The sequence below is a fragment of the Arachis hypogaea genome, chromosome 13, assembly GCF_003086295.3.
Source record: "Arachis hypogaea cultivar Tifrunner chromosome 13, arahy.Tifrunner.gnm2.J5K5, whole genome shotgun sequence".
Taxonomy (NCBI): domain Eukaryota; kingdom Viridiplantae; phylum Streptophyta; class Magnoliopsida; order Fabales; family Fabaceae; genus Arachis; species Arachis hypogaea.
This window is the reverse complement of record NC_092048.1, coordinates 112,794,523-112,866,611: the sequence shown is the minus strand read 5'-3', so window position 1 is coordinate 112,866,611 and position 72,089 is coordinate 112,794,523. Positions and strand designations below refer to the sequence as shown.

The following is a 72,089-nucleotide window of genomic DNA, read 5'->3' as shown; positions in this document are numbered from 1 at the left end:
ATTTTTTTTCACGGAAGTGATAAAATGACTTATCAAAAAGGAGAAAGTCATCTATTTTTACTTCTTCCAAAAGCTATAAATTAACTTTTCGCGAAGTTAAAAGCTCTTCTTAAAAATAGTGCCAAACACGCTTATCGTAACTTTTCATAATTCAAAAGTCAAAAAAAAGTAACTTTTGTGTGTTTCCAAACGGGCTCTAAAAAGTTTGTCAATAGTCAATAGACAAAAACCAAACGGTGAATGCACGGATAAAAAAATAAAATTTTTCAGGTAAAATTAAGATCATTTCAAGGGCCACAGGTCCACAATACTTGTCAAGTGAACCAATTGCAATGTCCAAGTCAGAAAATATCAATTAATTTTTAATTTTTTAAATTCATATTAAGTTAATAACATCTAAATGAATATTTGAAATTAGTCAAATTACACAACAGAAAACCATCTAAAATCTCATTGAAAAGAACTTTCAAAAACAGATAAAAACTTATTAGATTTATTCAGAAAATATCTAAAATAAAAAAACCTAACATACGTAAAAAACAAAACCTTAAAAACATGTAATTAAAAAAAATCCAAAAATATAAATGGATCCAGAGGAGAGGGAAGAGTGACAGAGGAGGAAGCAAAAGCGGAAACAAAAACATGATGTGGCGAAGGAGAAAAAAGGAGTAGAAGCATCGGTGTAATGACTCAAAAAAATGTTTACGTAATATATAGCAAGTCATTCATAACAAATATTGACAGAAATATAAATACTACTAAAGCAATAGATAATCAAACTTATAATATACATCATATACAATGTCATACACAATTTAGTCAGTTCATACTCTTTCATAGTCACTAGCCCATTACTAGTAAATATGTATATGTATAGACATACGACACCCTAAGATCTGACCCACAGAAAAAGCCTCTAAACTAGTATCCAGGCTAGTCTAGCAACTCTAAACACTCCTAATCTCTCTGTTGTTCTAACAAAAGTGAGAGACTATCTAATGTCAATGCTGAGCCAAAGTGTCATACAATGAATGTTGCCGCACACTACCTCCGCAATCATATGTTGCCGTTAGGCAGGTTCACGTGGGGCCCACCTACAAGCTGGTCACTCCCTGATGATGGCTACTCCTCTTCAGGATCCTCCTTCTCCTTTTATGGCACTACTAGGATATTCTCAGTCCCACCAGATGAGCTGCTACCACTGCTCCCGTCTATACAAATAGGATCATTGGCATATATCGATGCGAGTAGTTCTCCAAGAGGCCCAAACTGGTCCTCTAATTGTATAGCTGGAGAAGGTGGAATAAGCAGCTCCATAGGTAAATCACACTCAGGAGATATCTTCGGTATATGTACATCAGCTGGGTCAAACTCAGCTACATACGTGTCTACTGGATCAGGCTCAGGTGCTACCTGATTCACTGGCTGAGCAGGAAAAGGGTATCTAGGTCGAAATCTGGGCTATCAAGTGGGTGCTGAAAAGGGTGGTCTCGCAAAACATAAAGATGTATACGAGAGTCCGCAGCAATAACATAATAACTTCCGAATACCAGATCCTCATAGATGTATGGGTAAGAACTGGAAAGTCTTTAGTAAGGTCGGGGTGGTTAATTACGTTCATTGTTTCCTCGTTATAACCAAGCGATAGAGCATAATAGAGAATACAAAAGATAGAATAAAAATAGAGAAACCATATGTTCATACAGAATTCATAATAGAGAAAGATTTGCATATAAGTATGATGCATGTCTAGCCCTAGTGTAGGTCATGAGCTTACTTATCGGCTACAAACCTGCTCTTGACGTTACCCAGCAACTGGTCCAGGTATGGCTTTCCAGTCGGCATACCCACTATAAGCATCCTCTTTGTCTAACAAAATGGCCCTTGCTAGCTGATGCATGCTTAATATATATCCACTGTAAGTATCCTCTTTGTCTTATAGGGACAACATTATAGTTGTGCTTTAACTGGTGATATCCTCTGCGAGCGACAATTTGTCTCGGTCGGCAGGCGTAGCCATAAAGGCCTGTATACTTGGAAAGCGTTTTTGGTGGGCACACCACCATATATCTGCCTACCCCTGGCAGCAGAAGATCAGCTTATAACTTTTATTGTTCATCATTGATGTTTTATTTTCGTTCGCTATCTTCTTTTCTTTTTCGTTTTCTCAGCCTGTTCTTGCCTCTCCTTAGGTATTCTATAATCTTTTCTTCTTTGTTTTCTCAGCCTGTTCTTACCTCTCCTTAGGTGTTTTATGAAGAGAATAATAAGATTATGGGAATATAATCATCCAATTTCAAACATCAAACATCAATTTAACAATCACATAACAGCAACACAATTAATCCTTAATAATTTAGCCGAATCTTACCTCTTGATTCAGCCTCCAATAATCGATTTTTCTAAGTGATTCTTAGCTCACTTTTCACCTAGTTTTCAATCAAAACAAATTTTAAACCAAAGAACATGTGAAGGCCGAACCTTCATCATGGATTAGGGAGAGACTTTCTCACCTTTCTCAATCTAAAAATGAAGGTTTCTTGATCAACAAGGTTCCCAAACAAGAGATCCTAAGCAAAAACATAAAAAACAACAAGTTTAACCATGGTTAGCCATGGTCGAACCATTCAAGGAGGAAGAACAGCCATCATACTTTACCTTACCTTGTGAAATCTGGTATGGATATGTAGAGAAAGAAGAGAAAAATACTTTAATCAGTTTATAATTTTTGTGGGAGTTTTAGAGCTCAAGAAACGAACCTTGAAGTTTGGATGTCAATGGAAGTTTCATGACTTTCTCTCAAGAAACTCGGCCAAGGAAGAAGAGAAATGAAGCTGGTGGTGTCACTTGGAGGGTGGGTCGTGGCTATTAGGTGCTTAGTCACTTAGTTACTAAGTTAAAATATCTTCCAGAGGATAATTACTAAAACTAGATGTATTAGAACACAAGTAAGTACACTCCTAGAGGTAAGTATATGAGCTACTAGTATAAATGATACTAGTAAGATGATTATCTCATAGATAAAAGATCTATGATGAAGCATTAGCATAACTAAGTTCACCGGAGAATGCCGGCATTAGTTCGCGCCAGTAGATTTTAGGCCCGGTTATAATATTATTTTTCTCTCAAAATTCGGGTTCGTCTCCTCGAACTGAGTCTAACTATGGAAATCATAATTTTAAAATTCCTAGCCAAAGTGGCTTGAAAACTGAGTTTTTTGCGACTTAGTCGCCGTGCCTGCTTAGCTCAGTAGAAGTGTGTGCTTTGTGATGATGCAACACCTATGCAGTGGAGGTGCTTGCTTACTCAATGATGATGTAGTGGAGGTGCCTCCTTCACTGAACTTCCGAAAAAATTTCGTTTCTTCAGGAAAAAGTCCCGTGTTTCTGAGAACTAGGCCATTACAATAGGCATGAAACAATGGCAACAAAGCAGCAATGACCAGGATGTCTTTGACGGAGAAGGATGAGAGTAGCCCAAAACAATAAGGAAAAGGAAGAGATCCGTGGGAGAGAAAGAAAAGGCTAAGGTCATAGAAGAAGAGAACATCGTGTATATTCACAGTTGCTAACTGATTTTCAAGATCGTAATCAACAAATGCCTTGTAAAAATTCAAATGTTAATAAATCCATTCTTGATTGATTGATATGACTATAAGAACAAGGTTACTAGTGAAGTGTATCATCTCTTGTGAATTTACAGTATTTTTATTTAAAGTGAAGTGTGCACTATGTTCTTAATTAAAAGTACTGTGTTTAACCATTCTGTTCTAACTTGTTCTTAGAGGTGGATTGTGTTTGTGTATAAAATAATGGTTTGTCTATAGAGTTAGGAGATGAGAGTAGTATTAGATTCTGGGATGATAATTGACTACAAAGTGATAGTTTAAAAGTCTCTGTTCCAAAGTTTTTTCGATTTCAAATAAAAAAAGATCTGTCAAAAGAAAATGCGGGTTTTCGAATGGAATAGAGTGAGGTATGAAACTTTCCGTAGAGTCAAGAGTTCTTTCAATAGAAAATAGAATAATTAAATCAGTTTTATGGTACTTTATCTTTAGCTAAGATGGCAAGAGATATAAAGGACACAATTGTATGAAAATTTGATAAAAAAAATGTTTCTACTTTGAAGGTAAAAATAGTTTTGGATGACATCACTAGTTATATCTAGACGAAATTGGTTCTATCACGAGTTGAACTGTTTGTTTGGTTTGTATTAGTTGGTAAAGTTAATACGAATGATACATGATATAAATTAGGAATTATAGGTCAAAATGATAATGTGGCTATATAAGAAGAATGTTGAAAGTGGATATCACATGTTTGGTGCTTGTGAGTTACATAGCGCATGTAGTGTGTTCGGATTCATGATGCAGGCTGCTTTTTCACTGTCCCAAGCACTTTAAAGCAATATTTTAAAAATTGGATATATGCGACAATGAGAAAGGAAGATCGTAAAAAGTGGTTCATGATTTTTTTTCTCTACCATTTAGAGTGTTTGACTAGAACAAAATCTAAAGGTCTTTTAAGATAGAATATCAAGTGTTGTCGATGTTGTTGCTACATCGTTTAAAAATTATAAGGAGTACAATGATGGCAATTCCAATAGTCGTTGATGGTAATAGCGGAAATGAGGTAGGAGTTGACAATATAATTTACTTTTAAATTTTCTTGTTGCTCTTTTATTTGCTCCACCTCCTTGTTATGTTTAAAAAAAATTGTATAATTGACCAACAGAGTACAACTACTTCATCCTCTAATGGGGTTGGTGTTTCGTATTGGTAGCAAAAATGGACAAATAGATTTTTTTTTTCAATTTTTCTCTCTCTATTGTCGTTTTAAAGTATAATCTCTCATTATAAATTCTTTAAGTGAGACTAAAAATAAATATATGAAAAAATGTTGAATGATATAAAATTACATTTGATAATATCAATTGAAAAAAAATGAAAAATCTATTCTCATAAAAATGGTGGGTTGGACAAAGATAGCACCTTAAAGATAAAAACTAAAAGTGTAAAATAAAAAAAAATGATTATCAATTAATTATCAACAAATTTAATAAGGGCCAAAATTTAGATTATCTAAAAATGCTAAAGATAAAATAAAATGTTTTAAAGTTGATGACAAAATTTAAAATTTTAAATATTTTATATACAGTAAAAATTAGTTACCAAATTAATTATTATATATATATATATATATATTAATTTACAATTTTTTTCAATTACAAAATCTGTTACCAAAATAATTAAAATTTTTATATTAAAATAATAAAATATATAATAGATAAATAATAAAATTTATTTATGATCATATAATATTTTTTTTTATGAGATATAAAATATATAATTTTATACATGGTGATATAATTGATATTTGGTGTACATGTATAAAATATATTTAATTTGCTTTTTTTATTATAAGATTTTTTCTCTCTTTCTAACTTTTAATGTAATTTGTCTTTTCTTATATTGTTTATTGGCTTGAAAAGTTTTCTTGATATTTTTTATTTTTGATATTGAGATAAAACTATAATGAAAGAAAAAAGAGAGAGATTTAATACATATTTAAATGAAGAAAAAAGCATCTTATTTATTTGAAAGGTTACATAAAAAACAAAATAATAAATTAAACACTTATATAAAATACATTTAGAATATAAATTATATGTTAAATATGTGTAAAATAACACATATATTTATATACGAAAAATTATATCTCATTTAATTTTTGTTATTATTTATAAGAATTCTATACTTTTAGCTACTTTTTTAAAAGGGGCGTTCTAAAAATGAAAGCTTACATTTAGATATAAGATTTTTTGTTTTAGACAACTGCCACATTTAATATATTCTCTAAAAATATTTACAAAATATATGTTTCACTTTTCTTTTTCTCTCCGTTATTGATATTCTCGATCAAAGTTGAAGCATTAGAATGGAGCTCAATATTTTCTAGCTATTTAGAACAGCAATAACTACTTGCGAATATGTTCAACAGTTAATTTTATAATTTCCATAACATATGCAAGCTCTAGATCTTATTCAATTTTCCTAAGATCGGCATGTAAGGCACTAAGAGCAAATGAGTTCTCAACTCACTTTTTCTGATATGATGGACCTCCAACCGTTGGAGAAGAGAGAATTTGAATCCCTCCACATAGTTCGAGGAGAAAGAGTTCCTCCTCAGAGGGACTTGTGGTGTCCAATGGTAACTTCTCATGTGATAAGTTATCTTTAAAATAAATAATTATATTATTATAATTATTAATTAATTATTTAATTAATTATTATTTAAATAATTATATCTCTAGTTAATTAATAATTTATATTAATTATTAAATCATAATTAATATAAATAATTATATTAAATTATTATTGAATATTATGTATATTGTTATATTAAATTATAATTAATTAAATTTACTTACGTAAAAAAATAAATTTAATTTTTACACATTTCAAAATAATTCTTAGTTGGGTTGTTTATTTTTATTTATAAAATTAAAAAACACTAACCATATTACAAAATTAGTCGTTGCAAAACTAGTCGTTACAAAATTAGCCGTTGAAAACTAGTCGTTACTATGTCACCGTTATTATTAATAAATGAATATTTTATTATTCTATATATACTACTTACATACACTTCTATTATCACACTTTCTTCTACTCTTCTTCATCTTCTTTCAAGTTTACGAAATCAAAGTTCTACTGATATTATTTTAAACCAACTCAACTCTTTTTTCAATTACTTTTCTCGAACTCCAAATACCCAACAATCTCAAATTTCAAACTCTCAAATTTTAAATCAAAACTTCACACTACCAAATACATTTCAAAATTCAAATTCGCAAAATGTTCCTAATTTCAATTTTCAAGCTCCTTATAATAATCAATTTCCTATATTTCGACCACATAATCAAAATTCGCAAACACCATATTTTTCATTTTCATCCATATTTAACCCCTCTATCGGAAATATTACTCCAACATTCTTGTCATTTCCAACTCAATTTAGTGCATCGAGACATGACTCATCCGGTGTTGGTGGCTCTTCTAACTCATCCCTTCAGACTCCGATACAATCTAGTCCAAATTTGCAATATTCAAATTTTTTCCAACCTTCGTAGATTAGATGCTATCGACCTCAATGATGATGACATTGAAAATTGTGGGCAAGATAGTATTCAACACTGGCATTGGAAAGAGGATAAGATGTTGATCAGTGCATGGTTAAATATTTCAATTGATCCTATAGTTGGTACCGATCAAAGGGCAAAACATTTTGGAGTCAAATTCGTAGCTATTGTATACAATTCAACGCCGACATGAAAAGGAGGACAGTTGCATGTAAGAAACGATGGTATAAGATCAACAAAGTAGTTACACAATTTGATGGTTGCTACGATCAAACTAGTCGAAACATAAGGAGTGGTTCGAATGCTGATGATATGAAGTAGTTGGCCTATAAACTTTATTCCATAAATTATAGTAAAAAATTCACTTTTGAGAGGCATTGGAATATGCTTTGTTTGGAGCAAAAATGGAAAAGCCAATGACGAACGGATTTCTGTTGGTAAAGAATTTTATAAAAATAATCACATTGTAGGTATAGTTTCTAAACTAACAGAGAATCTCTTCGTACAAAAACTTTGGTTGTCACAAGTAACAAAACCCAATAAAATTTATAACCGAAGTATTCAAACCTCGGGTCGTCTCTCAAGGAATTGCAGGGTAGTATGATTTATTATTGGTTATGGAAAAAGGTATATTTTTGGGTTTTTGAAATAGGGAACAGAAAAATAAATTGGCAAGAAAATAAATTAATAATTATAAAAACTATTGCAAGGTATAAGAACTGGAAATCCCATCCTAGTTATACTTATCAGGTGTGATGAGAATTATTTATTGCTCCCACTTAGTTAACCCTTACTAAATAAAGGAAAGTCAAGTGGACTAATCAATTTGATTCTTCAAGTCCTAGTCAACTCCTATGGAAAGACTAGCTTTAGAGGGATCCAAATCAATCAGCAAATTCTAATTTTCAATCAACAGCTGAGTTTGATAACTCAAGTATCACCAATTACTCAATCAAAGCAAAGGGAGAAGAAATCTAAATTAAATTAAAAGCATCAATAATCTTAAATAAAAGAGACAATCATAAATCTGAAATACCTCAATTTGTATTAAATAGAAAATCAATTTCAACATAAGGATTCATAAACCAAATTGGAAAAATAAACAACTAAAGTAATAGAATGAATAAAAGTAGAAGAGAACATAAATTAAAGGAACATTGAACCTGGAATTGAGAAGAAATAATCCTAAAACTAAGAGAAATCCTAATTCCTAAAACCTAAGAGAGAGGAGAGAGCCTCTCTCTCTAGAAACTATATATAAAACCTAAAATTGTCAATAATGAATGAATGTTGAATCGATTCTTTGATTCCCTCGTTCTCCAGCCTCTATTCTGTGTTTCTGGGCTTGGATTTGGGCCGAAAAGGAGCCCAGAAATCGCTGGGGGCGACTTCTGCAACTTTTTGCATGTGGCGTCTGTCACGCGTACGCGTAGGTCACGCGTGCGCGTCATTTGGAGATTTTCCTTATTACGCGTACGCATCAGTCACGCGTACGCGTCGCTCGTGCTTTACGCCAGGCACGCGTCCGCGTCATCCATGCACGCGCGTCACTATCAGTTTCTTCAAAACTTCATTTTTGTGCGTTCCTTCCACTTTTGCATGTTTCCTTTCTGTCCTCTAAGCCATTCCTACCCTATAAAGCCTGAAAATACTTAACACACAGATCACAACATCGAATGGTAATAAAGGATAATTAAAATTAACATTTTTAAGGCATAGGAAACATGTTTTCACATATATCACAGAATAATTAAGGAATTATAAAACCATGCAAATTATATGAATAAGTGAGTGAAGAATTGATAAAACCCACTCAAATTAGCACAAGATAAATAATAAAATAGTGGTTTATCAACCTCCCCACACTTAAACATTAGCATGTCCTCATGCTCAACTTAAAAGAAACTAAAAAAGAGTGAAGGCAGAATGGTGGAATCTATGCAATGCAATCTATTCTAAATGCAGCTACCTAAATGAATCATACAATTCTAATTACTATCCACTTATATATATATATATATATATATATATATATATATATATATATATATATATATATATATATATAAAGCCTACATGTGGTTAAATTGAGTCATATTTTTTTTCAAGGAATTATATATGCACAACCAAGGGCTAAATCATGTTAAAACACATTCACAATTGAGTCGAGTTAATTAAAAGATTTCACAAACTTGCAAGACAATCAATAATTAAACATGGATATATGGAAATGAACTCACTGGATTTGTGTATGCACTCTAATCACTCAGTGTTTGTGGTTAATCACTCTATTCTTCTCTAGTCATGCTTTCTACAACTTTGTTCTTCATCTAACCAATCAACAAATATTTAATGTACACATGCAAACATTGTGAGGTCTTTTCAAAGTTGTAATGGGGTTAAGACAAAGGTGAGGGTATATATATATATGGCTAAGTAAGCTATAAATTGAATCCTTGATTAGTCTAAGATCTCACCTAACATATACATATTCTATATAACTCTAAAATTATGCTTAACTTCCCAATTTTCACTTTTGTATCACATACTCATGCACCAAATTTTATTTTGATGTTATCACATATGCATTGATTCTTTTACTATACTTAATACTGGGGTAATTTTGTTCCCTAAGCTTATTTATTTAATTATAGGAAATAAAAAAAATTTTCTCTCTTTTTTTTTAACATAAACATAAAATGTCAATGCACATGGTATTTTAATTTTTTAACTCTCACATGAGCATGCACCCAAATTCCAATTATTTTGTCAATTTAATCCTTTCCTATCAACCATTGTTCCCACAGTTCCCCACACTTAATTGATACACAATCTCTATCTTAAGCTAACCAAAGATTCAATTTAGGGTATTTCATTTGTTTTTCTGCTTAAGGCTAGTGATGTGGTTATAGAACAGAAGGGGATTAAAAGGCTCAAGGTGGCTAACAAGGGTGACATAAAAGGGTAGGTTTATTTGGGATAAGTGAGCAAAAACAAGTAATGGCCTCAATCATATGCAAGTATGTAAATACATTCTATATTGGACATATAGAGTGGAACAAAGTAAAGTCTGCAATTATAGAGAAGGAAACACACAGGAATGAAAACTATGGTTAAATAATGTAACCATGCAATTAAGCCCAAATCTCACAAGTTGTGTGTTCTTTGGCTCAAAAATCATATATCATTTATGTATATCATGCACGTAAGAATAAAGAGTTCTAACTCAATCAATGTGAATCCTTGAATGGCTTTTGTAAAGAAATAAATACATTCCTTGAAAAATATCGTCAATTTACCAACATTTATTACTATATATCTATGCTAAGTGGATTATTGTGATTATGAAAATCTGAAAATTTATAGTTTACTTTCTATTTTCAATTAAACCAAATTATCATATGCTAAAAGGGTAAACTAAACTAAATAATCCATATTTTCTATATCACAACTAATAAGTTAAGAGTGCAAATTAAGCTAAATATCTAAGATATATACAGCCCAAAGTGCAAAATGTAATAAAGTAGAAATAAACAAAAGTACAGTAAAAGAAAATGTGCAAGTACTGAAAGGAAAATAAGATAAAATAAGATAAAATAAAAATAAAAATACAGAAAAAGAAATAAAATAGGATGAAAAAGAGTCTGAAAGTAGTTCACCAAAATAACATTCGCCAGAGATGGCGACCTCCCCACATTTATATAATAGCATCGTCCCCGATGCTCAATCAAGCTGGGTGTGAAGAAGCGTCATCTCCGGAAAGGTGCTCTGCTGGCTCTGTAGGGTGTGTGGGTGCCTGGGGATCTGCCTGTTGAAGCGGAGGCTTTGTCTGTATAGGGGCCTGTGGATCTGCCGACTATATCTGTTGAGGCTCCTCATGCTGGGGCACTGCCTGCTGGTGCTCTGCCTGCTGGGATCCTGCCTGCTCATCCTCTGCCCGTGCATCGTCCTCCTGTTCATCTGCCTCCTCCTCAGATGGCTTTGATGGTGTGTCAGGCTCGGAGGGGATGTCAGTGTGTCCCAACTTGATCATCAGCTTTAAATGCTTATAGCATCGCTTGCTGTGACGCTCAGACCGCTCATATCGCCATTGGTTGCGGCGCTCCATCTGGTCCAGGCGCTCAAAGAGTCGGTGCACAAGGTGGTGGATGGGCTGGGAAGTAGGTGAGGGTATTGTAGGTGTGGGTGGTGCAGCAGGTGCTGAAGGGGCAATAGAGGATGTGGCTGCATCAGTAGAGGCAGTCGGAGAAGGAGGTATGTAGCCCAAAGCCTCGAACTTCCTGCCGTGTGGGATGATCTTCTTGCAGTCGGCGGCTGGTGGCTTCTCATCCTCAGGCTCCCACGGTACCTCAGCTTGGCGGCCCAACTGGGTAATCAGATATGGGAAAGGCAGAGTGCTTCGGACATGCACTTTAGCCATGGAGTGACGGATAAATCGGGGAAGGTACAGGTCCTTGCCTTCCATCACGCACCAGATAATAGTAATCATGGCAGCTGGCACCTCAGTCTCGTGAGTACTTGGCATTACATAGTTGCTCAGAATTTGTTGCCACAGCTGAGCCTCATCATTCAGATAAATAATTTTTATGCCTTTTGGGTTCACTGTTGACTTACCCAGAACCCATGGGACAGCTGGATCAATGGATATGGTTCGCTTCACTGCCTCCCAGTCAAAGCTCATGAATCTCATGGCTTCCTCACAACCTAGCTACCTAACCACATATAATCCACTACAGACATGCATCTCTAACTAACCTAAATTAAATAGAATTAAAATATGCAAACTAACTAACTTGAACGGAAAAGGAATCGGAGTGCAGTAGAACCTGGGGTGCGCAATGAAAGAAATTGAAATGAAGAGGGAAAGGGATGTTGATGGTGCTGCTGGTGGTGGCGAAAAGGCGGCTCCAGTGCTGCGGTGGTGGCGCTGTGGTGGCACGGCAACGGGGCTGGGGTGAGAAGAGGAAGAGAAGGAAGAGAAGAGGAAGAGAAGGGAAGGAAAGGAAGGAGGGGGAGGGGGTGACAGTGGCGGCATGATGGTGGTGGCCGACGATTGGGTGCGGCGGGCTGGGTAGGGGGCAGTGGGGTCGAGAGGGGGAAGGAGAAGGAGACGAGGAGAAGAAGGAGGGGTGAGGGTGGGGTGAATGGCGGCGGGTTTGGAGGTCAGTGACGGTGGCAGTGCGGCGGTGATGGCGGCGGTGGTGGCTGGTGGCGGTGGGAGGTTGGAGAGAAAGAGAGAAGAATGGAGGTGGAACGTTGGGGAGGGGGGAAGAAAAGTGACGCTGGGGCTAGGGTTTCCGCGTCGGGGGGGTTAGTGAATTCAAATCCATGCGTACGTGTGGGTCACGCGTGCGCGTGGATAAGGTAGAATTGCCACTACGCGCAAGCGTCATTGACGCGAACGCGTAAACAGAGGATAATGAAAATGACGCGAACGCGTGAGACACGCGAACGCGTCGACCAGAATTGTGCTAAACGCACGAATCCAGCGTCATTTTGGCACAACTCTCTGTTTCATTTAAGGGGTCAAAAATTTTTATGCGACGCGTACGCGTCGCTCACGCCCATGCGTGGTGTGTGTAAATGACAATGACGCGTACGCATCATGAACGCGTACGCGTGGACCAATTTGTGCCTAACGCACAACAACCGTACGATTTCAGCCCAACTTTCTGGGCGTTGGATGTGACCCAAAAATTATTATTTTTTTTATGCAGTATGCAGAATGCAGATGCTAATACAGACATGATGAGTGACACTTAGAGAAAATAGAATAAAATAAAACTAAGAATAAAACAAAACAAAATAAAACTAAAATTGAAAAAGAACGATCATACCATGGTGGGTTGTGTCCCACCTAGCACTTTTAGTTAAAGTCCTTAAGTTGGACATTTGTTGAGCTCCTTGTTATGGTGGCTTGTGCTTGAACTCATCCAGAAATCTCTACCAACGTTTGCAATTCCAATAGCCTCCGAGGTCCCAAACTAGGCACGTAAAGCCTTCTAGTAAGTTAAAGCAGGTGATCAGGCTCCAGGAGTGTTGATTATCAGAATGAATTCTAAGATCCCAAACCTTGCTTTTGTACTCGTCTTCGATTTTATCTACATTATTCCAACCGGGTGGTAAGCAACCTGAATTTCCGCTGAGATACCCAAGCTTCTTCCGAAATCCATTCAATCGAGCTTTATACCAATCCTTGCACTTCCATTTGGGGCGTGGAACCATATTGAACCTTGGATACCAACTTCTATTACTAACCATCTCCCTCTTACTCTTAAAGCCGCAGAGAGCTCTGAGCTGGCCATCGGTTTCAAGCAAACCATATTCAAGTGGAAAGGTAAAGATAAAGGCTAAGAATTTTACCCACTTGAAGTTTGTATTGGGTGGTAATGTCCTCGGGAGAGGTGTTTCCGGTGGTCTTTCAAGCTCCACTTCCTTGTACTCTTGTGAATAATTCCACTTCCTTACAAACCTCTTCAATTGCAACCACGTCTTGATCAGAGTCTTCGATTTCTTCCTCATCACTCAAGTCATAAGTTGGAGGTTGAGAAAAATCTACCTCCACATCCTCTTCATATTCACTTGTGGAAGGTTCTTCAATCTCAAAGAATTCAATTGCAGATGCATGTTCATCATTAGGAGAGCTTGATTCATGATCATCATTACCAAGGAAGCTTGCTTCTTGATCTGTTCCATCCAGTTCTTCATAAGATACATGCCTTGGGGGTTGTGCACTATCATCCTTAGCATCAATTGCAAATTTCTGGGTGAAATTCTCCACAACTCTTGATTCCCATGGAGGTTCAGCGTTTCCTAAGTCTTCGACCGATTCTTCTTCTTCGATAATCTCGGCTTCCTCTACTTATTCAAGTACAAAGTCATGCTCCTTACTGTTCACCGGAGCTTCTAGTGTCTCCTTCATGCTACGTTCTTCATTAGATTCTCCACATGAAGCCATGGGAGTTCCTTGAGTGTCCAAACGTCAGGAAGCTAATTGATTTATCGCTTGCTCCAGTTGATGAAGGGTTACATGAAATTGATCTACTGTTTCCTTGAGGCGAGCCTATGATTCTTGGGTTGATGGATATGGACATGTTGCATATAGAAGTGGTGATTCTTGGGGATAATTGGATTGGAATCAGGGTGGATAAGGGTTAGGGTCATGTAGAGGTGAATGGTTGTAGGTGGCTTGTGAGTATGGTGGTTCAAAGCTATGTTGAGTAGGTGGTTCATAGGCATATGATAGGGCTTATTGATAACTACAAGGGGGTCCACCATATCTATCATCTTGATACGTACCTCGGAATGGCTCTTGACCATAGTAATTTGGTGGGGGTTGGTTGTCACGGAGAGGTCCACCATAACTATTGTTTTGGCATGCATTGTAGAATGGTCGTTGTCCATGGTATCTTGGAAGGTGTTGTTGCCAAAAGGGTTGATCAGATCCTCGTGGCTCCTTCCATCTTTGATTGTTTTGACCTTGATGCATGTTCCTATTATAGCTTTCATTCCTTACAACAACATTGGAACCAAACTTAAAGCCAGAGGGGTGAGAACTCATAGTAGTTAATAAAATTAAAACAAAAACAAAAACAAAAACAAATAAACAGCAAAAGAAAATATTTACAATAACCAATAATAAGGCATACAATTACAACTCCCCGGCAACGGAGCCATTTTGACGAATGGATTTCTTCTGGTAAAGAATTTTATAAAAATAATCACGTTGTAGGTATAATTTCTAAACCAACAGAGAATCCCTTCGTACAAAAACTTTGGTTGTTACAAGTAACAAAACCCAATAAAATTTATAACGAAGTATTCAAACCTGGGGTCGTCTCTCAAGGAATTGTAGGGTAGTATGATTTATTATTGGTTACGAAAAAAGGTATATTTTTGGATTTTTGAAATAGAGAACAGAAAAATAAATTGGCAAGAAAATAAATTAATAATTATAAAAACCATTGCAAGGTATAAGAACTGGAAATTCCATCCTAGTTATCCTTATCAGGGGTGATGAGAATTGTTTATTGCTCCCACTTAGTTAACCCTTACTAAATAAAGGAAAGTCAAGTGGACTAATCAATTTGATTCCTCAAGTCCTAGTCAACTCTTATGGAAAGACTAGCTTTAGAGGGATCCAAATCAATCAGCAAATTCCAATTTTCAATCAACAGTTGAGTTTGATAACTCAAGTGTCACCAATTACTCAACCAAAGCAAAGGGAGAAGAAATCTAAATTAAATTAAAAGCATCAATAATCTTAAATAGAAGAGACAATAATAAATTTGAAATACCTCAATTTGTATTAAATAGAAAATCAATTTCAACATAAGGGTTCATAAACCAAATTGGAAAAATAAACAACTAAAGTAATAGAATGAATAAAAGTAGAAGAGAACATAAATTAAAGGAACATTGAACCTAGAATTGAGAAGAAACAATCCTAAAACTAAGAGAAATCCTAATTCCTAAAACCTAAGAGAGAGGAGAGAGCCTCTCTCTAGAAACTACATCTAAAACCTAAAATTGTCAATAATGAATGAATGTTGAATCGATTCTTTGATTCCCTCGTTCTCCAGCCTCTATTCTGTATTTCTGTGCTTGGATTTGGGCCGAAAAGGAGCCCAGAAATCGCTGAGGGCGTCTTCTGCAACTTTCTGCACGTGGCGTCTGTCACGCATACGCGTAGGTCATGCGTGCGTGTCATTTGGATATTTTCCTTATCACTCGTACGTGTCAGTCACGTGTACGCGTCGCTCGTGCTTTGCGCCAGGCACGCATCCGCGTCATCCATGCGCGCGCGTCACTGTCAGTTTCTTCAAAACTTCATTTTTGCGCGTTCCTTCCACTTTTGCATGTTTTCTTTCTGTCCTCTAAGCCATTCCTGCCCTATAAAGCCTGAAAATACTTAACACACAGATCACGGCATCGAATGGTAATAAAGGATAATTAAAATTAACATTTTAAGGCATAGGAAACATGTTTTCACATATATCACAGAATAATGAAGGAATTGTAAAACTATGCAAATTATATGAATAAGTGAGTGAAGAATTGATAAAACCCACTCAAATTAGTATAAGATAAATTATGAAACAGTAGTTTATCAGCCAACTACCTACACATAGTAGAGGCTCAAAGAGAACAAAGATTAGTGCAACTGGAGCATACTCATCATCATCAAATCCAGAAACACCATTGGCTGACGAAACTAGTGTGGACTCTCCCGTTTGCCCACAAGTATTGAAGAAGAGCAGGAGAAAAAGTAAGGAAAAAGCACAAATGTCTTAAGATCTTAGTGAAAAGAAATCATCAGTTATTAAAAAACTGTCTCTTATGGAAGATATTAAGAATGTTAGAGAAAAGGAACTAATGGACATGGAAAAAGAAAGAGAAGAGGAGAGGGAACATAGTGCAAAGATTATAGCAATCAAAGAAAAGGAGTTACAAATTCAAGCGGCAATGAAAGAACAAGAATTACAAACTTAGAGGTATATTATAGAAATAGAGATAAATGCAAAGAAAAGGGAAATGGAAAGGATGGCTAAGGAAAGGAAAAGAGAAATGGATATGCAAATACTTAATGCTAACACATTTACAATGAGTGAAAAACGACGAGCTCTTCATGAGATTGCATGTGAGAAAATAATCAATAAGTGGTTTACTTAATGGTTCCTTGTATTCGTAGAGTTAAGTAGTATGTTTTATTTTTATTGCATATTACCTTATGTGATATAGTCTGTTTTATTTATTTATGATGTAACTTTTCAAATTAGTCAATATTATTGTGTTGTTATTGTTTATGAAAGTGACCGTTGTAAAACTAGCCGTTTTAAACTTAGACAAGACAAAACTAGTCATTAAGTAGCCGTTACAAAACTATATGTTTTAAACTTAGACAAGAAAAAACTAGCCGTTAAGTAGCCATTGCAAAACTAGCCGTTGAGAAGTAGCCACTTGTTGCAGACATTCTTATAAATATCAACTATCAATGATTCAGCAACTCCATTTCAACTCTCGTTTCTCACCTCAAAAGAATACTAAAAAATACTTTTCAAGATATGGCTAGAAATTTTGATGATTTGTTTAATGAGGCTTTGTATGGTAAAAAAAGATGACAAGATAACACACTCATGGATAATTGGATCGATGAGTGTTTATTCGATGGATCAGAAGAAGAAGATACCAATAGAAGCTCTATCCTAACTCCTCGTAGATCAATCAACAGAGATCAAGAAGCAGGACATGATCGCCTTTTCCAAGATTACTTTGTAGATGAGCCGATGTATAATGTTGACATTTTTTGACGGAGATTTCGAATGAGAAGACATGTATTCCTTTGGATAGTCGATGCTCTCTCAAATGTCTATTCGTATTTCCAATAGAGGGTTGATGCAACTGGAAGAAGAGACTTGTCACCATTCTGAAAATGCACCGCTGCGATAGAAATGTTAGCATTTGGCGTAGCAGCTAATGCTGTTGATGATTATGTGCGCATAGGTGAGAGAACTACAATTGAATGCTCGAAAAAATTTGTTGAAGCTGTCATTTTGGTGTTCAAGGATGAATACTTGAAAAAACCAAATTTAAATGATGTACGACACCTGCTACAAATGGCGGAGGGTCGTGGCTTTCCTAGCATGTTGGGTAGCATTGACTACTACATGCATTGACAATGGAAAAATTGTCTAAAGCGGGAAAAAGTATGTACATGAGTGGTTATTTTGGGGTTGCAACCATAGTACTTGAGGTTGTAGCATCTTCAGACTTTTGGATATGGCATGCGTTTTTTGGAGTTTCTGGTTCAAATAACGACATCAATGTGTTAGACCGTTCACTAGTGTTCGATGATATTCTAAATAACCATGCTCTGGAGGTAAATTATATTATTAATAGTAATAATTATACTATAGAATACTATTTAGTAGATGGTACTTATCATGAATGGGCCACATTTGTCAAATCAATCTCAAAGCCAGAAGGAGAGAAACATAAGTTATTTGTACAATACCAAGAAGGACAAAGAAAAAATGTGAAGCGAGCATTCAGAGTGTTGCAAGAATGCTATGCAATTATACGTGGTCCAGCGCACTTTTGGGAAAAGAAGAAGTTTGCAAACATAGTGAGAGCTTGTATTATATTTCATAATATGATTGTTGAGGATGAAAAAGACACTTATGCAGGAAATTTTGCTCAAGACTTAGAGTATGACAATGTCGAAAATGGCTTATCACAACCTTAGCTGGGAGAGGAAGATTTTGCACCATACCATTAATTTCTCCTAAGAAATGCCCAACTTCAAAATTGGCAGCAGCATAGACAGTTGAAAGATGACTTGATTGAACACATATAGCAATTTCACAATGCTTGTCGTCAACTATAGAGCTTAACTATGTTTTTCTTTATATTAAGTAATTTTACAAATTAGTGTAATCTCGAATTATATATTGTGTATTATTATTACATATGAATTTTTTTTAATATTAATATTTTTTAATAGTGAATTATTTTTAAATTTATAAATTTAAATAATATTATTAAAAAAATAGTCACTATATTAATTTTAATTACTTTAATTAATTAATTAAGTAGGACCACAACAGGGACTAAAGATAGTTCCTCCTAATGGAGAAGAGAGAGATGCTTTGAGTTTCTATTTACTATTTATGATGCAAAAACTGATGTGGAGTTACTTTTTATGACAGGTGGACTATAAATAGGAACTGGATGAATTCTCTACTGGAGATGGTCTAAGACTTGACAACCCTAACAACATGCTCTTCTTGGGTTCCCCAGCATAGAGCCATCAGGATGGATTGACTCTCTCTTCTTGTTAAAGCTTTGTTGATCTCCTTCACCAATTTCATATTTTCTGAGACTAGACTTTGGAGTGGTCTTTGATAGCCTTGTTCTTCTTCTTGCTCTAGAATTGGCAGCAAGTAGTGATGAACAAATCCATCCAGATTTGGTTTGGATTATGACCAGCTAGTTAATTCCCTCTATGCAGTTCGGCTTGTTACCCCTTACGCAATAGATATTTGAAGAATTGCCTCTCCCGTGTCGACACCCAATTCTGAAGTATTTACCCTTATATAATTTGAAAGATGTGGCTGCTAAAAATCAGAACTCATGGTGTAAACCTAGTTGAGCTGCATATAACAACCGTTCATGCCTACTGAAGCACCAAAATGATGCTTAATAGTAATTTACTACCCAAAATATTTGTCATGAAGAAATTATTATTATGAGAACTGTACAGAGAATTATTCACATGCTGAATAATGTTGTATTGTTATGCAGAAATGCAAGCTCTTTTTATACACAATAGAAGTAGCTTGAGCAGCAAGCTATTCAAGGGTAGACTAAGAATTTTAGGTTTAAGTGATTTCTGTCATTCTAGCTGGCAAGGAAATTACTAACAGCTTGTATTTCCTAGTTCTCTACTAAATCTATCTAAGCTTACAGACTTACAGCATTAATTCGTTGTAACAAAATCTATGCATCCATATTTCAGTTGGTATTTTCATGCACCGGATTGGACTTTTGTTACCCTATACAAGCACAAGAAAGTATGTTTTCAATTGAGTATATAATATATACAAGGAAAAGAATTGACGAGGTCAATATTCAACCTTGTCCTCCAACTACATTTGGTTTTTGTTAAGGACCATGATAATATTATGTAGTTCAACAACCTTATCCTTCATATATGACACCAAGGATAAAACATGTGATGATCAATGTCTACAATAGCGTCACAAATTGATTTTCTAGAATAATATTGTGCATGTAAATATTCTTATTTGATTTTCTAGAATAATAGTGCTAATGTTTGGAAGAGCTTCACTGATTTATTTGACTACATCGATTGATAGCATTGGTTAGTATACTATAACATGAATTCTGAGAGGCTTTTTTCCGTTTTTTGGACTTATTAGAAGACTTCATGTTGTTAAATAATTAAATTACAAGAGCAAATAGTAAAATCTTAATTTTGAGAACTAGGTTGTGTATAATTACTAGTTAGTGATTTTTCCAAGGCAAAATTGAAAAAAAATTACGTGTTTAGACCACTATGAAATATCTTAAATTTTGAGAAGACAATTGTATAAAACTATTTGTGGTAGTAAAGGATCTAGTACACGAGAGCAGCCATAAAGGTTGTGATGCAGGGTTCGATGACTCATTCGGGCTCATTGTGTGATGCAAATCAATGAATGTTCTAATATCGCCTTGCCTTATTATTATTGAATTTAATGGGAGAAGAAAAAAGAAAATTAAAGGAAAATTGGAATTGATTGCAGCAATCTAAATGTTGTGTGTTGGTAGTAAATATCCTAATTAAATTAAACTCGGGCAGTTTTGTGTGTATGATTGTTGTTTTACTACATTATTATGCGGTGCAAACAATTAATATCACATTTTACGGTAGTTATAGAGCCCTAGAGTGCACCTTGCATTGTTTTATACATGTTTGATTGAAATTTGATTAGCGTTACTGGAAAAGAAGTTGAGAGTCATCGTTGGGTTCCCGTAAAATGTAAATCCAGTAGGACCAATAGCAAGCAAATTCCTGGTTCTCGCAGCCTGAACCACAGGCGGCCTAGACTAAATAGTCCAAATTAACCGATGAATATTGTTAGCCAAATCCATAAGATTAGAACTTATTGACATCATGAAGCTCATTTTGACCTGAATGAAACTCTGGTTTCTAAATATCACACGAAGGTTCTTGTTCGCGGGGGAAGATATTGCAGAATGTACAAGGAGGCATAAAAGATTGCTTACCATTTCTACTGAATGAAAGATATTAGTTTCCAACTCCTGTCTCGGACAGAAAGAACGGTGGTACTGCACCCTGAACTTGAAGCAATGGTGGAACTCCTGTCGAGAAATGGGGTGCTACACCGTGAGCTTGAAGCAATGGTAGATGATAAACCATTATTTTATGATTTATCTTGTGCTAATTTGAGTGGTTTTTATCAATTCTTCACTCACTTATTCATATAATTTGTATGGTTTTACAATTCCTTCTTTATTCTGTGATATATGTGAAAACATGTTTCCTAGGCCTTAAAACTGTTAATTTTAATTATCCTTTAGTACCATTCGATGTCGTGATCTGTGTGTTAAGTATTTTTAGGCTTTATAGGGCAGGAATGGCTTAGAGGATAGAAAGGAAACATGCAAAAGTGGAAGGAACGCGCGAAAATGAAGTTTTGAAGGAAATAGCAGCGACGCGCGCATGGATGACGCGGACGCGTGCCTAGCGCAGAACACAAGCGACGCGTACGCTTGACTGCGCGTACGTGTGACAAGAAAAATTTTCAAATGACGCGCACGCGCGACCTACGCGTACGCGTGATAGACGCCACGTGCAGAAAGTTACAGAATTTGCCCCCAGCGATTTCTGGACTCTTTTTCGGCCCAAATCCAAGTCCGAAAACACAGAATAGAGGCTGGAGAATGGAGGAATCAAGATCATTCATTCATTATTCACAATTTTAGGTTTTAGATGTAGTTTCTAGAGAGTGAGGCTCTCTTCTCTCTCTTAGGTTTTAGGATTTAGGATTTTTTCTTCCCAATTTCAGGTTCAATGTTCCTTTAATTTAGTTTCTCTTCTACTTTTATTTATTCCAATACTTTAGTTTATCTATTTCCCCTATTGATTACTTTATGTTGCTATTTGGTTTATGAATTCTCATGTTTAATTTGATTTTCTATTTAATACAAATTGAGGTATTTCAGATTTAAGATTGCTTTCTTCAATTCATAATATTGATGCTTTTAATTTAATTTAGATTTCTCTCCTTTTTCTTTGGTTGAGTAATTCGTGACACTTGAGTTATGATAATTGGAATTTGCTGGTTGATTTGGATCCTTCTAAAGCTAGTCTTTCCATAGGAGTTGACTAGGACTTGAGGAATCCCATTGATTAATCCACTTGACTTTCTTTTATTTAGTAAGGGTTAACTAAGTGGGAGCAATAAACAATTCTGATCACAATTGATAAGGATAACTAGGATGGGATTTCCAGTTCTCATACCTTGCAAGGGTTTTCATGATTATTAATTTACTTTCTTGCCAATTTATTTTCCTGTTCCCTATTGTAAAAAAACCTAAAAAGATACTCTTCCATAACCAATAATAAATCATACTTCCCTGCAATTCCTTGAGAGACGACCCGAAGTTTAAATACTTCGGTTTATTATTTTTTTATTGGGTTTGCTTTAGTGACAACCAAAACTTTTGTACAAAAGGATTCCTTGTTGGTTTAGAACTATACTTACAACGAGATTACTTTTGAAAATTCTTTACCTTCAAAGAAATCAATTCGTTCAAAATCGGCGTCAATAGCATGTTGAACAGAGAGTTGTGCTGCCCCCACGCTGAACTTGTGCCACAGGCATAAATTTACCCACGCGTACGCGTCCCTGACGCGTGCGTGTCATTTTCAATATGTGGCGATCAACGCGTTCGCGTGCCTGACGCGTATGCGTCACTTGAAATTTATGCGACCCACGCATACGCGTGCTGTACACGTCCGCGTCACATGCGACGCACAATTCAATCAGCACACCGCTAGATTTCAAATCTCCCCTCCCCCAATCCAATCCTTTTTCATTCCTACTTCTTTTTTTTTCTTCTTTCTTTCTTTTTCTTCTCCCCCTCTACTCTTTTATTCTTTTAATTTACTGCATTTATTTATTCTTCTTTCTTCTCAATTTTTCTTTTAGCTTCATTATTTATGGTTTCTTTTTCTTCCTTCTTCCATGCATTTTTATGGTTGGTGTTGGAATTTTATTTGGGTCTTACCTTACTGTAATGAAGCTTGTGGATATTATGAGGAGTAATTTGACAATTGATATTTTAATTTGGCTCTCTTATACATTTGGATTACATTATTTTCATTCCTATTATACCTTACACACCACGTGTTTGTGAAAAAGATTTTACGGCACTTTGAATCCTATTTTCTTTTACTCTTTTACTTATATTCCTCTTTTTCACAACATTTGGATTCCACATGTACTTGAGATTATTGTTCACAATTGTCATCATTACATATGCTCTTTTATTTGACATACTTACTACTTAATGCTTGATTTGTGCTCCTCATGCCTATTACTTGCATGCTTTTACCATCTTGCATCTAATTTTATAAATTGCCTTTTTGATCTTTATTGATGTCTTACCTACATGTTGTAGCTACCATGTAGTTGGGCTATCATCTTTCCTTTGGCATTCATTATCACTTGGAATTTTCTCCCTCCGGTTTTGAGTTATATATGTTTAATAGTCTCCCTCTTTCTTTCTTCCTTAGGCATGGGTAACAAGAAAAGGAAAAGAGAAGGCCAGTGACAAGACACCGGCATGGAGAGGAACCAAGAGACCTCCAGCTAAGGCACCTCCATCTACAAGCGTCAGTTGGAGTAGCCCGTCCACTTGCACTTCTTTGCATGCACCGAGGACGGTGCAATCTTTAAGTGTGGGAGGTCGATACCGACTTCCGTGGGTTAGTTACCTTCTTTTTAACACCAATGTTTAATTTTTCTTGTTAAATTAGTTGCTGCATTTGCATGTTTGATTGCATGTTTGTTTAATTTTTTGGCATATTTTACCATTGCTGGGTTAAAGTAATGAGTTTCTTTTTAAGATCCTATTTTATAGAATTTCACTAATTTAAATTGAAAATTTTATGTTAGACTTGTTTGAAGATTGTATTTGGAACATGGTTTATAGCAAAGAACACACAAACCTGTGAGATTTGAGCTTAATTACATGGTTACATTATTTAACCATAATATTTTATTCTTGTGTGTTTTCTTCTCTATGACTACAATCTATATTTTGTTCCATTCTATATGTCCAATGTTTAGTGTATTTACATTCTTGCATATGATTGAGGTCATTAATTGTTATTAGCTCACTTATCCCAAATAGCCTACCCTTTCAATCACCTTTGTTTGCCACCTTGAGCCTTTTAATCCCGTTTGTTCTATATTTTACCACATCACTAGTCTTAAACAGAAAAATAAATTAATTACTCCAAATTGAATCTTTGGTTAGCTTAAGTTAGAGATTGTGTATCAATTAAGTATGGGGAACTGTGGGAACTTGGGTTGATGAAAGTGTATAGTGTTTCATTGACAAAATATTAGGAATTTGGGTACCTACTCATGTGAGACCAGAAAAAATTAAAAATCCATGTGCATTAATATATTATGTTTACTTTTATAATTTTAATCAATAGAAAAAAAATAATAATAAATACAAAAAAAAGAAAAAGAAAAAATATATATATATATATATATACACACAATATAAATAAATAAATTAAATAAATAAATAAGGGGATAAAATTACCCCAAATGCTAAGTTCAATAAAAGATTAATGCATATATGGTAAAACTAAAGAAAAGTTGATACATGAGTATGTGATGCAAAAGTGGAAATTTTGGGCAGCTAGGCACAATTTTAGAGTTACATAGAGTGTGTGTATGTTAGGTGAGAACTTAGGTTAATCAAAGATTCATATTTTTGCTCACTTGGCCATACATGTACCCTTACCTTTACCTTAGCCCCATTACAACCTTGAAAAGACCTCATGATGTTTGTATTGGTATACTAAATATTTGTTGATTGGTTAGATGAAGAATAAAGTTTAGAAAGCATGATTAGAGAAGAGTAGAGTGATTCACCTTAGACACTTGAGAGATTAGAGTGCATATACACTACAAGTGAGGGTTTAGTGCTTGATTCTATGTTCCCTACTTTCATGAGCTATCTTCTTAAAAGTTTACTTGTCTTTTGTTGTATAATTTGAATTAGTGAAATCTGATTTATGTTTGTCTTGAAGAGCTTATTTACTTTTAACCAAGTAGGTAGAAACATCTTAGCATTTAGTTGCATTCATATAGCTAGGTTGCATTTCATAAGTTTCACCATTCATCTTCACTCCTTTATAGCTTCTCTTGAGCTTAGCATGAGGACATGCTAATGTTTAAGTGTGGGGAGATTGATAAACCATTATTTTATGATTTATCTTGTGCTAATTTGAGTGGTTTTTATCAATTCTTCACTCACTTATTCATATAATTTGCATGGTTTTACAATTCCTTCCTTATTCTGTGATATATGTGAAAACATGTTTCCTAGGCCTTAAAAATGTTAATTTTAAGTATCCCATAGTACCATTCGATATCGTGATCTGTGTGTTAAGTATTTTCAGGCTTTATAGGGTAGGAATGGCTTAGAGGATAGAAAGAAAATATACAAAAGTGGAAGGAACGCGCGAAAATGAAGTTTTGAAGAAAATAGCAGCGACGCGCGTGCATGGATGACGCGGACGCGTGCCTAGCGTAGAACACGAGCGACGCGTACGCGTGACAAGAAAAATTTCCAAATGACACGCACGTGTGATCTACGCGTACGCGTGACAAACGCCACATGCAGAAAGTTACAGAATTCGTCCCCAGCGATTTCTGGGCTCTTTTTCGGCCCAAATCCAAGTCCGAGAACATAGAATAGAGGCTGGAGAATGGAGGAATCAAGATCATTCATCAATCATTCATTCATTATTCACAATTTTAGGTTTTAGATGTAGTTTCTAGAGAGAGATGCTCTCTCCTCTCTCTTAGGTTTTAGGTTTTAGGATTTTTTCTTCCCAATTTCAGGTTCAATGTTCCTTTAATTTAGTTTCTCTTCTACTTTTATTTATTCCAGTACTTTAGTTTATCTATTTCCCCTATTGATTACTTTATGTTGCTGTTTGGTTTATGAATTCTCATGTTTAATTTAATTTTCTATTTAATACAAATTGAGGTATATATTTTAGATTTAAGATTGCTTTCTTCAATTCATAATATTGATGCTTTTAATTTAATTTAGATTTCTCTCCTTTTGCTTTGGTTGAGTAATTGGTGACACTTGAGTTATGATAATTGGAATTTGCTGGTTGATTTGGATCCCTCTAAAGCTAGTCTTTTCATAGGAGTTGACTAGGACTTGAGGAATCCCATTGATTAGTCCACTTGACTTTTCTTTATTTAGTAAGAGTTAACTAAGTGGGAGCAATAAACAATTCTCATCACAATTGATAAGGATAACTAGGATGAGATTTCCAGTTCTCATACCTTGCAAGGGTTTTCATGATTATTAATTTACTTTCTTGTCAATTTATTTTCCTGTTCCCTATTTCAAAAAAACCCAAAAAGATACTTTTTCATAACCAATAATAAATCATACTTCCCTGCAATTTCTTGAGAGACGACCCGAGGTTTAAATACTTTGGTTTATTATTTTTTATTGGGTTTGCTTTAGTGACAACCAAAATTTTTGTACGAAAGGATTCCTTGTTGGTTTAGAACTATACTTACAACGAGATTACTTTTGAAAATTCTTTACCTTCAAAGAATCAGTTCGTTCAGTAGAGCTCGTTTCTCCATCAGCTCTTTCTTGTGTAGTAAAAAGTAAAAAACAAAGGAGAAATTCTTGCATAGTAACATTTTTCATCATTTTGCTCATCCTCTAAACCTTTTTCTTCATTACCATTATCTTCATCATTATCTCTAGCGTTAGAAATATCATTTATATTTTGAGAGGGTGTTAATGCATCTACACCAGTAATTACAACATCTTAAAAAAAAAAAACTCTATTTCATCAAGATGTTTTAGACCTTTGTCTCTAAATTTTGCCACATTAAAATTTTTCTATGAGACAATAAAATAGTAATTAAAAATCTCTCAGTAAAATTAATATTTCTTAAATAATTTTAAAAAATATAACATACCTGAATGTTAGCATCCCATCAATCATCACTTGCTTGTTTGGTCTTTTTCATAGGATCTCAATCAAAGATCGGTCTTCTTTCATTCACTACAAAAAAAAAAAATGCTGAATACCATCGGATTTAACGTCGAACGTTAGCAGTGAGTTTTCATCAAATTTATGCTAAGATTTAAGATGGTAAATTTGATAGTACTCTACGTTTTTCTCGTAGTGCTTTTAGGTTAGCCCATAGTCCCCACTCTCTTTTCATAGCTTCCCACTTGTTTTTAAATTGTGTATACTTATAATTCAAACCAGTCTCTTTTAAGAACTTTGTTTTTAAATTTACCCAACCAGCTTTGTTAAAATGTGTTGCAAGTTTATTTTTAACTACCATCTCTTTTTTACATATTTTCATGAATATAATAGTATTTCGTTCATTCTAATCAACTTTAAATTTTTTTTCTGAACTTGCCACTTTTATAAATTTGTTGAGGAAAAACATAAAACAAGAAATCAAATAACCATTTCGTACATGAAGAGATACATGAAAAAGTGGAGAAATATTACAAAATAAGGGAATGACCCTAGAATTGTTACTAGGGGTATACATGGGGCCGGGTGACGCCAAGTTCGCCTTGACCCAGATTCGGCCCTAAACAATGGCCAGTGAAATTACACTATTTTCGGGCCACACTAAAACCGGGTCTAGACCGGGTAAAGTTTGGGTCTTGATAAATTTTATATCAAAATTATGATGAACTTATTTATAAAGAAGAAAAAAATATATTTGTTACTGAGAAGTTGATATCCATACTTGAACTTGAATTTCTTGTCCATAAATTCTATTTTCATGCTTTTTTTATCTATTTCCTAATTCAACAAGTGTGATTAAAAATAAAATAATAAGATTATGGAAATCACTTTGATAAAGACATTAAAAATGTCTTTTTTTAAAGACATTTATATATGTCACGTTTTTATTGGATGTATTTATTAAACCGGTCAATAATTTATTTTTAATAAACCAAAACAAAATCGGTTTATTATAGCAACAATAATAAACCCAATTGTCTATATTATAATTATGAGACCCGATTCAATCTGATCGGTTTACATAATTTGAACTGAATGATGTTTAAATTTTTTGAGAAAAAGACAAATATATTTCTAACTTTTTTTTTGCGAACATTTAAATACCTAAAAAATTTAAAATTACAATTAAGTCCCTGAAAAAAACTCTAACTCTAGGTTCTTTCCCTAGCCCAAACCCAAGCCTAATATCTCACTAATCTCTCAATCGTACTTGAGAAAAAACCCTAGTCCTTAGCATCTCCTTCCTCTCCCTTTCTCATTGAAGCTCGAGCTCTCATCTCTTTGCTCACTGGCTCAATCTCAAGATCTCTCCCTCTCTTGTCTCTGGTCTCGCACTCAAGGTCCTTGTCGCTTTCCATGTTATCAGTAATCGCCGTCTTGTCAGTCATCACCGTCTCTTACTCAGTCGCGCTCGCACACCTTTCCTAAGCTCGTCATCGCCAGTAGAAGAAGCAGTAGGTCTTGGGACTAGTCGTCATCGTCGCTTCATGTCTCATCACCATCTCAACTTGATGTAAAGGAAGACAAGAGCAGGAGATATGGCTATTTCGTATTGGCAAAGAGCTGCAAGTTATGGGCAGACTAGAATATTTGACATTTTACAGTTTGTTGCTGCACAATCAACACCTGCTCCTCGTCCTGCTACTCAGGTAGTTAATTTTGATTATGTATTGTTGTTTGCTGTTATTTTTTAATGTGGCCTAACTTCACTAGATTCAGTGAAATAAAATATAAAAATAACATGACATTTTCATGATGAAGTTTTCATGTTTGGAATTGTATTGTGCTGCTCATTCTTCTTTATTATGTAATTTAATGTCAAGATATATCTTTCCAATTAGGTATAGGCAAATGACATGCCTGTCATAATACAATGACACTCAGAACAACATATTAACGAGTCCATGTCAAACAATTAAATGATTAATCTAGGACGGACATATGTTTTCCCAAGTTATTAAGCTAGTACCATCTTCCTAAACAAATAAACCAATATCTTTGAGGGCTTTATCTTAATTCTTCTTTATGCATATTCTAATATAATAAACTAATTGTCTGTTAAAGTAGCAGCAGAGGGTTAGGAGTGAGGGTTCGTCAACCTGCAACTCCTAATTGCTAACCAAATTCTCTGGCAGAACCACAAGCTGAGGAACCTCCATCTCCTACCTCTAGCACAACTTCAAGTCAATTCCAGAAGGAGGTAACATAAGAGACGGGTTCAGCCCAGGTGCCAAAAGCAACTGCTCCTAATGTAGATTTAAGTTGCCAAAAGTCTCTTGATACAGGTTCAAGTATTCCACCTATAACACCTTTACTATCAAAATATCACGCTTCCGGCTACGCCACTCTAATAGCGAAAATTATTATGACGACTTCATATACTTAATAATAAAATAGGAGCCTTTGACTCGAAATCGTATCGCTATTTTTTTTAAAACGGAAATAATTTTTCTTAAAAACCCTCTACTGAGAACCAGCGAGGACGATGGTCTCACCCCCCTACAAACTTCTCTTTTTAGGACGGATGAGGAAGCTTACAGAGCTTTTGCTAGGTTCTTAGATATCCTATTTCTGTTTGTATACATATGATATTGATTTCCCTCGCCGTTATTATTATATTCTTGTAAGAGGGATAGGAGTCGTGACTGTAATGACATTTATGTATATAATATTCTGATAGCGAGAGTGTTACACCACCCAAGTCGCCTGTGAAAGGTTCAAGTATTCCTCCTAAGTCTGCTTTAACCCAGAGGTCTATTTCTCATACTGAAACCACCAACAAAGTTGCACTAGTTAAGGCAGAGCCAAAGCAGAATGAAGCAGCAGAGTCTTCATATTCTGGTGCAAATGAAAATGGGAACCCTCCTCCAAAAGAAACCCTAATGGAAGAAAGAATTCGTGTTACACGGGACAGACTAAGAAAAACTCGATCAACAAATCGTTAATGTGCTAATAATGTTAACTTTAGCTTCATATAGTGGTAGGTGAATAATGACAGCCATTTAATTGTTGTAGAACTTTATGTAAATCTATTCTAAGTTTTCATTCAGATTGTTGCTTCATTATGTATTTTTTTGAAGTTCTGTCTGCTCTAGCATGTTTGGTTTAATTTTTAGAACCTTAAAACGGCAAAAGTTAAAGATATCCTCCCTCCATTTCCCATATTCAGTAAATATTGTAACACCCTACCACACAGAGCCTTACGTTTAAGCCATAAAATAGAGGTGGTGTGATATTACGACCTCAAAAAATAAAACATATACATAATAATAGTTGAAGGAATTTAGTAATCGAGGAGTCTTAAAAGAAAGCTTAAGCAAAGTCGTGAAAAAGAAAAGCGCGATGCTCACGTAATAGAAACTTGCATACGAAGAAAGTATAGACACATATATATAATGAGAGCGGAGTGTCAAAAGATATAGAATATCAAGCTCCATGCTCGACCTGTGAATTCAAGGCTAACCGGAGAATATCATATACATATATATATATAACCCAGATATCCCAAAATACATAAAGTAAATATCTAGTTCTCCAAAAAGTCTCTAAGAGGGACAAAAGTAAAGCTTAAACAAAAGGAGAAATCTAAACATATATATATATATAGCAAATGTACAAAAGATAGCATCCCAACTTCACTTGCCAAGGAAACTCCAAACGCCTAACGAGGTGGCTCTCGACCTGCATCTGAAAAATGAAAATATATATGTATGGAATAAGATCTGGAGGTTCTCAGCATGGTAATGGTGCCCACATAAATAATATATAAGGTTCCAGGAAAGCCAGAGGTAATCCTAGAACTCTGATATTCAGAATTAAACTTAAGGAATAAACTAAACCAGAAATCAGGTAAACTGTCTAAGGTTCTCAAATTCCAAATCTAATCCTAACTCAACACTTCACTTTTATCTCCTCCAACCCTCCAAAACACCGGTAAAACTACCCTCGTCGCGCCTCTACCATACAAGGGGTCTCTCAGTTGCACAAACATACAATTCAAACAAAGAAATCACAGATAAAATGCAACTATAGCAAATAGAACAAATAGCAGGTAAACAGGGATAATCAGTTAGGCAAACCAAAGTACTCACACTCAAACAAAACACATAGATGCATATGATGTATGCCTGCCATATGGCTGATGATATCATCTGTCGGTTACATAGCCAACCCGATATATCTTAGTGGCTAACCGTGGATAGTACCTATGTATGCGCATCCCTAAGCTAAAAAATTATCCATGGGAAGAATCCCAAGTTGACATGGGAGAAACAACACCCTAAGCTCAAAAATATCCATGGAAAGAATCCCAAGCTGACATGGGAGAGACAACATCCCAAGCCCAATTCATATATATGTGCATGCCCATGGGGGAACCCGAGAAGTTAAAGTGCCCAATCACATCTTACGTACAGGGGGTCAATGAATGTCTCAAAATCTCAAACACATAAATCATGTGATGATTTAATCATAAATCATCAACGTCAATGTCAATCTCATTTCATCTCAACTCATTCAACGTTATCATCATTGCTATTAGTTATAGATCATTTATCAGTTATCACTTCATTACCTTAACAACTCAACCATTCACTTCTCAACCTCTTCTTAACTCTCCATTTAACTCCTTCAACACACCCACCCTTTCTCCAAAACTTGAAGACTCGCTAACAGATTTTAAACAGGTGTTATAAAGATTTGGAAATATAGAGGATTGGCATAATACTCAAAAATCTCATTTTGGGCTAAAACAGGGGGATGTGTACGTGAGACTGTGTCCGCGTACGCGAGATTGCAAAACAAGGGGCTCGCGTATGCGAGATGGCAAAACAGTGGGGAGTGCTCGCGTCACGTGTTCTGCTCGCGTACGCAAGCGTCCAACTTTCAGGTCTGCGTATGCAAGACCATGTCCGCGTACGCGAGATAACAGTGATAAATCTTGCGTCGCGTGTGCATGCTCGCGTACGCGACTCCTTCTTTTTCTAAAAAATCTACTAAGTCATAAAAACCAATTTTCTGCACCTAAATTTCAACGTTTATAACTTTCTCTACAAAATTATGATTTTCACAAACCATTTAAAACTCTTGAAATTATCTTTTATTTGAAATAAATTTCATTTAAAACCAAAATTCGAGACTCAAGTTATGATCCACCGAAGTTGGTTAAAAATCACTTTTTTAACAAAATACTGAAATCCCATTCTTTCCAAAATCTTAATTTCAATCATTGTTTTACTCCTCAAACAACACCAAATACACATTCAATAATACACTCAATAATATACTTTTCAAATTGCTCTCTTGTTTCAAACATGGTATCAAGAGCAAAGGTTTTTTTTTTCCATGAAAATTCATTCATAGCCCCTTTGTTTTTCTCCTCCGGCAGTGTTCCTTGGCCTCGTTTTTCAATCCTTTCCCTATGCTTTGGTTCGTCACCGCCATTCCCACCGTGTTCGTCTTGTCATCGCGATTCCAATGCATCCAGAATCGCTGCAAGACGTGCCGCCACGCACCACCACAAGACGCTGCCACCACTAGTGCTCTTCTCCTTTCCAGATTCATCCTGTGCTGTCAGATTGGGTCCCCGATCAATGGCCCAGACGCTACTACGTGTCGCGCCCGCCCGGATCACGCACAACATCCGATCTGACCCGTCAAACCCGGGCATAGACCCGAACAGGCCCATTGGTTGACCCGTGTGTTCATGTCAGCGCTGACGTGGTTCCTTCCTTCATTCAGACGCTGCCATGTGTCATCCCTGGCTGACGTGGCAGACAGTGGGACCCTCCCTAAGGGTTTTGTTTGAGCTCTTTCTGATTCTGCCTTTCATTTTTTTTTTTTTTTGCTTTGAATTTGCAGTTTTCTCTACTCTCTTTGATCTCTGTATCTACTATTAGGAAAAATCATATGCTTTTGTTGCCACAGAAAGAAAGGGTAAATTCTGTCGAAACTATAACCGTTTCAGGCACCTCCTCTCAGACTGTCCTTCTGTTGAATGTCGTACATGCCAACAGAAAGGTCACATTAGCTACAATTGTTCACAATTGTTCTACCATTATTACAAGCTCTCGGGACATTTGATTACTACCTGTCCTACTCGTCCACCATGTCCTGAAAAACTCAAGTATCATTCTCATCCGAACTTCTCCAAGAATGTGTCTACTTTTGCTATTGCTGCTACTACTGAATCTACCAATTCTGCTCCTCTCAAACCGTCTCCTGTCTCTCTATCTGATATTATGTCTCTTCTTAAGCATTTTCTCTACCTTTCTAGTAATACTCCTGTTGCTTTTTTGACTCCTGTAGATAATTCTAAATGGTATTTTGATTCTGGTTGCTTTCATCACATGTCTTCTTTGCATCATCTTTTTGTCTCTCACTACAAATGCACATTCTGTCAATATTGCTAATGGTTCCCTCTTGCACGCGACACACAAGGGTTCTATTTTCCAATCAACTCTTAATCTCCCTGATGCTTATTATATTCCAAAATTGAACTTTAATCTTATTTCTGTTGGTCAACTTGTTGATCTCAATTTTGATGTCAATTTTTCTATTTCTAGTTGTCGTGTACAGGATCTTCAGACGGGACAAATCATCGAGACTAGACGTAAAGTTGAAAGGTTGTTTGAACTCGAGAATCTTCATATTCCTTCTGTGCCAAATCTCTGTGCTGCTTCTTCACCATCTACTTTTCACTTGTGGCATCACCGTCTTGCCCACAGCTCCTTAGAAAAATTGCGTCCTCTTGTGTCTCAAGGTGTCTTGGGTCAGGTTACTAATGAGTCTTTTGATTGCATTTCTTGTCAAACTACCAAACAACCTGTTTTATCTTTTCACAATAATTCATCTCTAGCTTGTTCTCCTTTTGATCTTATCCACTCTAATGTTTGGGGCCCGCTCCCACTACTTCTATGGGAGGAGCTAGATACTTTGTCATTTTCATTGATGATTATTCACGTTTTACTTGGGTTTATTTAATGACTAATCGCCATGAGCTGCCTCAGATTTATATTAACTTTGCTACTATGATTAAAACTCAGTTTTCCAAAGTTATTAAGGTTTTTCAACACGATAATACTATAGAATACTGTGATTTCAAACTTTTAACCTTTCTTGCATAACAGGGTACCTTGTCTGAGTTTTCTTGCCCTAGTACTTCTCAACAGAATGGACGAGATGAACGCAAACACCGTCACATTCTTGACTCTGTTCGTGCAATACTTTTTTCTTCTTCGTGTCCTGAGCTTACTTAGGGTGAAGCTGTTCTTACTGTTGTTCATGTAATCAATAGACTTCCTTCTTCTGTCGTTGGTAACATTACTCCCTTTGAGCGTCTTTATTATACATCTCCTGTTTACAGTTCTCTTCGAGTTTTTGGTTGTGTCTGTTTTGTTCTTCTTCAACTTCATGAACATAGTAAACTTGAACCTCGGGCTCACATGTGTTGTTTTCTTGGTTATAGCACTGAACACAAGGGTTATCATTGTTGGGATCCTCTCTCTAGACATATTTGTATACCTCGTCATGCTGTATTCTAGGAGCATCACATGTTTTCTCAATTCTCCTCCTTTAAGTCCATTCCTCCTACTCAGTCACTCTTTTTCACTAACCCCAATATTGATCTTTTTCATAGTGATGATTCTATAGGTTCTATCTCGAGTCAACCTCTACAGCCTTATATTCTTTCTGTCTTCTTCATCTCCCGGTGATTCTAGACGGAACGATGTTCCTGCTCCTGCCGTCATACTGCTTCCTCCCACTCCTTCTAGGGTAAGAAATCCACCTCCTCATCTTCTTGATTATCATTGTTTTTCTACTATTCTTCATCAACATAAGCCATTCAGAGAAGCCTCCACCAATCCAAATTGGCAACAAGAAATGCAGGAAAAAATCCAGTCACTTGAAAAGCACACACTTGGGATTTGGTTGATCCTCCTTTTGATGGTTCTATTCATAATTATAAGGTACGATTGGTTGCTCAAGGTTGTACACAAGAGTATGGTATTGACTATGAAGAGTCTTTTGCTCCTGTTTCTTGTCTCACATCTGTTCGAGTTCTCTTTGCTATTGCTGCGGTAAAAAAATAGTCTCTTAGTCAGATAGATGTGAAGAATGCATTTCTTAATTGGAATTTGAAGAAGAAGGTCTATATGAAACCACCTCCGAGTTATCCTTGTCCTTCTAGCAAAGTCTGTCTCCTTTGTAAGGCACTTTATGGTCTTAAGCAAGCTCCTCGTGAATGGTTTGACAAGTTCAGCACCACTATATGCAATCTTGGTTTCACTTGCAACCCTCATGAGAATGCTCTCTTTATTCGTAAAAGTGAACGTGGAGTTGTTCTTCTGCTTTTGTATGTTGATGACATGATCATTATTGGAGATGATGTTGATGGTATCTCTGATCTCAAAGCCTCCCTTCACCATACTTTTGAGATGAAAGATCTTGGCTCTCTCAGTTATTTTCTTGGTCTTAAGATCATATCCACAGATGATGGTATCTATCTCTCTCAAGTTAAGTATGCTTCAGATCTTCTTGCTCGTGCCGGAATTACAGATAGTCACACTGAGTCTACTCCTCTTGAGCCTAATGTTCGATTTACCCCTATGGATGGCACGATTTTGGATAATCCTACTCTTTATCGACAGTTAGTTGGGAGTCTCGTCTACTTGACTGTCACCCAACCAGACATCGCCTATCTAGTTTATGTTCTTAGCTAATTCTTGTCAACTCCTCGTACTACTCACTATGCGGCAGTTCTTCGCATTCTTCGCTACATCAAAGGCACCATATTTCATGACCTTTATTTTTCTGTCCATTCATCTTTATCCCTTCATGTGTACTCAGATGCTGATTGGGTTGGTGATCCCACTGATCGTCGTTCTACTAGTGGTTATTATTTGTTTCTTGGCGACGCTTTCATTTCTTGGCGAGTTAAGATGCAAACGTTCACTGCTCGATCAAGCACAGAAGCTAAATACCGTGCTCTCGCTGACACCACTGCTGAGGTTGTCTCGATTTGTTGGCTTCTCGCAGACTTGAGTGCTCCTCAGTCATCCCCGACCGATTTTTTTTGTGACAATCGCAATGCTATTCAGATTGCGCATAATGATGTGTTTTATGAACGCACCAAACACATTGATCTTGATTGTCACTTTGTCCGACAACGTCTCCTTATTGATGTTGTTCGCCTCGTCGCTGTTGGAACTCTGGATAAAACTGCTGATATCTTCACGAAGGCTCATCATCCTACTCATTTTCGGACTCTAGTATCCAAACCCAAGATGGTATTCTTAGCTCCCACTTGAATTTGTAGAGGAGGGAGATGTTAAAGAATAATTAAAATTAATTAAAATCAATTAGTATCATTTATATTTATATTTATATTTATATAGAATATCTGTATATTAATTATAAGATTTGCTTTTATTACTTTGATTCTTTTAATGCCTATATATGTCCATATGTATTATACCTTTTCAACATACTAATAATATACTTTTCATACTACTCCCTTTTTTCTAACATCAGCATTGACTATGTCCTATACTTTATTCAAGTTTTTAATAAAAGTTACCAATAGCAGACGATTGAACGTGTTACATGTTGAGCTTTGTACAACTTTACTCATACAGTCATACTACCTCAAGCAGCATGATTTGCATTATTAAAGTATGTAAATGGCAACACACACACCAAGATTGAAAAGCAAGCTAATAAGCTAGCTTTCATTTAAATATTATGGCCGGCTTTGCGGCTTCTTTTCTGTGTATTTATTGTTTAATATGTTCCCGTCAAAACAAACTTAACTGGTGCTTTGATACCTGATTATAAAATGCAGGGATAATTATATTATCATATAACTGTAACCTTAATTTGACCAAGAATAAGTATTCCAATTCTATGGTCAAACGTAGTTATAATTTTAAAAAAATTATCAAAATAGTATCTAAAAATTAGTATTATTGACAAAAAAAATTCTCAAATAAGTACGAAAATATTTAAAAACATGACAAAAAAATTAGATATTAAATATATATTACAAAAAAATTTTAAATATAAAATTTTGATGCAAATTTTACAATAATTATTAAAAAATAAGATATTTCATCCTTAAAATTTAGTAATTTTTTGTCAAATAAATATTTTTTTAAAAAACTTTTTATTATCAATGACCATTTTTTTTTGAAAAATAAAAAAAAAAATCTAGAGATTAAATTTTGTTCTAAATTTTTGTGTGTACCTTTAAATATTTATTCAAATATTAACACAAAATTTAAAACTAATAAAAAAATTATTTGCTAAATATAAATTTTTTTTTATTATTTATAAAAATTATAATATTTATTAATTTTTTTGTTATATTTTTAAATTATTTAAAAATTATTTTATTAATAATATCTTTTTAAGATTTTTTTTAACAACGTTTAAATTTTTGGAATACCAAATTAATAACTAACCCTTGCAAAAATTGATCGAGATAGCGCAATATAGTTCCTGTAGTTAGAACCATCACCAGATTTTCACATGTAGCATCTATATCCACGTACTCTTTGATGTCTACATTACATGCAAGATATATATATATATATATATATATATATATATATATATATATATATTCTAGTATCTTTATATTACGATAAATATGATAGTTATGACATTTTAAAAAATATTATTAAAATTAAAATAATATTTTTTATAATTTAACAATATTTTTATAAAGTGTTGTTAAAAAAATATAAATTTAATTTTAATGTATTATTAATATAAATTAATTTTATACATATATCTATGTCATGTTAGTACAAATAATAGAATTCAATATAAATATATATATACAAGATACATGGGAGATTTATGAAACAATACGGAAAGAATAAGAGGTGATAATTAATTAGTAGTTATGGGTCAAATTTGTCGTGCACTTCTATAGTACTCTATGTAGGTTCATTTTCAAATCATGTGCGCTAGATTTAAAAGTCGATGCATCATCTTTACTGTCGATGAATGATGACCATAATAATTGAGAATGTAAGTCAATATAATCAATATATAATTGTTTGGTCAAACTAGCTATTGTTAGGGCATAGCAGCTTAATTGCATAACACAAAATCAAGTCAACTAAGCCTATTTTCACATTTACAACTGCTTAATTGGATAGACGTCCATTTACATCACCAAGAACTTATGGCATGCCCAAAAAACTATATTCTCCCTTTATTTTGAGTCCTTTTATGCCTTTGAAAGAAAATCTACATGCAAGACTTGTGACTCTAGTTCCATAACTGAACTAAATTGAACAAGCATTGTTATGGTTTTAGGGAGATGCAAAGATAGATTCAACACTTGAAAGCCACATTTTGTAGTGTTTGTTTGATCCTTTTTGCTGATACAATAGTTGGCTCTGTGAGCTGCACATGAAAGATGCTCAATTTAATTAAAAAAGACCACTAAGCATTAATTGATACACGCTATGAAATAGAAAACATACATTCCCAGTTTCCCACCATAGGTGATGAGGTGCAATTAAAACCAAAAAGGTGATTCCATGTACTTACCTTAGATATAAGGGTAAAATAAAGTTTCCCATCAACTTCGCTGGACTGAACCGAATGAAAATTCAATCTGAGACTGCTAACTGCTTCCATAATTTTTAGAAACATTCCTGCTCTTGAAGGGCATTTCATTTCAATCACAACTTCATTATTCTCATTGATGTTAACAGCAACATCATTAGTAGAACTTCCTTTTAGTAAAGATTCTGAATTAATCTCTGGCCTGGTGTCATCTATGTCACGAGACTTCCTCTTTTTCGCCATCGATTTAGTGCCATTATCCGTTTTGTTAAAATAATTATCAGAAGTCCTCTCCACCATATCTTGAGGTGATCTTTTAGTTCTAGCCTCTCTGTCTGTTAGATCCTTATGAGCTTCCAACTCTTTTATCCTTTTTTCAAGCTTTCTAAGGTATTCTATTGCATCATCTAGTATCGAAACTTTGTCATCCTGCAGGGATGGATGGATCATATGGTTAATTTCAGCAGCGACATTTAAAGGATTACAACCTCAACAATCAAGGGAATACTATATATAAATGTTTACCTTAGTAATTGAAGGGACCATTGATCTAAGGGTTAAAAACCTTTCATTTAGTTTTGCTCTTCTCCTTCTCTCTGACAAAACATGGTTCATGCCATTTTCATCAGCTTCTGTTCTCACTGCTTCTTTAAAGTCATTCTCTTCTTGATACTCAAGTATCCCATCCAAGTGCATCCGAGGAACTTCAAACAATACCTTCTTCAATAAAGCTTGTGAGCTTCCTCCAGTTCTTGGCCTTTGGTAGCTCACTGACCCAGCTTTCTTCCAACTTGAAAAGCTTGATTCCTGATGAAAATTTTGAAAATGCATCCCCATGATTAACTGGTCTGAGCTTTTTAGAAGGGTAGAAAGAACCATCTGATAATGCCAATCATCGCTTCGAGGATCAACTAATGTCATTTTTGAGTTATTGCACTTTTGAAGGTCTTTGGCACTATCAGTGAGGTTTTCACCCTTTGGAAGGGAAGCAACGTTCTCAGGACTGTGAAGAGTTTGAGATACGCAGTCACTAGAATTATGAACAGCATTGCTCAATTCATCATCCATAATTTGCCAACTTTGGACTTGAGAGGTGCCATTATTTATCCTTTCAACCATGAGTGTTTCATCTGGTGGTTGATTGGCTTGAAATGCATTTGAACTGTTATTAGGAGAAGTTATGCTGATTAATGCACCTCCTACTTCTTGAGATTGTTTCACATTAAATGCTCCATGTACATTATGAACACCGACATCAAGAATATCCAAGAAGGAAGTTCTGATCTGTTGAATGAGACTGAGATCTTCTGAGACCTAAAAAAATATAAATCAAAGCAACATGGTTATGAGGGGAGGAATTGAAAGAAAAATAACAATAAAGTTCAGATAAAGGGGAAATTTACATGATCAGTTGTACCCAGCTCAATGACCCCATCCATAAAAGGAAAGCACACCACTGTCTAAGAGAAACGGAAATTACACAGCACATTAGTGAGATATTTCCTAATAAACTTGAATTACTATGAGTAATCATCATAGTCATGGTCTTAGAATAAGAGGATGGTACCTGAATGGATGCACTCTGAGCATAACAGAGGAGAAAGTGCAGCCATGGAGAAAAGACCAACCAAAGACAACATATTAGAGACATTATGTCCCAACAAAAGAAGAAAAAAATACAGAAGAAATAATAGGCAGAAAGCAGAATCATACCTTAGCCAGAAGACAGCGACTAAAATCTCTACAATCACTAGAAGGAGCATCACACAGCCAAATTGGTTCACCTTTTGCAAGAGCCTTTCCTGGTAACCTTCCAACATACAGAGATTTGACAATTTAGTGATCCAGTAAAAAAGATGAAGTGAAAAGAGAAAATAAGAGAAGATTTATTAGTGTCACTATTATTACCCTTGGCCAATGTTGAATACAAAGGACATGCAAACCAAATAGTACCATTCTGTATCTGTGAGATCCTCTGGAGACAGTGCTGCTGAAGGCCTTTTTGTTTGAGGGCTGGCTTCTACAGTTTTGAGGGACTTGTATAACTCTCGAAGCTGCTCACTCCGCTGCAACCCTATCTGATCAGAATTGAGTTCCACTCCTTGACTTGTCTTCCTTGTCTTAATGTCTCCATTGTAATATCCTTCCCCCCAACTCAACACCCTGCTAAATGGGCACCATGAATAGAAAGAAATTGATTTTGAATAGTAGTATTATTGAATTGTGGTGTTGTCTAAGAAGCTATTATATTGAGTTGTTCATATTAGAGAAGAAGAAGAAGAAGAAGAAGAAGAAGAAGAAGAAGAAGAAGAAGAAACAAGTCATGATGTGTCTCATCATATGAAGTCCATTCAGGCATTTTCACAAACAACACATATTCAAGAAACAGAAAATGAAAAAAAAAATCACAAACAGAACTGAAATTCATGGAAACAGTTAGTTAGAAGTTAGTACCCGGGTTGGGTAGATGAAGTAGACCAGAATATTGCATAGCTCCACTGGATGCTTCTCACAGACAAAGCAAACTGTTCTTTGAAGTTCTCCGTCAACATTTCCTTGTTCTTTGGGTTCAGGAAAATAACCACCAAACCTTATCATATATAGATCCAAAATTCTCAATATGAACCTCCCTCTCCTCTCTCTAAATCTCCATTTTCTTGATTGTAGAACGTTCAACGAAAGCAAAACAAGTAGGCCCTATATTCCAAAAGCAACCTTCCTTAGTTCCACTTGCTAGATTCAGAATCCAAAAAACAAGTGGCAGTGTTTCAAAAGTGTTGTAATATCTTACAAGTATAGCAGCAGATGTTGACTCCAGAGAGAGGTTGATCTCACCCAGTATCTATTAATGCCTGTGTTGTACTATTTGTAGGGTCTGGTATCACAAGGAGCTTCTTGTGTCACTCAATAAGACAAAACCATACGCCTTTTATTCCTACCTATGATTAAAATAACAACAGAAGAGAGGAACAAAAAACAAGCAAGGGGTTGGTTGATTCTATTTATAGTAACTGATCTAACAGATTGAATTTGAGTTCATATGTATGCCTCATGCCTATGGAGTGGGTGAAACAAAATATTGGACATTGGACAATGTTGATATATTTATTAATGATGGCTTGGAAGAACTGAAATGTTTGTGATGACTAATGGCCAGGGTTATAAAGACTTTGATAACTGAGGCTGAGAGGGACAGGTTTCTTTCAACACATTTCTGCACGCTATCTTTCCTAGTTGATACAGTTAATTGGTTGATTTCAGTTTTTTAGAAGAATGAAACTCAACTTAGATGAGTTGAAAACTCTAATCAAACGGAGAGTGAAAATAAAATAGGAGAGAGAAAATAACTTGAAATTGCTAACCAAATATTTTATGTCGTGCATGTGCATAAAGTACAAAATATGCTTCTTTTTTTTGGTGTCTAAATAAGATTTAGTATCACACAAATGATTACTCTTCTTTTTATTTCCGCATTATTCTTATTTCTGCTTTATTATTATTATTATTATTATTTGGTCTCATAAAATCTTGTTAGATTTTATGTATATACAAATCGTAATATATAACTCAAAATCTACTAATAGCCATAGCACCAAGACTTTTCGGTTTTTATGGCCACTCCAAACAAAACAGAACGTCTATTCTAATTTAGAGACAATTTTCCACGTTTATTTCCACTTTGTTGGGCGAGGCGGTTTGACATAACTGAATGTCCAATCCACCATATAACGCAAGCCATGATTGACATGCCACTCCTCCCATTTTACTGCACATAGTTTACCCAAACTGTGACAACAATCATATATCCAATGATTTCTTTCAACTTTCCACACGTGCAATTATATCCAATTCATAATTTAAAGATTGATAAAACTTTTATTTTTATAAATAGCATATTAAAATTGGTATTTAATAGATAATGTTTTAAAAATTATAACACTTATGTTTGGTATATCAATAAAATTAATTTTTAATAAACACAAACAACAATAATTATATTTAATAAAATAAATTTTAAAATATCTTTGAAAAGTATTTTTTTTATACTTTTTAAAGCAATCTAAATTTTTCCAAAATTATAAGTGCAACTAAACACAAAATAGTTTACCGAATCTAAATTTTCTTGATTTATTTTTTCCTTTAACGAGAGAAGTTGCTACACAATACGCGAATTCATTCTTGTTGGACATCATAAAAAAAGGAGAGAAGATGCGGATAAAAACCATGAGATCCGTTGATAATAGTTATCGACCTGGTTTCATTTAGCATCATTCTTCTTATGGTTTATATGATTCTTATTTGGAAATGAGAATTAGTCGTATGATTCCATAAGCAAAGAGACATGAGAGGGCTGAAGATGTGACCACCACCGTATATGGCAAAAACAAAATGGCAACAAGTCTGTCATATGAGCATTTCATAGTAAAAAATAATAATTAAACTTAAATAATTCTTAGCTTAGCTTCTTGTCGTTGGCCGCCTACATGGTCATACATACATACGTGAGTTCCTTTAATTTCTTATTTTTTTATAAAAAAATATTTATTTTTTCTTCTTAGACTATGTCATATTGTGTCTTGCAAACAACGTAAAGAAAAATTGAACAGATTCCGTTCTCGTTGCTTGATTCAGTTCCCTCAATTAAAGAATGCAAGTTCTTTGTTCAACAATCTTGTCTTATGGGTTGCATGAATTTCAAACTAGAATATTGATTAACTCTATAATAATAATAATAATAATAATAATAATAATAATAATAAGAATAAGAAGAAGAAGAGAGGTATGTATATAATAATAACTCACATGGCGCCACGTAAGAGAGGTATATATATATATATATATATATATATATATATGTGCGCGCGCGCTCTCTCTTTTTAATAACTAAAAATAAAAATATTTGTCCCCTTAATCTATGGCCATGTCGTCCTGCATCAGATCACATCATTTTAGAATCTGCACAAAAATAATGTAGAATATATTTTGGTGTTAGGATAGTATAAAGTGTTTTGTTACGTAGATAATGACTTTTGTAAACAATGTGAATAATAAGCTTTAGAATTGATTTAATAAAGCAAAAAAATATTCTACTCCTAAATTATTACCTAAATCTTAACATTAAGATAATAAATTAATAATTTATATAAAATTCGGTCAAACCGTAATTAATTAAATAATAAATTAAATAGAAGCGAATATGGTTAGAAAATTTAACAATCGAAATTTGATAATTTAAATATGATATTTGGACTCAGTGAATTTTTTTGAGTCGGAAAACATAGTTTTCTGAATAAAAAAGCGTACTGGAAATTTGATCGACAGTACCGGCTGCGATCTGTCCGATACTGTGGCTGAGAAAATTAATTAGAAGAGAATAATTTTAAGAAATAAGAATTTATAATTTGGGAAGATAGAAATATTTAAAATACGATTTAAAACTCTAATCTTAAAAGTTTTGGGCCAACGGATTAAACCAAGTGAACCGGACTAAAGTGGACCCAAGACCTAATATATATAGACCTTAGTTATGAGCATTTCAGCTCATTAACCCTAAAGAAAGAGAAAGAGGCGCAGCTATGGAGAAGAGAGGAATAAGAGAGAAAATCCTAACTCCATCAAACTTCAAATCACCATAACTTTCTCTCCGGAACTCCGATTGACGAGCTGTTTGCGGCTATGCGTTCCTCTTCTCATCCTCTTCGATTCTTTCTAATTATTGTGGTGAGTATTCCATTCATCTCTGCTCAGTTTTCGAAATTCTCTACTGTTACGCGTTTTTGGATAGTTAGTATTAAAATCTTGTGATTTTGGTTGTTTAGAAATACTCTAACATAGATTCTAAGTGGGTTCTATCTCTATTTCATATGGACTAAGGTGAGAAGTGCTCAAACCCTTGTGATTTATCATTTTCATGAACCCTAGGTTGATTGTAAGTGTGAAATTGATTATGTTAGAGTATTGGTTGATTTTGGTGCATAATTGGGTGGTTGGTGTTGCTTGTGGAGCTTTGGTGAGGCTTGGAGTTAAGGGTTGGTGGAGACTTCCAAGAAGAAGCTCAATTATTTTGGCTACAAGAGGTACGGTTTAAGTTTCATTTAAGTACCGTGTGGTGTGATGAGAATTCCTAAGCTAGATGCCCCTAAGATTAAGTTTGGATTGTGTAAATAGTTGGTACTAATATACATCATTTGCATATGTTTGAATTGTTTGGGTTTGCCTATTTGTTTGGATTGCTATATCATATATGCTATGTTACCTGACTATATGCTATCTGTTCTACTTGTACCTTATTTGTGTATTACTTGTCTATATTGATTGTGTTTGTACAATTGAGAGGTCCCTCATGCTGGTGTCAATTGACGCTGAGGGCTATTCTTATTGAAATAGAATAATGATATGATTAATTTAAAATGATGATTATTGAATGAGATAATTTGAGTTCCCTGGATAGACGTAGTGAAGTGATTTCACTACTCCAGGTTGATATTGAGATAATTTGAGTTTCTTGGGTAGACGCAGTGAAGTGACTTCACTTGCTCTAGGTGAGAATATGAAGTATTGATATAGAATTATTGAGACAAAGTAACTGGTGATGGTTTGGCTTATGATTCTGATTCTGATTTGTCGGAGAGTTAGAAAGTTGGGAAGCATAAGAAATATGAATTAAATTTAGCATTTCCTTATGACAGATGCCTATTAATGGATTAGCAAGAACATAGGATGAATATTTGGTGAAATAAAATTTAGGATGCTTTGTAAGTTTTTATTACAATGCATTGTATATATTTGGCATTTTTACCGTACTGGGAACTGATGAGCGGATAATTTATACCCTTTTTGGCATTGTTTTTACATAGTTTTTAGTATGTTTTAGTTACTTTTTATTATATTTTTATTAGTTTTTATGCAAAAATTATATTTCTAGACTTTACTATGAGTTTTTGTGTTTTTTTTGTAATTTCAGGTATTTTCTGGCTGAAATTGAGGGTCCTGAGCAAAAATCTGACTCAGAGGCTGAGAAAGGACTGCAAATGCTGTTGGATTCTGACCCTCCTGCACTCAAAGTGGACTTTCTGGAGCTACAGAAGCCCAATTGGCGCGCTCTCAATTGCGTTCGAAAGTAAACATCTTGGGCTTTCCAGCAATATATAATAGTCCATACTTTTCCCGAGATTTGATGGCCGAAACTGGCGTTCAAACACCCACCAGAGACCCTTTTCTGGCGTAAAATGCCAGAACTGGAGTTAAACGCCCAAACTGGCACCCAAGCTGGCGTTTAACTCCAAGAATGGCCTATGCATGTGAAAGCTTCAAAGTTCAGCCTAAACACTCACCAAGTGGGCCCCGGAAGTGAATTTCTGCACTATCTGCACTTAGTTACTTATTTTCTGTAATCCCTAGTAACTAATTTAGTATAAATAGCAGTTTTTACTATTGTATTCGCATGCTTTATCATCTTTGATATACTTTTGGAACAGACTTTTATGTTACGTTTTGGAGGCTGGCCATTCGGCCATGCCTAGACCTCTTTCTCTTATGTATTTTCTACGGTGGAGTTTCTACACCTCATAGATTAAGGTGTGGAGCTCTGCTATTCTTCATGAATTAATGCAAGTACTATTGTTTCTCTTTCAATTCACGCCTACTTCTTCTCCAAGATATACTCTCGTACTTAATTCAGTTAAGTCAGAATGAAGGGGTGACCCGTGACAATCATCCACTATCTTCGTTACTCGCTTAGCCAAGATCTGCGTGCCTGACAACCACAAGCGGTCTACATGATATTCAACGTAGTCATTGAACGACAGCCGGAGTATATTCTCTTGGGTCTCTGATCTACGGACCGAGTCTGGAAGATTAGAACCTTCGTGGTATAGGCTAGAACCAATTAGCAGCATTCTTGAGATCCGAAAAGTCTAAACCTTGTCTGTGGTATTCCGAGTAGGACATAGGAAGGGATGTCTGTGACGAGCTTCAAACTCGCGAATGTTGGGCGCAGTGACAGTGTGCAAAAGGATAGAGAGATCCTATTCCGACGCTAGTGAGAACCGACAGATGATTAGCCATGCGGTAGCTGTACCTGGTATTTTTCATTCGAGACGAGAAATTCGACAGTTGATTAGCTGTGCAGAAATAGTACCTGGTATTTTTCATCCGAGAGGATCATACAGCTTGCCATGAAAGGGAGCACGCATGATTGGAAGAAGACAATAGGAAAGCAGAGGTTCAGAAGCAACAAGGCATCTCCAAACGCTTATCTGAAATTCCCACCAATGAATTACATAAGTATCTTATTTTATGTTTTATTTATCTTTTAATTATCAAAACCTCATAACCATTTGAATCCGCCTGACTAAGATTTACAAGATGACCATAGCTTGCTTCAAGCCGACAATCTCCGTAGGATCGACCCTTACTCACGTAAGGTATTACTTGGACGACCCAGTGCACTTGCTGGTTAGTTGTATCGGAGTTGTGAAAAATGTGATCACAATTCTGTGCACCAAGTTTTTGGCACCGTTGCAGGGGAATGTTCGAGTTTGGACAACTGACGGTTCATCTTGTTGCTTAGATTGGGTAATTTTATTTTATGTTTAAGCTTTTTATTTTTATTTTCGAAAAAAAAATATTTTGTTCTTCATAAAAAATTTTTAAGAATGAATTCTAGAGCTTCTTGAGATATGTTGAAGCCTGGCTGGCTGTTAAGCCATGTCTAATCTTTTGGACCGAGGTTTCCACTTTCCATTGTAGAAAGGACATGTCTGTATTTGTTATGCCATGTCTAATTCTTTTGGACCGAAACTTTAGACTAACATTGCACGAATCCTGGAATTCTTATTAAAATTTTTGAATTTCTTTAATTTCTAATTCCAAAATTTTTTTGAAAAATATACAAATTTTTTTTTAATAAAACCATAAAAACAAAAAAAAATTTTGTGTTTCTTGTTTGAGTCTAATGTCAAATTTTAAGTTTGGTGTCAATTGCATTTTTTAATTTTCTTAAAATTTTCGAAAATTCATGCATCATGTTCTTCTTTGATCTTCAAGTTGTTCTTGATGATTTCCCTTGTTTGATTTTTAATTTTTCTTGTTTTGTATCTTTTCTTGTTTTTCATATGCATTTTCGAATTCATAGTGTCTAAACATTAAAAATTTCTAAGTTTGGTGTCTTGCATGCGTTTCTTTTCTTAAAAATTTTCAAAAATATGTTCTTGATGTTCATCATGATCTTCAAAGTGGTCTTGGTGTTCATCTTGACATTCAAAGTGTTCTTGCATGCATTATTTATTTTAATCTTAAATTTTTATGTCTTGTGTCATTTTGTTATTTTCTCTCTCCTCATTAAAATTCAAAAATAAAAAATAATATCTTTCCCTTATTTTACTCATAAATTTCGAAATTTTGGGTTGACTTAGTCAAAAATTTTCAAAATTTAGTTGTTTCTTGTTAGTCAAGTCAAAATTTCAATTTAAAAACTTTATCTTTTCAAATCTTTTTCAAAAATCAAATCTTTTTCATTTTTCTTTCATGATTTTCGAAATTTTTTTTAATTAATTTTTAAAATCTTTCTCTTAATTTTATTTCATAATTTTCGAAATTATTGCTAACATTTAATGTTTTTATTCAAAAATTTCAAGTTTGTTACTTTTCTGTTAAGAAAGGTTCAATCTTTAAATTCTAGAATCATATCTTTTAGTTTCTTGTTAGTCAAGTCATCAACTTTAATTTTAAAAATAAAATCTTTTTAATTTCTTTTTCAAATCTTTTTCAAAATAAATTTCAAATCATATCTTTTTCAAAATTTTAATTTCAAAATCTTTTTCTAACTTTTTATCTTTTCAAAATTTATTTTCAAATCTTTTTCAATTAACTACTTGCCTTTTTGTTTGATTTTAAAAGTTTACTAATTCTTATCTTTTTCAAAACCACCTAACTACTTTCTCTCTCTCTCTAATTTTCGAAAACCACTAACCACTTTTTCAAAATTCTTTTTAATTAACTAATTGTTTTAAATTCTAATTTTATTTTATTTCTTTTAATATTTTCGAAACTAAGTTAATTAATTAAATAAAAACAAAAATATTTTTCTTTTATTTTAAAATTAATATTCGAATACTCTCTCCCTCTCATCTCTTTCTATTTATTTTATTTATTTACTAACACTTCTCTTCTACTCATAATTCGAACCCTCTCTCTCTCTCTCTGTGTTCGAATTTCTTCTTCTTCATTCTCATTCTATTCTTCTTTTCCTTTGACACATAAAGGAATCTCTATACTGTGACATAGAGGATTCCTCTTCTTTTCTATTCTCTTCTTTTTCATATGAGCAGGAACAAGGATAAGAACATTCTTGTTGAAGTTGATCCTGAACCTAAAAGGACTCTGAAGAGGAAGCTAAGAGAAGCTAAAGCACAACACTCTGGAGAGGACCTTACAGAAATTTTCGAAAAATAAGTTTACATGGCAACCGAAATAGTGGAGATGCTAGGAAGGTGCTTGGTGACTTTACTTCACCAACTTCTGACTTCTATGGAAGAAGCATCTCAATTCCTGCAATTGGAGCAAACAACTTTGAGTTTAAGCCTCAATTAGTTTCTCTAATGCAGCAGAATTGCAAGTTTTATGGACTTCCATTGGAAGATCCTCATCAATTCTTAGCTGAATTCTTGTAAATCTGTGACACTGTTAAGACCAATGGGGTTAATCCCGAGGTCTACAGACTTATGATTTTTCCTTTTGCTGTAAGAGATAGAGCTAGGATATGGTTGGACTCACAACCTAAAGAAAGCTTGAACTCTTGGGAAAAGTTGGTCAATACTTTCTTGGCCAAATTCTTTCCACCTCAAAAGTTGAGCAAGCTTAGAGTGGAAGTCCAAACCTTCAGACAGAAGGAAGGTGAATCCCTCTATGAAGCTTGGAAAAGATACAAGCAATTGATCAGAAGGTGTCCTTCTGACATGCTTTCAGAATGGAGTATCTTATATATATTCTATGATGGTCTGTCTGAATTGTCCAAGATGTCATTGGACCACTCTGCTGGTGGATCTCTTCATCTGAAGAAAACGCCTGCAGAAGCCCAGGAACTCATTGAGATGGTTGTAAATAACCAGTTCATGTATACTTCTGAAAGAAATCCTGTGAATAATGGGATGATTGACGTTAGGATTTTTGCCAGTAAAGAATGTCATAAAAGCAGTCGTGTTGTAGATATAGTCTCTAAACCGACAAAAATCCCTTCCTACAAACGTTTTGGTTGTCACAAGTAACAAACCCCTTTTTAAAATTGATAACCGAGTATTTAAACCTCGGGTCATCTTCTCAAGGAATTACAGGGAGGTGTTCTTATTATTGATTATGAAAAAGTGTGTTTTTGGGGAATGTTGAGTTTGGGCAATGGGCACAGATATATTTAAATGACAAGTAAAATAAATAAATAACTGGAAACTAAACTCTTGGAAAGGTAAGAGAAATTGAAAGTCCTATCCTGGTTATCCTTATCAATTGTGATGAGAATTGGATTTTTCTCCCACTTTGTTATCCTCTAACTATGCAGGTAAGTTAAGTATATGAATTAATTCTGATTCCTCAGGTCCTAGTCTTTCCTTGGGAAAGGCTAGAGTTATTGGAACTTGAATTAATTCTTGAAGAATTCCAATTTTCAATCAACAATGAGTTTGATAACTCAAGTGTCTTCAATGACTCAACCAAAGCCAAAAGGGAAAAATGTCTACTTGAATGAAAATAATTTGGATACACAAAGAGCAGTAATAAATTAAAGAGAGCAATCATAAGTCTGAAAATACCTCAAATTATATCAAATAAAGAAATCAATTCTAACATAGAGTTCATAAATTAAATTGAGAAAGTAAATAAAAATAAAGAACCTGGGATTGAGAGTCACTCCTAAAACTAAGAGAAATCCTAAATCCTAATCCTAAGAGAGAGGAGAGAACCTCTCTCTCTAAAAGCTACATCTACCCCTAAAATTGTAAATATGAAAGCCTGATCACGAATGGATGTATTTCCCCACTTTATAGCCTCTAATCTGTGTTTTCTGGGACGCAAACTGGGTCAAAAACAGTCCAGAATTCGCTGGTTTCGAATTTTGCCACGCTGGATTTCTGTCACTGTGACGTGACCGCATGGATCACGCGGTCGCGTCGCCTAGTGTCAGGGGAACTATAACATATTATATATCAAATCGAAGCCCCGAACGTTAGCTTTCCAACGCAACTGGAACCGCGTCGTTTGGACCTCTGTAGCTAAAGTTATAGCCGTTTGAGTGCAGAGAGGTCAGGCTGGACAGCTTAGCAATTTCTCCAACTTCTTGCATTCCTTCCACTTTTGCATGCTTTCTTCCCATCCTCCAAGCCATTCCTGCCTTATAATATCTGTAAACACTTAACACACATATCAAGGCATCTAATGGTAATAAGAGAGGATTAATAATAAGCAATTATAAGATCAAAGAAGCATGTTTTCAATCAAAACACATAATTAGGAAGGAAATATAAAACCATGCAAATAGTATGAATAAGTGGGTAAAGAGTTGGTAAAAACCACTCAATTGAGCACAAGATAAACCATAAAATAGTGGTTTATTAATGACTCAGAAGAAAGGAGTTCTTGATATTGACACTCTGAATGCTATATTGGCTCAGAATAAAATATTGACTCAGCAAGTCAATATGTTTTCTCAGAATCTGACTAGAACACAAGCTGCATTCGGCAGTACTAAAGAGGCCGCCTTTGAAGGAGAAACTTATGACCCTGAGAATCTTGCAATGGAAGAGGTGAATTACATGGGAGAATCCTATGGAAACACCTACCATCCTTCATGGAGGAATTATCCAAATTTCTCATGGAATGATCAACAGAAGCCTCAACAAGGCTTCCATAATAATAATGGTGAGAAAACTCGGTTTGGCAATAGCAAACTTTTTCCATCATCTTCTGAGCAACAGACAGAGAATTCTAAGCAGAACCTCTCCAACTTAGCAACCATAGTTTCTGATCTATCTAAGACCACTCTCAGTTTCATAACTGAAACAAGGTCCTCCATCAGAAATTTGGAGGCACAAGTGGGTCAGTTGAGTAAAAGAGTGACTGAAACTCCTCCTAGTACTCTCCGAAGTAATACAGAAGAGAATCCAAAAAGAGAGTGCAAGGCCATAACCATATCCAAAGTGGCCGAACCTATAGAGGAGGAAGAGGCAGTGATTTCCAGTGAGGAGGACCTCAATGGACGTCCACTGACCAATAAGGAGTTCCCTATTGAGGAACCAAAGGAATCTGAGGCTCATATAGAGACCATAGAAATTCCATGGAACTTATTGTTGTAATTCACCAGCTCTGATAAGTATTCTTCCTCTGAAGAAGATGAAGATATTGTTGAAGAACAAGTAGCTCAGCATCTAGGAGTAATCATGAAGCTGAATGCCATGTTATTTGGTAATGAGACTTGGGAGGATGAACCTCCATTGCTCATCAATGAGCTGAATGCTTTGGTTCAACTGAAATTACCTCAGAAGAAATCGAATCCTGAAAAATTCTTAATACCCTGTACCATAGGCACCATGACCTTTGAGAAGGCTCTGTGTGACCTGGGGTCAGGTATAAACCTTATGCCACTCTCTGTAATGGAGAAACGAAGGATTTTTGATGTACAAGCTGCAAGAATCTCATTAGAGATGGCAGACAAGTCAATGAAACAGGCTTATGGACTTGTAGAGGATGTCTTAGTAAAGGTTGAAGGCCTGTACATCCCTGCTGATTTCATAATCCTAGACACTGGGAAGGATGAGGATGAATCCATCATCCTTGGAAGACCCTTCCTAGCCACAGCAAGGGCTGTGATTGATGTGGACAGAGGAGAGTTAGTCCTTCAATTGAATAAGGACCACCTTATGTTTAAGGCTCAAGGATCTTCTTCTGTAACCATGGAAAGGAAGCATGAAAAGCTTCTCTCAATACAGAGTCAAACAGAGCCCCCACACTCAACTTCTAAGTTTGGTGTTGGGAGGCCACCATTAAGCTCTGAGTCTCTGTGAAGCTCTCTAAGAGCTCACTGTCAAGCTATTGACATTAAAGAAACGCTTATTGGGAGGCAACCTAATGTTATTTAATTATATTTATTTTTATAGACATTTGTTTTCCATTGTTATTTTATGTTTTCTTTAGGTAGATGTTCAGCCTGGTGTTTAATGCTAGAAAAGGTAGCAGAGATGGCGTTAAACGCCAAAAATGGCACACAGAGGGCGTTTAAATGCTAGAGAGGTGCAGGGACCAGAATTCCTTGACACCTCAGGATCTGTGAACCCCACAGGATTTCCACCTACCCTAACTCTCTTCTTCTCTCCTCTTCACACCTTTCCATAACACTCTTCCCCAAATATCCTTGACCAATCACATCAATACCCATTCTCCAAACACCACTCACCTATCAAATCCTACCCTCTTCACCACTCACATCTATCCACTACTCCCCAAAAACCCATCATAAAATCCCACCTACCTCACCATTAAAATTCAAAATATTTCCCTCCCAAACCCAACCCCTTCATACACGACTTCCCTCTCTCTCTTACCCTATAAATACCCCTCCTTACCACCTTCAATTTCACATTTCATAAACACTTAAACCCCCCTTGGCCGAATCCAACACACCCATCTATCCCCTCCATTTCTTCTTCTTCTCCTCCTTTCTCTCTTTTTTTTTGCTCGAGTAGGAGCAAACCTTTTAAGTTTGGTATGGGAAAAAGCTCTACTTTTTATTTTTCCATAACCATTAATGGCACCTAAGGCCGGAGAAACCTCTAGAAAGAGGAAAGGGAAGGCAATTGCTTCTACCTCCGAGTCATGGAAGATGGAGAGATTCATCTCAAAGGTCCATCAAGACCACTTCTATGAAGTTGTGGCCAAGAAAAGGGTGATTCCTGAAGTCCCCTTCATGCTCAAAAAGAGTGAATATCCGGAGATCCGACGTGAAGTTCGAAGAAGAGGTTGGGAAGCTCTCACCAACCCCATCCAACAAGTCAGAATCTTAATGGTTCAAGAGTTCTATGCTAATGCATGGATCACTAAGAACCATGATCAAAGTATGAACTCGAACCCAAGGAATTGGCTCACAATAGTTCGGGGAAAATACTTGGATTTCAGTCCGGAAAATGTGAGGTTGGCATTTAACTTGCCAGTGATGCAAGGAGATCCTCATCCTTTTACTAGAAAGGTCAACTTTGATCAAAGGTTGGATCAAGTCCTCATGGACATCTGTGTGGAAGGAGCTCAATGGAAGAGAGACTTCAAAGGCAAGCTGGTTCAACTGAGAAGGCTTGACCTCAAGCCTGTGGCTAGAGGATGGTTAGAGTTCATCCAATGCTCTATCATCCGTACTAGCAACCGATCTGAAGTTACAATAGACTGGGCTATCATGATCCATAGTATCATGATTGGAGAGCAAGTAGAAGTTCATGAGATCATACCTCTAGAACTATATAAGGTGGCAGACAAACCCTCCACTTTGGCAAGGTTAGCCTTCCTCATCTCATCTGTAACCTATGCAATTCAGTAGGAATTGTCATAGAGGAAGATATCCTCATTGAAGAGGACAAACCCATCATTAAAAAGAGGATGGATCAAACAAGAGAGCCCACTCATGGACCTCAACAAGAGCATGAGAAAATTCCTCATCAAGAAATCCCTGAGATACCTCAAGGGATATACTTTCTTCCACAAAACTATTGGGAGTAACTAAACACCTCTTTAGGAGATTTGAGTTCCAACATGGAGCAATTAAGAGTGGAGCACCAAGAGCACTCCATCATCCTCCATGAAATCAGAGAGGACCAAAAGAGCCATGAGGGAAGAGCAACAAAGGCAAGGAAGAGACATTGAGGAGCTCAAGCACTCCATAAGATCTTCAAGTGGAAGAACTAGCTGCCGCCACTAAGGTGGACCCGTTCTTTAATTTCCTTGTTCTTATCTTTCTGTTTTTCAGTTTCTATGCTTTATGTTTTGTCTATGTTTTTGTCTTTATTACATGATCATTAGTGTTTAGTGTCTATGCCTCAAAGCTATGAATGTCCTATGAATCCTTCACCTTTCTTAAATAAAAAATATTTTCTGAAAAAGAAAAAGAAGTACATGAATTTCAAATTCTATCTTGAAAATAGTTTAATTATTTTGATGTGGTGGCAATACTTTTTGTTTTCTGAATGAATGCCTGAACAGTACATATTTTTTACAGTAAAGTTTATGAATGTTAAAATTGTTGGCTCTTGAAAGAATAATGAAAAAAGAGAAATGTTATTGATAATCTGAAAAATCATAAAATTGATTCTTGAAGCAAGAAAAAGCAGTGAAAAGCAAAAGCTTGCGAGAAAAAGGCAAAAAAATGGCAAAAAATAAAAAAAAAGCAAGCAGAAAAAGCCAATAATCCTTTAAACTAAAAGGCAAGGGTAAAAAGGATACAAAGCTTTGAGCATTAATGGATAGGAGGGCCCAAAGGAATAAAATCCTGGCCTAAGCGGCTAAATCGAGCTGTCCTTAACCATGTTCTTGTGGCGTGAAGGTGTCAAGTGAAAAGCTTGAGACTGACCGGTTAAAGTCGTGGTCCAAAGCAAAAAAGAGTGTGCTTAAGAGCTCTGGGCACCTCTAACTGGGGGCTCTAGCAAAGCTGAGTCATAATCTGAAAAGGTTCACCCAGTTATGTGTCTATGGCATTTATGTATCCGGTGGTAATACTGGAAAATAAAATGCTTAGGGTCACGGCCAAGACTCATAAAATAGTTGTGTTCAAAAATCAACATACTGAACTAGGAGAATCAATAACACTATCTAAATTCTGAGTTCCTATGGATGCCAATCATTCAGAACTTCAAAGGATAAAGTGAGATGCCAAAACTATTCAAGAGACAAAAAGTTACAAGTCCCGATCATCTGATTGGGGCTATGTTTCATTGATATTTTGGAATTTATAGTATATTCTCTTCTTTTTATCCTATTTGATTTTTAGTTGCTTGGGGACAAACAACAATTTAAGTTTGGTGTTGTGATGAGCGGATAATTTATACGCTTTTTGGCATTGTTTTTAGTATGTTTTTAGTAGAATCTAGTTACTTTTAGGGATGTTTTTATTAGTTTTTATGTTAAATTCACATTTCTGGACTTTACTATGAATTTGTATATTTTTCTGTGATTTCAGGTATTTTCTGGCTGAAATTGAGGGACTTGAGCAAAAATCAAATTCAGAGGTTGAAGAAGGACTGCTGATGCTGTTGGATTCTGACCTTCCTGCACTCAAAGTGGATTTTCTGGAGCTACAGAACTCCAAAAGGCGCGCTCTCAACAGCGTTGGAAAGTAGACATCCAGGGCTTTCCAGAAATATATAATAGTCTATACTTTGCCTGAGTTTAGACGACGCAAAAGGGCGTTGAACGCCAGTTCTATGCTGCAGTCTGGAGTTAAACGCCAGAAACACGTCACAAACCAGAGTTGAATGCCAAAAACACGTTACAACTTGGCGTTCAACTCCAAAAGAAGCCTCTACACGTATAAACTTTAAGCTCAGCCCAAGTACACACCAAGTGGGCCCCAGAAGTGGATTTATGCATCAATTACTTACTTCTGTAAACCCTAGTAACTAGTTTAGTATAAATAGGACTTTTTACTATTGTATTAGACATCTTGGGACGTCTAGTTCTTAGATCATGGGGGCTGGCCATTCGGCCATGCCTGAACCTTTCACTTATGTATTTTTCAACGGTAGAGTTTTTGCATTCCATAGATTAAGGTGTGGAGCTCTGCTGTTCCTCATGATTTAATGCAAAGTACTACTGTTTTATATTCAATCCAACTTATTCCGCTTCTAAGATATCCATTCGCACCCAAGAACATGATGGATGTGATGATTATGTGACGCTCATCATCATTCTCACTTATGAACGCGTGCCTGACAAACACTTCCGTTCTACATGTAAACAAGCTAGAATGAGTATCTCTTAGATATCTAATACAGAGGACCGAGTCCGAGATATTAGAATCTTCGTGGTATAAGTTAGAACCCATGGATGGCCATTCCTGAGATCCAAAAAGTCTAAACTTTGTCTGTGGTATTCCGAGTAGGATCTTCTTTGATCTGGATGAACCTCCACCTCTTCTCCAATCATGATGCTATGGATCATGATGGCCCGGTCTATAGTAACTTCAGACCGGTTGCTAGTGGGAATGATTGAGCGTTGAATGAACTCCAACCATCCTCTAGCTACAGGCTTAAGGTCCAGTCTTCTCAGTTGAACCGGTTTGCCTTTTGAGTCAATCTTCCATTGAGCTCCTTTCACACATATGTTCATGAGGACTTGATCCAACCTTTGATCAAAGTTGACTCTCCTTGTGTAGGGGCGTGCGTTCTCTTCCATCATTGGCAACTTGAACGCCAACCTCACAATTTCTGGACTAAAATCTAAGTATTTCCCCCGAATCATGGTGAGATAATTCTTTGGGTTCAGGTTTTTACTTTGATCATGGTTCCTAGTGATCCATGCATTAGCATAGAACTCTTGAACCATTAGAATTCCGACTTGTTAGATGGGGTTTGTTAGAACTTCTCAACCTCTTCTTTGGATCTCATGTCGGATCTCCGGATACTCATTTTTCTTGAGTTTGAAAGGGACCTCGGGGATCACCTTCTTCTTGGCCACAACATCATAGAAGTGGTCTTGATGGGCTTTGGAGATGAATCTTTCCATCTCCCATGACTCGGAGGTGGAAGCTTTTGTCTTCCCTTTCCCTTTTCTAGAGGATTCTCCGGTCTTAGGTGCCATCAATGGTAATGGAAAAATAAAAAGCTTATCCTTTTACCACACCAAACTTAGAATATTGCTCGCCCTCGAGCAAGAGAAGAAAGAAAAGAAGAAGAAGAAGAAGATATGGAAGAGAGGGAGAGAGGGTTGTGTTTTGGCCAAGAAGGGGATGAGAGGGTTGTGTTGTGTGAGAATGAAGAAGAATGGAGAGGTTTATATAGTGGAGGGAGAGGGGTTAAGGTTCGGCCATATGGGGTGGGTTTGGGTTGGAAAGTGATTTTGAATTTTGAAGGTAGGTGGGGTTTATGAGGTAGGTTTATGGGGAAGAGTGGATGGATGTGAGTGGTGAATAGGTAATAGGGAAGAGAGAGATTGAGGTCATTGGTGAAGGATTTTGGGGAAAGGTGTTTATTGGGAAGAGAGGATGAATGAGAAGAGGGGAGAGGATGAGTGGAGGTAGTGGGGATCCTGTGGGGTCCACAGATACTGAGATGATCCTGTGGGATCCACAGATCCTGAGGTGTCAAGGATTTACATCCCTGCACCATTAAGGCATGTAAAATGCCTTTGCATGCAATTCTGGCGTTTAAACGCCGAATTGATGCTTGTTCTGGGCATTCAACGCCCAGATGCAGCATGTTTCTGGCGTTGAACGCCAGTTCTATGCTTGTTTTTGGCGTTCAGCGCCAGCTTTCCTCAGTGTGCATTCCTGGCGTCTGAACACCAGGATGCTGCTTGTTTTTGGCGTTCAACTCCAGATCCATGCTCTGTTCTGGTGTTGAACGCTAGCCAGATGCTCCTTACTGGCGTTTAAACGCCAGTAAGCCCTTCCTCCAGGGTGTGATTTTTCTTCTGCTGTTTTTGATTCTGTTTTTAATTTTTCTATTTATTTTGTGACTCCACATGATCATGAACCTAATAAAACATGAAAGAACAATAGGAATGAAAATAAAATAAAAATTGGGTTGCCTCCTAACAAGTGCTTCTTTAATGTCAATAGCTTGACAGTGAGATCTCATGGAGCCTCACAGATGTTCAGAGCATTGTTGAGACTTCTCAACACCAAACTTAGAGTTTGGATATGGGATTTCAACACCAAACTTAGAGTTTGGTTGTGGCCTCCCAACACCAAACTTAGAGTTTGACTGTGGGGGCTCTGGTTGACTCTGCAGTGAGAGAAGCTTTTCATGCTTCTTCTCCATGGTTACAGAGATAGATCCTTGAGTTTTAAACATAAGATTGTCCTCATTTAGTTGAAGGATCAATTCTCCTCTGTCCACATCAATCACAGTTCTTGCTGTGGCTAGGAAGGGTCTTCCAAGGATGATGGCTTCATCCTCTTCCTTCCCAGTGTCTAGGATTATGAAATCAGCAGGGATGTAAAGGCCTTCAACCTTTACTGACACGTCCTCTACCTGACCATAAGCCTCTTTTCTTGAATTGTCTGCCATCTCTAATGAGATTCTAGCAGCTTGCACCTCAAAGATTCCCAGTTTCTCCATTACAGAGAGTGGCATGAGGTTTATTCCTGATCCAAGGTCACATAGAGCCTTCTCAAAGGTCATGGTGCCTATGGTACAAGGTATTAGGAACTTTCCAGGATCCTGTTTCTTCTGAGGCAATCTCAGTTGATCCAATACATTTAGTTCATTGGTGAACAGGGGAGGTTCATCTCCCCAAGTCTCATTACCAAATAGTTTGGCATTCATCTTCATGATTGCACCAAGGTACTTGGCAACTTGATCTTCAGTAACATCCTCATTCTCTTCAGAAGAAGAATACTCATCAGAGCTCATGAAGGGCATAAGGAGGTTCAATGGAATCTCTATGGTCTCTAAATGAGCCTCAGATTCCTTTGGTTCCTCAAAGGGAAACTCCTTGTTGATCACTGGACATCCCAGGAGGTCTTCCTCCTTGGGATTCACATCCTCCCCTTCCTCCTTGGATTCGGCCATGATGGTCATTTCAATGGCCTTGCACTCTCCTTTTGGATTTTCTTCTGTATTGCTTGGGAGAGTACTAGGAGGGGTTTCAGTGATTCTTTTACTCAGCTGGCCCACTTGTGCTTCCAGATTTCTAATGGAAGACCTTGTTTCATTCATGAAACTTAGAGTGGCCTTAGATAGATCAGAGACTAAATTTGCTAAGCTAGATAGATTCTGCTAAGAATTCTCTGTCTTTTGCTGAGTGGATGATGGAAAAGGCTTGCTATTGCTAAACCTATTTCTTTCACCATTATTAAAGCCTTGTTGAGGCTTTTGTTGATCCTTCCATGAAAGATTTGGGTGATTTCTCCATGAGGGATTATAGGTATTTCCATATGGTTCACTCATGTAATTCACCTCTGCTATTGCAGGATTCTCAGGATCATAAGCTTCTTCTTCAGAAGATGCCTCTTGAGTACTGTTGGATGCAGCTTGCATTCCATTCAGACTCTGGGAAATCATATTGACTTGCTGAGTTAATATTTTATTCTGAGCCAATATGGCATTCAGAGTATCAATTTCAAGAACTCCCTTCTTCTGAGGCGTCCCATTACTCACAGGATTCCTCTCAGAAGTGTACATAAACTGGTTATTAGCAACCATGTCAATGAGTTCTTGAGCTTCTGCAGGCGTTTTCTTTAGGTGAATGGATTCACCTGCAGAAGTATCCAATGACATCTTAGCTAATTCAGACAGACCATCATAGAATATATCCAGGATGGTCCATTCTGAAAGCATGTCAGAAGGACACTTTTTGGTCAGTTGCTTATATCTTTCCCAAGCTTCATAGAGGGATTCACCTTCTTTCTGTCTGAAGGTTTGAACATCTACTCTAAGCTTACTGAGCTTTTGAGGAGGAAAGAACTTGGCTAAGAAAGCCGTGACCAGCTTATCCCAAGAGTTCAGGCTATCTTTGGGTTGAGAGTCCAACCACACGCTAGCTCTGTCTCTTACAGCAAACGGGAAAAGCATAAGCCTGTAGACCTCGGGATCAAGCCCATTGGTCTTAACAGTATCACATATCTGCAAGAATTCAGTTAAGAACTGAAAAGGATCTTCAGATGGAAGTCCATGAAACTTGCAGTTCTGTTGCATCAGAGACACTAATTGAGGTTTAAGCTCAAAATTGTTTGCTCCAATGGCAGGGATTGAGATGCTTCTTCCATGTAAATTGGAATTAGGTGCAGTAAAGTCACCAAGAATCCTCCTTGCATTATTATTATTTTCGGCTGCCATCTCCTCTTCCTGTTCGAAAATTCCTGTAAGGTTGTCTCTGGATTATTGTATTTTAGCTTCTCTTAGTTTCCTTTTCAGAGTCCTTTCAGGTTCAGGATCTGCTTCAACAAGAATGTTCTTGTCCTTGCTCCTGCTCATATGACAAAGAAGAGAATAACAAAGAAAACATGAAATCCTCTATGTCACAGTATAGAGATTCCTTTGTGTGAGTAGAAGAAGAAAAGAATGTAATGTAAAGAAGAGAAGAGGAAGAACTCGAACACAGAGAGGGAGGTGGTGTTCGAATTTTTGGATGGGAGAGAGGTGTTAGTAGATGAATAAATAAATAGAAGGAGATGAGAGAGAGAATTTCGAAATTTAATTAAAATTAAATTTGAAAGTTAGATTTTGAAAATAAATTTTAAAAAGGAGTTGATGATTTTCGAAAATTAAAGGAAGAATAAAATTAAAATTAAAATTTAAAATAATTAATTAATTAAAAAGAAATTTTGAAAAAGGAGAGAGGGAATTTTCGAAAATGAGAGAGAGGATTAGTTAGGTAGTTTTGAAAAAGATATGATTGAAACAAAAAGATAAGATTGATTGAAAAAGTTTTGAAATTTGTTTTTGAAAAAGATATGATTGAAATTTAAAAAGATATGATTGAAACAAAAATATAAGATTTGAAAATCAATTTTAAAAAGATAAGAAGTTAGAAAAGATTTTGAAATTGAATTTGAAAAAAAGATATGATTGAAATTTTAAATTGAAGATTTGAAAAGAAAATTAAAAAGATTTGATTTTGAAAACTAAAGTTGATTACTTGACTAACAAGAAACTAAAAAGATATGATTCTAGAGTTTAAAGATTGAACCTTTCTTACTAGGCAAGTAACAACTTGAAATTTTTGAATCAATCACATTAAATTAAATGTTAGTAACTAATTCGAAAATCATGAACTAAAATTAAGAAAAAGATTTTTGAAAATTAATTTGAAAAATTTTCGAAAATTTTAGAAAGAAATTTTGAAAAAGATTTGATTTTTGAAAAAGATTTTGAAAAGATAAGATTTTTAAATTGAAAATTTGATTTGATTCATAAGAAACAATTAAATTTAAAAACTTTTTGACTAAATCAAATCATATTTTCAAAAATTTTGAGTAAAATAAGGAAAAGATATTTTTTGATTTTGAATTTTTAATGAAAAAAGAGAAAAACATGAAAAAGACTCATAACATAAAAATTATGAATCAAAACACACAATGTATGCAAGAACACTATGAATGTCAAGATGAACACCAAGAACACTTTGAAGATCAAGATGAACATCAAGACTTATTTTTGAAAATTTTTAATGAAAGAAAAATATGCAAGACACCAAACTTAGAAATTTTCAAACTTTAGAAACTAACAAATTAAAAATGCATATGAAAAACAAGAAAAGACCCAAAACAAGAAAATATGAAGATCCAACAAGAAGACTTACCAAGAACAACTTGAAGATCATGAAGAACACTATGAATGCATGAATTTTCGAAAATTTTTAGAAAAATAAAAATATGCAATTGACACCAAATTTAAAAATTGACTCAAGACTCAAACAAGAAACAACACAAAATATTTTTGATTTTATGATTTTATTAATTTTTTTTTGTATTTTGTATATTTTTATTTTTTTTGAAAACATATATAGGGAAAAGGAAGCAATGAATTCATAGTCCTCAATCAAGATTCCAGGAATCATACCAGGTTAGTCTAAAGCTTGATGGCCAGCCAAACTTCAGCATACCATTTTGAAACTTTAGAATTCATTCTTAAAAATTTTTAAATAATTTTCGAAAACAAAGGGAAAAGAAATTTTTTTTTGAAAGATTTTTGAAAATAAATTGTTTTTTTTTTGAAAATAAAACGAAAAAGAAAATTACCTAATCTGAGCAACAAGATGAACCGTCAGTTGTCCAAAGTCGAACAATCCCCGGCAACGGTGCCAAAAACTTGGTGTTGTTGCCGGATCAAACTTGGCACTGGTGTTACCGGAAATAAATGCGAAATAAATCCCCGGCAACGACGCCAAAAACTTGGTGCACGAAATTGTGATCCCTGGTAATGGCTCCAAAAACTTGGTGCTCTAATCTTAATTCATAATTTGTCACAACTTCGATACAACTAACCAGCAAGTGCACTGGGTCGTCCAAGTAATAAAACTTTACGTGAGTAAGGGTCGATCCCACGGAGATTGTTGGTATGAAGCAAGCTATGGTCATCTTGTGAATCTCAGTCAGGCGGATATCAAATGGTTATGGAGTTTTCGAATAATAATAATAAATAAACAGAAAATAAAGATAGAAATACTTATGTAGTTCATTGGTGAGAATTTCAGATAAGCGTATAGAGATGCTTTCGTTCCTCTGAACCTCTGCTTTCCTACTGTCTTCATCCAACCAGTCCTACTCCTTTCCATGGTAAGCTTTCTGTAAGACATCACCGTTGTCAATGGCTATATCCCATCCTCTCTGTGAAAAAGGTCCAAATGCTCTGTCACGGCACGGCTAATCATCTGGAGGTTCTCGATCATACTGAAATAGGATTCACCCTCCTTTTGCGTCTGTCACTACGCCCAGCACTCGCGAGTTTGAAGTTCGTCACAGCCATCCCTTCCCAGATCCTACTCGGAATACCACAGACAAGGTTTAGACTTTCTGGATCTCAGGAATGGCCATCCATGGGTTCTAACATATACCACGAAGATTCTAATATCTCGGACTCGGTCTTCTGTATTAGATATCTAAGAGATACTCATTCTAGCTTGTTTACATGTAGAACGGAAGTGTTTGTCAGGCACGCGTTCATAAGTGAGAATGATGATGAGCGTCACATAATCATCACATTCATCATGTTCTTGGGTGCGAATGGATATCTTAGAAGCGGAATAAGTTGGATTGAATATAAAACAGTAGTACTTTGCATTAAATCATGAGGAACAGCAGAGCTCCACACCTTAATCTATGGAGTGCAGAAACTCTACCGTTGAAAAATACATAAGTGAAAGGTTCAGGCATGGCCGAATGGCCAGCCCCCATGATCTAAGAACTAGACGTCCCAAGATGTCTAATACAATAGTAAAAAGTCCTATTTATACTAAACTAGTTACTAGGGTTTAGAGAAGTAAGTAATTGATGCATAAATCTACTTCCGGAGCCCACTTGGTGTGTGCTTGGGCTGAGCTTGAAGTTTACACGTGCAGAGGCTTCTTTTGGAGTTGAACGCCAAGTTGTAACGTGTTTTTGGCGTTCAACTTTGGTTCGTGACGTGTTTCTGGCGTTTAACTCCAGACTGCAGCGTAGAACTGGTGTTCAACGCCCTTTTGCGTCATCTAAACTCGGGCAAAGTATGGACTATTATATATTGCTGGAAAGCCCTTGATGTCTAATTTCCAACACCGTTAAGAGCGCGCCATTTGAAGTTCTGTAGCTCCAGAAAATCCACTTTGAGTGCAGGGAGGTTAGAATCCAACAGCATCAGTAGTCCTTCTTCAACCTCTGAATCTGATTTTTGCTCAAGTCCCTCAATTTCAGCCAAAAAATACCTGAAATCACAGAAAAACACACAAACTCATAGTAAAGTCCAAAAATATGAATTTAACATAAAAACTAATAAAAACATCCCTAAAAGTAACTAGATCCTACTAAAAACATACTAAAAACAATGCCAAAAAGCGCATAAATTATCCGCTCATCACCTAGACCTCTTTCTCTTATTATTTTCTACAGTGGAGTTTCTACACCTTATAGATTAAGGTGTGGAGCTCTGCTATTCTTCATGAATTAATGCAAGTACTATTGTTTCTCTTTCAATTCAAGCCTACTTCTTCTTTAAGATATACTCTTATACTTAATTCAATTAAGTCAGAATGAAGGGGTGACCCGTGACAATCACCCACTATCTTCGTTACTCGCTTAGCCAAGATCCGCGTGCCTGACAACCACAAGCGGTCTACATGATATTCAACATAGTCATTGGACGACAGCCGGAGTATATTCTCTTGGGTCTCTGATCTACAGACCGAGTCCGGAAGATTAGAACCTTCGTGGTATAGGCTAGAACCAATTGGCAGCATTTCTGAGATCTGGAAAGTTTAAACCTTATCTGTGGCATTCCGAGTAGGATCTGGGAAGGGATGTCTGTGACGAGCTTCAAACTCACGAATGTTGGGCGTGGTGACAGTGTGCAAAAGGATAGAGAGATCCTATTCCGACGCTAGTGAGAACCGACAGATGATTAGCTGTGCGGTAGCTGTACCTGGTATTTTTCATTCGAGACGAGAAATCCGACAAGTGATTAGCCGTGCAGAAACCGTACCTAGTATTTTTCATCCGAGAGGATCATACAGCTTGCCATGGAAGGGGGCACACATGATTGGAAGAAGACAATAGGAAAGCAGAGGTTCAGAAGCGACTAGGCATCTCCAAACACTTATCTGAAATTCCAACCAATGAATTACATAAGTATCTTATTTTATGTTTTATTTATCTTTTAATTATCAAAACCTCATAACCATTTGAATCTGCCTGACTAAGATTTACAAGATGACCATAGCTTGCTTCAAGCCGACAATCTCCGTGGGATTGACCCTTACTCACGTAAGGTATTACTTGGACGATGACGAACGGGATTTCTGTTAGTAAAGAAATTTTACAGATAAAGTCTCGTTGCTAGTATAGTTTCTAAACCAACAAAGAATCCTTTCGTACAAAAACTTGTTTATCACTAAAGCAAACCCAATAAAATTTATAACCAAAGTATTTAAACCTCGAGTCGTCTCTCAAGGAATTGCAGGGAGGTGTGATTTATTATTGGTTATGGAAGATTATCTTTTTGGGGTTTTTGAATAATGAACAGGAAAAGTAAATTGCAAGAATTAAAATAATAACTAATAAAGCTCTTAGCAAGGTATGAGAACTGGAAATCCCATCCTAATTATCCTTATCAAGTGTGATGAGAATTATTTATTGTTCCCACTTAGTTAACCCTTACTAAATAAAGGAAAGTAAAGTGGACTAATCAATTTGATTCCTCAAGTCCTAGTCAACTCCTTTAGAAAGACTAGCCTTAAAGAAATCCAAATCAATCAGCAAATTCTAATTTTCAATCAACAGCTGAGTTTGATAACTCAAGTGTCACGAATTACTCAACCAAAGCCAAGAGGAGAAAATCTATTCGAATAAAAATGCCTTTTCATCAATTAAAGCTAAAAATATCATAAATCTGAAATACCTCAAATTGCATTAAATAGAAATTAAAATCTAACATGAAGAGTTCATAAGCCAATTTGGCTAAATAAGTAATTACCAAGAGAAATAGATAAACCAAAGTACTAGAATAAATAAAAGTAGATAAGAGAAACTAAATTAAAAGAACATTGAACCTGGAATTGAGAAGAAGCAATCCTAAAACTAAGAGAAATCCTAAATCCTAAGAGAGAGGAGAGAGCCTCTCTCTCTAGAAAACTACATCTAAAACCTAAAATTGTGAATTATGAATGTTGTATCCATGAATGAATGGGTTCCCCTACTTTATAGCCTCTAATATGTGTTTTCTGGGTCAAAAATTGGGTCAAAAACAGCCCAGAAATTGCCCTCAGCGATTTTTGATACGTCCAGCACGCGGCAAAGTCACGCGTACGTGTCGTCCATGCGTACGCATGGATTGATTTTTCTCCAGGTCACGCGTGCGCATGATCCAAGCGTGCGCATCGCCTATCCTCAAGGAAACTATGGTAAATTATATATCGTTGCGAAGCCCCGGATATCAGCTTTCCAACTCAACTTGAACTGCATTATTTGGACCTCTGTAGCTCAAGTTATGGTTGATTTAGTACGCAGAGGTCAGGCTGGACAGCTTAGCAATTCCTTCAGTTTCTTGTATTCCTTCCACTTTTGTATGCTTCCTTTCCATCATCTAAGCCATTCCTGCCCTATAAACCCTGAAATTTCTTAACACACATATTACAGCATCAAATGGTAATAAGAGAGGATTATTAATTAGCAATTTAAGGCCAAAGAAGCATGTTTTTAATCGTAGCACAAAATTTAGGAAGAAAAATGTAAAACCATGCAATTAGTATGAATAAGTGTGAGTTTAGTGGATAAAATCCATTCAATTAGGTACAAGATGTACCATGAAATAATGGTGCATCAAATCTCCCCACACTTAAACATTAGCATGTCCTCATGATAAGCTCAAGAGAAGCTATAAGAGAGTGAAGGGGAATGGTAAAACTTATGAAATGCAACCTATCTATATGAATGCAACTAAATGCAAAAATACTTCTACCTACTTGGTTAAAAGTAAATAAACCTTTCAAAAACAAATATGAACTGGATTTCACTAACTCAAATCATAAAAATGAAGTACAAATAGACTTGCAGAAGAAAATAGCTCATGAAAGCCGGGAACAAAGAATCGAGCATCGAACCCTCACCAGAAGTGTATACACTCTAATCACTCAAGTGTTTAAGGTTCGATTTCTCAATTCTCTACTAATCTTGCTTTCTAAGGCTTGCTCTTCATCTGACAATCAACAAAAATTTAATGCACAGATACACATATCAAGAGGTCTTTTAAGGGTTGTAATGGGGTTAGGGTCAAGGTAGGATTGTATTTGGCCAAGTGGACTAAAATCTGAATCCTTAATTAACTTAAACTTTTCACCTAACTTAAGACAATCCATGTAATCATAATACCACATCTAACTATCCATTAACCATGTTTTCCACATATTCATGCATTCTAATTTCGAGTATAGTACATATGCATTGCTTTCACCATTTACTTTGGGGCATTTTGTCTCCCTTTACTTATTTGCTCTTTTTCTTTTCTTTTTCTCTTTTTCTTCTTCTCTTTTTTTATTTATATATATATATATATATATATATATATATATATATATATATATATATATATTATTTTCTCAATGCATATGATTAAATTATTGAATGAATTGAACATGTCCTAAACATTTCTTTCACATTTTTATAAAGATATACAACACCCAATTCTTAAACCAAATATTGGCAAACCCAACTTTCTCACACTTAATTCGTGAGCACTCTCACTAGTCCAAGCTAATCAAGAATTCAAATTAAGGACATTATTGTTTTCCACTTAGAGTTAATGATGTACTAAAGTAAAGAACAAAGGGTGTAAAATAGGCTCAAAATTGGTTTGCGAGGGATAATGAAAGATAAGACCATATGGGTATGTAAGCTCAGTGAAACAAAGGCCTCAATCATGCAAGTGCATGCATACATCAAACCATGGAAATATAGAATTAAGCAAGACAAAGATCACAATTTTAGAGAGAACAACACACTAAAAATAAAATATTGGTTGATAAAATGCAACCAATCAAATAAGCTCAAAAATCTCACAGGTTTTGTGTGTTCGAGCTCTAAACCATGTTCCAAAATAATATTTCTTCAAACAAGTTCAATAAAAATTTTAATTCAAATTAGTGGAATGCTATAAAAAGTTTCTTGAAAAAGAAAATATTACTTTAACCAAGTGGTGGTAAAATATGCACAAAATCAAACAAATATGCAATCAAACATGCAAATGCAACAATGAACTAGCAAAGAAAATAAAATATTGGTGTTGAGAAGAAAGTAACTAACACACGGAAGTCGGTATCGACCTCCCCACACTTAAAGATTGCACCGTCCTCGGTGCATGCTAAGATGTGCAAGTGGACGGGTTGCTACACTGATGCTTTTCTCCATAGATTGTGCAGATGGACTTGTCTGTCGCCCCATTGAGAAGCTTCTCTTCTCCTTTCCCGGTGGCCATCCTGAAAGAAGAGAAAAGGGAAGAAAAGTAACCCAAAACAAGGATAGGAAACAAATAAAATATGGTTGGGTTAATGCCAAATAATAAGGGTCTCAATTACATGGTAGCTACAACATGCAAGTGAGAAAACAGTGGAAGCAAATGGCATACCAACAGTGCAAAAATTGTAACAACGGGGAAGAGATAGTAAGTAATGAAAGACAATCTAAATTCATATCAATTCACATGGAATATAAGTATCATAAAAGATTAGCATTGACTTAAATAATATTACCCAACAGTGGAAAACAAGTCACTAAGCACCAAAATAATACCAGAAAAGATGTAACAGTTGAATAAGAAAATTTAACACCAATGAAAAAATAATAAATTTAGAAAATAAAATAAAAATATGCACAAAATTAAAATACAATGAATGAAAGCGTACAAATAAATTAAGTAAAATAGAATGGAAAAGAATAGGGATGAGAAGTTGAAGAGGTGAAGAAGTAGAAAATGAGAAAGGAGGAGGAAAGGATGAGAAAAGAGAGAGAAAATGAGAAGAATGGAATTTGCGAAGCGACGCGTAAGCGTCGCCCACGCGTACGCGTGGGTGTGCAAAAGAAGAGGCGACGCGTAAGCGTCATCCACGCTTACGCGTGGGTGAGCAAGAATCCTAGTGACGCGTAAGCGTTGGTCACGCGTACGCGTGATAACTGGTTGTGCTAAACGCACAATACCAGCACCAAGGCAGCACAACTCTCGGCCAAATCACCCATTGACGCCGATCTGGCGATCCACGCGTACGCGTCGCTGACGCTTATGCGTGGGGTGACTAAAATACGGGTGACGCGCATGTGTCGCCCACGCGTACGCGTGGTTTGGCTCGTGTGCAAGGCACCCTTCCTGCACAGCTCCCGCGTAACTTTCTGTAAGGTTTAGCGTCGCATGTGACGCGTGCCCGTGGTTCACGCGCACGCGTGGGACACGATTTTCTTTTTTTTTTTGTGTATGTAGAATGAAAAATGTAGAATGCATGTGAATATGCAGAAATTATGAATGAACACTAGTAAAAATAAAATAAAATAATATTAAGAATAAAAAGGAACGATTATACCATAGTGGGTTGTCTCCCACCTAGCACTTTTAGTTATAGTCCTTAAGTTGGACATTCGGTGAGCTCCCTATCATGGTGGCTTATGCTTGAACTCGTCCAGAAATCTCCACCAATGTTTGTACTTCCAGTAACCTCCGGGGTCCCAAATTAGACGCTTAAAGTCTTCAAGCAAGTTGAAGCAAGTGACAAGGCCCCAAGAGTGTTGATTGCTAGAATGAATTCCGGGGTCCCAAACCTTGCTTTTGCACCCGTCTTCTTGTTGACAATCTTTGTTCCAACTGGGTGGTAAGCAATCCAAATTCTCACTGAGGCATCCAAACAACTTACTAGACCCATACAATTTAGTATTCTTCCAACCATGATAATTCAGCCGTGAGCTTCCTACCACAACGAACCTAGGATTGTGTTGCCAGCCACTAACCATCTGCCTCTCACTCTTATAGCCACAAAGAGCTCCAAGTTGCCCATCCGTCTCAAGCAAAGCATATTCAAGTGGACTAATTAAGCTTAGAGAGAAGAGATATATCCACTTGAATGAAGGGATGGATGGTGATGGCTTTGGGGGAGAGGTCTCCAACAACTTTGGCAAGGTGATTTCCAGCTCCATTCCCTTGAGCTCTTCCTTGACAACTTCCACCTCTTTGCAAGCCTCTTCAACTTCAACTGCTTCCTCTTGGTAGCTTTCTTCTAATTCAATCTCTTCTGCATTGCCTACCAAGATCATGGGAGGCTGTGCTTCTTCTTCTTTAACCTCCATCTCTTGATCAACCTCTTCAAAGTCTTCAACTCGGCTATGCCTTGGAGGTTGTTGGTGCACGAAATTGTGATGTCCAGGCTCAAACAATCCCTGGCAACGTGAGCAACTTGGTGCGCTGATCTCAATACATAATTGTCACAACTTCGATACAACTAACCAGCAAGTACACTGGGTCGTCCAAGTAACACCTTACGTGAGTAAGGGTCGAATCCCACGGAGATTGTTGGTGTGAAGCAAGCTATGGTCACTTTGTAAATCTCAGTCAGGCAGATATAAAGTGATAATGGTGTTTTCGAATATTATATAATAAAATAGGGATAGAGATACTTATGTAAATCATTGGTAGGAATTTCAGATAAGCGAATGGAGATGCTTTTCGTTCCTCTGAACCTCTGCTTTCCTGCTATCTTCATCCAGTCAGTCTTACTCCTTTCCATGGCTGGCTTTATGTGATACATCACCACTGTCAATGGCTACTTTCGGTCATCTCACGGGAAAATGATCCAATGCCCTGTCACGGCACGGCTAATCGTCTGGAGGCATCACCCTTGCCAATGGCTTCATCTTATCCTCTCAGTGAATAATATGCTCACGCACCCTGTCACGGCACGGCTATTCATCTGTCGGTTCTCGATCATGCTGGAATAGGATTTACTATCCTTTTGCGTCTGTCACTAACGCCCTGCAATCGCGAGTTAGGAGCTCGTCACAGTCATTCAATCATTGAATCCTACTCGGAATACCACAGACAAGGTTTAGACTTTCCGGATTCTCTTGAATGCCGCCATCATTCTAGCTTACGCCACGAAGATTCTGGTTAGGAGATCTAAGAGATACTCATTCTAGCTTATTTCATGTAGAACAGAAGTGTTTGTCAGGCACGCGTTCATAAGGGAGAAGGATGATGAGCGTCACACATAATCATCACCTTCATCACGTTCTTTGGTGCGAATGGATATCTTAGAAGCGAAATAAGATGAATTGAATAGAAAACAGAAGTACTTTGCATTAATCTTTGAGGAACAGCAGAGCTCCACACCTTAATCTATGGAGTGCAGAAACTCTACCGTTGAAAATACATAAGTGAAAGGTCCAGGCATGGCCGAGATGGCCAGCCCCCTTGATCTAAGAACAATGCGTTCAAAGATGATCCTAAGATCCTAAGATGATCAAAAGATGCCTAATACAATAGTAAAAGGTCCTATTTATAATAAACTAGCTACTAGGGTTTACATGAGTAAGTAATTGATGCATAAATCCACTTCCGGGGCCCACTTGGTGTGTGTTTGGGCTGAGCCTGAGTGTTGCACGTGCAGAGGCCATTTGTGGAGTTGAACGCCAGTTTCTGTGCCAGTTTGGGCGTTCAACTCTGGTTTTGGATCCTTTTCTGGCGCTAGACGCCAGATTTGGGCAGAAGGCTGGCGTTGAACGCCAGTTTACGTCATCAATTCTTGGCCAAAGTATGGACTATTATATATTTCTGGAAAGCCCTAGATGTCTACTTTCCAATTGGAAGCGCGCCATTTCGAGTTCTGTAGCTCCAGAAAATCCACTTTGAGTGCAGGGAGGTCAGAATCCAACAGCATCAGCAGTCCTTTTTCAACCTCTGAATCTGATTTTTGCTCAAGTCCCTCAATTTCAGCCAGAAAATACCTGAAATTACAGAAAAATACATAAACTCATAGTAAAGTCCAGAAATGTGAATTTAACATAAAAACTAATGAAAACATCCCTAAAAGTAACTAGATCCTACTAAAAACATACTAAAAACAATGTCAAAAAGCGTATAAATTATCCGCT

At 36.0% G+C, this 72,089-nt stretch overlaps 3 protein-coding genes, 1 long non-coding RNA gene and 1 other non-coding gene across 9 annotated transcripts; 4 read left to right on the top strand and 1 right to left on the bottom strand.

The window, feature by feature from the left end:
- Positions 1-17,818: 17,818 nt before the first annotated feature.
- Positions 17,819-18,385, top strand: LOC112735248 (uncharacterized). Its single transcript, XM_025784809.1, has one exon. It carries the CDS (start codon positions 17,819-17,821, stop codon positions 18,383-18,385), a length of 567 nt encoding a protein of 188 aa, XP_025640594.1.
- Positions 18,386-28,548: 10,163 nt separating this feature from the next.
- Positions 28,549-29,955, top strand: LOC112735247 (HVA22-like protein i). The gene is made up of 3 exons (XM_025784808.1): positions 28,549-28,659; positions 29,146-29,210; positions 29,691-29,955. Exons 1-3 carry the CDS (start codon positions 28,549-28,551, stop codon positions 29,953-29,955), a joined length of 441 nt encoding a protein of 146 aa, XP_025640593.1.
- An 8,081-nt stretch (positions 29,956-38,036) lies between these two features.
- LOC112732736 (transcription factor GLABRA 3) lies at positions 38,037-41,725 on the bottom strand. 5 transcript variants are annotated; one of them, XM_025781499.3, is made up of 8 exons: positions 41,045-41,725; positions 40,499-40,753; positions 40,304-40,400; positions 40,158-40,172; positions 39,994-40,050; positions 39,116-39,904; positions 38,573-39,019; positions 38,037-38,425 (listed from the first exon to the last, which is right to left on the bottom strand). In XM_025781499.3, the coding sequence occupies exons 1-8, from the start codon at positions 41,140-41,142 to the stop codon at positions 38,354-38,356; spliced, it is 1,830 nt and encodes a 609-aa protein (XP_025637284.1). In that variant the 5' UTR covers positions 41,143-41,725; the 3' UTR covers positions 38,037-38,353. The 5 variants fall into 5 exon arrangements, with proteins under 5 accessions (XP_025637284.1, XP_072068371.1, XP_025637281.1 ...); XM_072212270.1 differs by lacking the exon at positions 40,158-40,172 and having other exon boundaries at positions 40,499-40,756; positions 41,045-41,287; positions 41,382-41,521; XM_025781496.3 differs by having other exon boundaries at positions 40,499-40,756; positions 41,045-41,427.
- Positions 41,726-44,154: 2,429 nt separating this feature from the next.
- Positions 44,155-46,133, top strand: LOC140178176 (uncharacterized). The gene is made up of 3 exons (XR_011870427.1): positions 44,155-44,311; positions 44,545-44,667; positions 45,555-46,133. It is a non-coding gene; the product is annotated as an uncharacterized lncRNA (long non-coding RNA).
- A 13,975-nt stretch (positions 46,134-60,108) lies between these two features.
- LOC112739361 (small nucleolar RNA R71) lies at positions 60,109-60,216 on the top strand. The gene has a single exon (XR_003170299.1). It is a non-coding gene; the product is annotated as a small nucleolar RNA R71 (small nucleolar RNA).
- Positions 60,217-72,089: the final 11,873 nt, after the last annotated feature.

What these genes read in the sequence shown, in the direction of transcription:
- LOC112735247 (XM_025784808.1), top strand. Translation starts at nt 28,549, where the DNA reads ATGGCTATTTCGTATTGGCAAAGAGCTGCAAGTTATGGGCAGACTAGA. An exon ending in CTCCTCGTCCTGCTACTCAG is followed by an intron (nt 28,660 to 29,145) that starts GTAGTTAATTTT and finishes ATTCTCTGGCAG; the next exon opens with AACCACAAGCTGAGGAACCT. An exon ending in CAAGTCAATTCCAGAAGGAG is followed by an intron (nt 29,211 to 29,690) that starts GTAACATAAGAG and finishes ATATTCTGATAG; the next exon opens with CGAGAGTGTTACACCACCCA.
- LOC112735248 (XM_025784809.1), top strand. Translation starts at nt 17,819, where the DNA reads ATGGAAAAATTGTCTAAAGCGGGAAAAAGTATGTACATGAGTGGTTAT.
- LOC112732736 (XM_025781496.3), bottom strand. Translation starts at nt 41,142, where the DNA reads ATGTTGACGGAGAACTTCAAAGAACAGTTTGCTTTGTCTGTGAGAAGC. An exon ending in ACTTCATCTACCCAACCCGG is followed by an intron (nt 40,757 to 41,044) that starts GTACTAACTTCT and finishes GTGCCCATTTAG; the next exon opens with CAGGGTGTTGAGTTGGGGGG. An exon ending in GTATTCAACATTGGCCAAGG is followed by an intron (nt 40,401 to 40,498) that starts GTAATAATAGTG and finishes GTATGTTGGAAG; the next exon opens with GTTACCAGGAAAGGCTCTTG.